The sequence below is a fragment of the Pinus tabuliformis genome, chromosome Q (assembly GCF_031772625.1).
Source record: "Pinus tabuliformis cultivar Carrire ecotype Pingquan chromosome Q, CPIR1, whole genome shotgun sequence".
Taxonomy (NCBI): domain Eukaryota; kingdom Viridiplantae; phylum Streptophyta; class Pinopsida; order Pinales; family Pinaceae; genus Pinus; species Pinus tabuliformis.
Genome location: NC_142296.1, coordinates 1,142,200,180 through 1,142,272,268, shown reverse-complemented (window position 1 = coordinate 1,142,272,268; position 72,089 = coordinate 1,142,200,180).

Genomic DNA, 72,089 nt, shown 5'->3' with positions numbered 1-72,089 from the left:
ATTCTCTTGATCGGTCAGCACACATACCAAGCCAAGTCAACTAATTTTTCTGGATTGGGGAAGAGGGGTATATTAATGCACAAGTAATATAACTGTCAGAGTTTTAGTTTCATCTCTAGTGTTGTTCCACTGCCAGCAAGCCTGGATAGTACCTTAGCGGGGTCACGTAGGAACACAAGCATTGCTTTGCTGCTAGCGAGCTTGGTCAGTAACCCGGCGGAGTTTCTTGCTTCATCTCTCTAAGCAAGAAGCCTTTCTCTTCTTTCGCCCTAATTTTATTTTTCATTTTTCATTTTTTTCATTTTCAAAGAATTGTGCATAGGAACTTATTTATTTTCATGAGGCGGAAGAGGGATCCCACTTATTTAGAGTAGAATAGGTTTTCCCTTCAGAGAAGTATGCTATATATACCACTAACATACTTGTTAAGGTTTTCCCTTCAGAGAGCTATGTTATATATACCTCTAACATACTTGTTAAGGTTTTCTCCCTCACCTTACTCTACTTGACTAAGCTGACAAGGGTTAACTGAATATAGAAAAACCGATTAGTGTAGGTAGTACTAGTTAAAAGTACAAGCGTTGTGTTTGTACCAAGACTCACTTTGAACAGAATGTATTTTCCATCAGGGTATCATCGACTAAAGACAACAATAGCTTCATAGAGAGAGAGAGGACAACAAATAACCAATTGTTGATAGTTGTACAAGTCCTCTTGTACTTCACCCCGCTTGCCTCAAGAACCAAGCACGGTTTCATGTGAAGCTAAACCTATGGGTGCATAACAAGAAAGGAAACAAACAAGGATAAGGTAGAAGTAAACAAAAGCACAAAAACTAAGCAAAGAAAACAATAATGAAAACACTAGTCCTACTCTTACACTAAATAGTGCATGGGCCTACTCATGTGAAGTGATACTTCCAATACAACCACCAACGCATTGGTTGGCCCATGTTGGTGAAAGAATGGTTGACAAGAAATATATAAAAGTAAACCAACACACAAGAAATATATATCAATGAAGACCAACACGCTTGAAGTTTAAAAGCATCCATAGAAAAGAAAAGAGTAAAATCGCAAGACAAACATTCTACAGACATACCATGGTGTTGCAACACATTGTGCATAGATGATGAGAATATACACTCTTTTGACTACGAAAAAAAAGAAAACATGAAAAAGGAAGACAAATTTCACTTAACAAGAGTGCTCGTTGTGTATGATTCCTCCAATGCATGAGTGAAAGGATCGTTTGAGTCATGTGGAGGATGTGAAAATTTTCAACTAGATTGATCTTCAATGCAAACATGAGAGTGATGAGGAGCCTGGGGTGCTTCAATAGATTTCTGATCAGAAGTGGAACCAACCTCAAGACAATGAGGACTTAACATAACCATCAGCTCGGGTTGAAGTGCCTCGACATCTTGAGGGGTTTCCACTTCATCATAAGGTAGATCATCAAAGACCAGTGGCTTAGAAAGATCACCTGCAAGTGAATCGTCATCATGATCGAATGAAGGAGTAAAGATATCATGATAGCCACAATCAGAAAATTTGAGATGCTCATCGGCATCCTCATGATCTGAAGAATCATATAGAGGGGTTAATGAGAAACAAGAATGTTCACCCTCTAAGTTTTCAGAAAGAAAATATGATAGGTTGTCTAAATTCATAAATAAATATGTGTCCTCTCCACAATCAAATGACGTACTAACATCTGGTGTGTTCTATGAATGATTAGAAGTAAAAACATTCGAGGATGGATTTTCACAATTCAAATAAAAAATGGCAGAATCACAAAATATGTCAGGAAACAATGGATGAGGTGCGGACAGAAGGAGGTCATCCTTCACCACATGTTCTTCTTCATATTCCCACACATACTCTTCATAAATGACAAAGCACATTGGTTTCTCAACACCAACTCCATAGACAACTTGATCCTCATGAACAACAAATGTGGCGTCCAGAATGGGAGAACACAACACAGTACATCTGGAGGATCAATAGAAAGAGAGCATGGAGGCTAAGAGAGCACATTCACGTGACAACCAATAAGGTTGCAAGCCAAATTTGCATAGATATCTAGATTAGGTGGGGTGAGAGGATGTGACAGTTCAATAGATGGGTTCGAAACTTCTCCCACCTTGCACTGCAGAGCTAGAGTTGTTTGATGAGAAGTAGGCGAAGGGTCACTTGTAACAGCAACCTTGTCCATCTTGGGTTTGGCATCTCTAACACCAAGCTACGTTGAGAGGGGTTCGAATGATTCTAACACATGAGGATTTTCAGATATGTGAATAAGATATTGGAATCTTTCATTGAGAAATTTCCAATCAACTTCATCTTCTGGGATTTGAAAAGCAAGATTTTGGAAGTGCTCCCAAAAATGCAAAAGGGATTCATCAAGTGCTTTCTGTAATTACAAAATTATTTTATTGAGTTCTTTATGATCATAGTGATAGAAAGCACAGACCAAATCTCTGATCATTTGATCATAAGAGTGAATGGAGGTTGCAGGCAATGTGACACACCATTGCATTGTATGCCCTCTGAGCGCGAATGTGAACAACACGCAATCAATGTCATCCTCGAGCACTTCATTCCATTCACATAAACCCATGAAGGAAACTCCATCACTAAGAAATTTTTCTCTGCCTTCACTATCATATGTGTTGTTAGTGTTAGTCTTTCTAGCCTTCCTCCAGTGATCAAACGTGCTCTTACAAAGTGATTTTAAGGTGTCAAGGTCAAATTTTGTCATTTCAGTGAGTCTTCAAGCAAAATTTGGTCACTAGGCATTAGGTCTAAGGTTTGCTTTTACTCCTATCAAAGTTGTCCAAATGTCGGTCCATGTCACCATTCGGCTGGGTGTACCATCATTCAGAGGGTTGTTATCATCATGTCAAGTTCCAATGGGTCATTTTACACCTTGCTCATGCTTCAGTTGTGCCTAGGTAAGGTTCATTCCCCTTTCCTAGGGTTTTGAAGGCAATTTCTCTTGGATGGTCATATCATCAGCAAAACTTGTATCCTGATGTTCATATACCTTCCCCTATCCTTAATGTACCTTGTTAAATACTTCCCATCACTGAGATCCCCTGAATTCCCCATTTTCGCACAAACCCTAGTTTCTTGCTACAAACTCTATTTTCTAGGCTAGGCCTATGTTTTGCCCTTTTGGACCCCTTCCCCTCACTAATTTCTGATATTCCACTTTCCCCTGCTTCCTAACATCCCTCCCTACTTCCCAAAATTTTCTCACCAATTTAGAAGCCCCTTATCCCCTTCATTTCGCTTCATTTCGACAAATCCCCTGTTCCACACATCGGCGTAGGTTTTTCTCAAATGATGTTTCTGAGCAAGAAAGGATGAATTTGGAAAAACTGAGAGAGGTTTTTGTCCAAAACATGCCAAGGAAGAAAAACCGCATTCAATTTTTACACAGGCGTCATGGCTTTAGAGAAATGTCAAAAATACAGTTGCCTCTAGAGAATTGATGCACCTTTGAAGTGACCTTGGGAAAATCAAGCTTTCTCCTATCTTGGTTGGCCAAATGACTTGCTTGATGATTCAAATGATAACTAGACACAAAGATCTATCATGAGCTCAATTTGGAGTTGAGGAAGGCATTCAAAAATTGACTGCAACAGCACCCTGCCTTGAGGCAGCCTCATTTGGCACATTTTGACCAGTCTTGGGAGATTTTATTTTTGACAGGGAAAATGAACTCCAAATTGAAAATTTCTAGTTTTATTGGAAATTAGACTCAAATACCTTTCCAACGAGATATCCTGCGCCCAATTTTGACACTAGGAAGGCCTCCAAAGGTCTCTTGGAAAAAGCGCCACGCATAGGGAAGGCGCGGCGCATTTGGCTGCATTTCTCAGTGCAAAAATACATTGGCACGGCGCATAGGGAAGGCGCGGCACATTGGGCTAAAAAAAGCCTGAAATTCATTGAAATCTTCCTCCAAATTACAAATTCTTCATTCCACATGTAGGTAGAGCCTCCATTTTTGTGTTTCATCCAAGTTTGTGCTAGGGTATGATGGTTGATGGGTGGTGAATGCCTAAACAAAAACTCAAACCCTACCATGTCAAAATCCTCACATGAATATTGTTGTTTAGGGTTTCAAATTTATTTTTTGTCACCAAATTCATTCCCTCATCCCATCTCTCCCTTATTTTCATCATTCCTAAGTTTCCCTACTCCCTAAAATCATCAAACCCTTATCCCAAATTCTCTATCCCAAATTCTCAAATTCCAAACCCCAAACCCTAACCCTACAAAAACTCTCCTAACCCTATACATAAAACCCCTCAAACCCTCCTACATTTCCCTAACAAAATTTGTCCCAATAGTCCCTAATCCCTTACTATTTTTTCCCCTTCCTAACACTCCATGTTGCACTGTTTTCCCCTTGGTGACGGAGGTCAAGCACATCACTAAAGAGTAGTCCAACACAGTTTCATACACCAGCATCTATTTCTCTAAGGAAATTTGTATAACAGCAGTTATGTCATCCAGTCATTCATCTAATTATGGAGTGTAGAGCCAAAGTGACTCACCCATGGAGGAACATGCACCTCGGAGGCCTCATAGAGGTGGCAAAACATCCGTGAAGTCCAGCAGGTTGCCCAAAGAAGCCTAAATGAGATGACACCCATTCAGCAGGAGATAGAGGCTGATCGAGAGATTTAGCTCGAGAGATTCAACATCCACTTGGAGGGACTACTGGACAAGGCTGGCAGAGACAAAGCATTGCTGAGACACATGGTTTTCCACTACATGGCACGGAACAAGGTTTGTAAGGTACGAATAAGGAATTTAAAGGCAAAATTAAAGAAGGCAATAAGGAAGCAAAAGAGGGAAAGGGAGCTTGATCGTCTTTAGATATTGGTCGAAGCCTCTTTAGCCCAACATGAAACTTAATGAAGAAGCTCCAGCCCAAATTTCAATAAATTTGGGGCATTTTTGGCATTTTTGGCATTTTGACAAATTTTGGCACAAAAAACAGGCTTTTTCTCCTTATGCGTCGCGCCACGTGGCGCGCGCTTTTTCTAAGGAGCTTCAAATTGCAAAAACTTTACATCATTGGATTTGGCATGAAAAATCATGACTTCTGGTGCATGAGCAAGAAATTTGGGCAAGTTTTGAGTCCCCAGGAGGTCAAAAACACTCAAAAAATGACCTCACTGCCCTTATTTTGACACACAGGAAGCAGTCTTGGGCGTTTGAAGTTTTGGAGGGGCAAATGGGCACCAAATTTAGAAATTCCAGTTGGGTTGGAAAGTAGACAGATAGGGCTTTCCAAAACGCACACTTGTGCTTAATTTGGACTTCAGGAAGTGCCTCAAAATCAGATCCAAAGTGGCACAACGCATACAGATTTTGGCACGGCGCATAGAGAATTTTGGCTTGTTCTTCACTGTTCAGCTCAGCAATTCACCCAGTTTTGACCAGTTTTGCTTCTTGAAGTTATTCTTGACTTTTCATGATGTATTTTGACAACCATCATGTAATATTGGCACATTTTTACTTGTTCTAGAAGATTCATTCACCAAAAGGTGAAATGTGAGTGAATGAATCAGTTTCCTAACATATAGAGGCAAGTTGTTTTGATTGCCTAGATTTTAGTGCTTTGTTTAGAATTGGTTGAAACAACTCCTAGAATGATGAGCTCGATCCCTAGAGGCAAGATAATGGGTTGGGCTAGTCTATATCATGTAATTCCTAAGTCATTTTCAGGGTTGGACACTAAGGATTGCTTTGGCATATCATTGTACATTCTCTCTCTGCATTTTTGGCTAAGGAAAGACCAGGGTTTTGCAGCACTATTTGGAATCCATATGGCTTTATGTTTTGATGGTGTTCTTCTCTAAGTAATTTAAGTTTATTAGTGTTATGTGTATCATTTCCTGTCTCTTCTTCTGAATTTGAAAAAATGAGTCATTAAGGTAGAATCCATTAACTGCTATGCTCTGCCTTTGAATTTGTTTAAATTTCCATGTTTTCATCTGTTTAAGGAGAATTATTGAGACTCTCTTTCTCTCCTTAGCTCCTCACCAGTCTGATCTATCCATTCACTCACTTCAAAGCATCAAAATGATTGCCTTCCTTGCCCCAATCAGAACTCTGCAGAAACTATGCCTCATCCCCAGACCCAAAATTTGCCTCTCCCTTTTTCCAACAAAACCCTCAAAAAACTCAAAACAAATCCTTGTAATTCATACCTAGCCTAATATTAGTTTATATTTCAGTCATCTCAAGCCCCATAGATCATCTTTCGCTGAGATTGACCCAAAGAGAGCCCTCTCCTGTCCTCGTAGGGCTAGCTACGAGGCTGAGCGTGGTTTGATGTGGACCTAGAACCTTGTCTTTTCAGCTTGAGGCAAATCAAGGCTTTAACATAGTGGTGACCATACTGGGGACGAAAATCGTTTGCTGGTTGATGTCATTTGTTTTATAAGCTATAGACGGAGCCTGAAGTTATGCCAAGTAGCCTTCGAAACGCTTTTTCTTTGCATTAGCGCAAGTAGATAAACGTTGCTTCAGTCAATCTCCGGTCTAGCTTGTGAACGTGACACATGACTAGTGAATTACCCCCCAGTACATCAGATCGTTCTAGACTTTGGGTGATGAGTCTAGAATTCAATAGGCTGAAATCATGCACCTAGCAACTCCATTCACTAAAAAATCCAGAAATCAATGCTTCATGGTGACTCCACTGCAGGAAGATCAGTAGCTTTAAGATTTTCAAGATGGAATGGGTTGCAAGAAGATATGCTCCCATGAGCCGAGATCACATTCCAAGTTTTCCAAATAAAATTCCGAAGGTAGATTGGTCAAGGAATTTGCCTACGTTTAAAGATGATGATAGGAAGCATGCTGCTTTACATCTGGTTAGATTTCACATGCATATTCACAAGTTGAAGGTTGATTTTCCCGAAGATTGCTTGATGAAGATATTCCTGGCCACTCTGGAAGGTGAAGCCCAATCTTGGTATGAAAGTTTTCCGCCTGCTTGTATTTACTGTTTAAATGATTTTCATGCCATGTTCTTTGAAAGGTATAAAGAATCTTATCCATCATTAAATTTAATTTAGGACTGTTGCAAACATGTTTATAGTTTTATTGAACATCTTGAGAAAGTTTATGAAGATGATGACTTCATGGATGATGAGATCATGGAAGCCCTGTATGAAAATCCATTTCAGCAGCATAAAGAGGATACTTATCAAGATGCGCAGGAAAATTTGTAGCAGGATCAAGATCTAAGTATGGTGGAAGATGATGAAAGAGAAGGTTTTATTTTAGATCTGTCCATAGAAGAAGACAACATGCAGGAAAGTCAAGTTTCAATCTTAGAATGTGATAAAGTCAAGTCGGCTATTTTAGATATAGCTTCAGAGCGTGATGATCAAGACTACCTTATTTTGAATCCCGTGAAGGAGAGCTCTGATGTTGAGATCATCTGGAATGAAGAAGTCAAAGTTATTGACCAAAGCCTTCATGAGGAGATAATCCAGTCAATTCATGAAAAACAAGATGAGATCTTTGTTCAAGTAAGTGAAAAATCGTCTTTCAATAACTCAGTGATAAATGATAATTTGATTGCCATGTCATATGAATATGATCAACAATGTTTTCAAATTTCAGAAGATCAGGATTATCATTCAGGTTTGTCATGTTTTGAAATGTTATTTCAAGAAGGTAGTAATCACTTGAGAAAAACAAAATAGAAAGTATTATCTCCTTTGTCTGAAGATGAGATAGATCAACTCCTGAAAGGTCATGTTACAACCCAAGCTAACGCAGATCTGCAGTGTGCACATGGTCAAGAAAGTGTTGGTGAAATTTTTTCCACTTTTGAAAATAATGATAGTCTTGAAATTAGCTTTATTGATCAGCAAATAGATAATATTTTCTTTCATGAAGATGATAAGGCTGTCATGTTTGATGATCTTGAAGATTGCTTTCTGTTCAAGAATGACGTTGACCATGAAATTGAGGAATATGAGCCTGAGCGAGACAATATGCCAGAATTTCTCCCGGTCAAGGAATTTACAACTAACACTCAGATGGCAGAAGCTTATACCTCTCTATGCCTTCCTATCACTCAGCAACCAGTGGTTCTTTCAGATCAGAATGAAGGGAGTACTTGTATTTTTGCTGTTGGATCTCAAGATAAGCCAGTGCTTCAGGATTTTCAAGATCCCTTCGGCATTCTTCTGCAAGCATTAGAAAAGATAAATATTGCCTGGTTCATTATCATAAGCTTTGGTTTTAGTGGTTATTTTGAGTTGCCTACAGGTTCATCATTCCGCCTGCTCGAGAAAAGTGAGAGTAGAAAATTGGTATGTAGCCATCTACTGGATTGGTTACATTGGAAAGTTCATTACACATGATTGTACATATTTCATTAGTATGTAGGTGGTTGTCATCGTGATTTGAAATCTTGATGGACTGCTACCCTTTAATAAGTTTTGTAAGTTCTTGTTTTAGTTAAGTCAATCATGAGTCATTTTTGAGTCAGTTTTCAGTGTTGTTGTTATGTTAGTTTGTGTCAGTTTTCAGTCATGCATTTTAGCTTGAGTTTTGACTCCATTTCCCAATGGATGAAGGCACTGTCTGCTCTCCCAAAGATCTGTCGTTCTTGGCACCTCCAAGGAGCTACCATCCCCATTGGAGCCAATGTTAGTGTCAGTCTTTCCAGCCTTCCTCCAGTGATCAAACATGCTCTTACAAAGTGATTTTAAGGTATCGAGGTCAAATTTTGTCATTTCAGTGAGTCTTCAAGCAAAATTTGGTCACTAGGCATTAGATCTAAGGTTTGCTTTTACTCCTATCAAAGTTGTCCAAATGTCGGTCCATGTCACCATTTGGCTGGGTGTACCATCATTCAGAGGGTTGTTATCATCATGTCAAGTTCCAATGGGTCATTTTACACCTTTCTCATGCTTCAGTTGCGTCTAGGTAAGGTTCATTTCCCTTTCCTAGGGTTTTGAAGGAAATTTCTCTTGGATGGTCATATCATCAGCAAAACTTGTATCCTGATGTTCATATACCTTCCCCTATCCTTTATGTACCTTGTTAAATACTTCCCATCACTGAGATCCCCCAAATTTCCCATTTTCGCACAAACCCTAGTTTCTTGCTACAAACCCTATTTTCTAGGCTAGGCCTATGTTTTTCCCTTTTGGACCCCTTCCCATCACTCAATTTCTAAGATTCCACTTTCCCTTGCTTCCTAACATCCCTCCCTACTTCCCAAAATTTTCTCAACAATTTAGAAGCCCCTTATCCCCTTCATTTCGCTTCATTTCGAAAAATCCCCTGTTCCACACATCGGGGTAGGTTTTGCTCAAATGACATTTCTGAGCAAGAAAATATGAATTTGGAAAAACTGAGAGAATTTTTGTCCACAACAGGCCAAGGAAGAAAAACCTCCTTCACTTTTTACACAGGTGTCATGGTTTTAGAGAAATGTCAAAAATACAGTTGCCTTTAGAGAATTGATGCACCTCTGAAGTGACCTTGGGAAAATCAAGTTTTCTCCTATCTTGGTTGGCAAATGACTTGCTTGATGAGACAAATGATAACTAGATACAAATATCTATCATGAGCTCAATTTGGAGTTGAGGAAGGCATTCAAAAGTTGACTGCAACAGCACCCTGCCTTGAGGCAGCCTCATTTGGAACATTTTGACCAGTCTTGGGAGATTTGATTTTTGACAGGGAAAATGAACTCCAAATTGGAAAATTCTAGTTTTATTGGAAATCAGACTCAAATACCTTTCCAATGAGCTATCCTACGCCCAATTTTGACACCGGGAAGGCCTCCAAAAGTCTCTTGGAAAAAGTGCTACACATAGGGAAGGCGCGGCGCATTGGGCTGCATTTCTCAGTGCAAAAATACACTGGCGCGACACATAGGGAAGGCGCAGCGCATTGGGCTAAAAAAAGCCTGAAATTCATTGAAATATTCCTCCAAATTTCAAATTCTTCATTCCACAAGTAGGTAGAGCCTCCATTTTTGTGTTTCATCCAAGTTTGTGCTAGGGTATGATGGTTGATGGGTGGTGAATGCCTAAACAAAAACTCAAACCCTACCATGTCAAAATCCTCACATGAAGATTGTTGTTTAGGGTTTCAAATTTATTTTTTGTCACCAAATTCATTCCCCCATCCCATCTCTCCCTTATTTTCATCATTCTTAAGTTTCCCTACTCCCTAAAATCATCAAACCCCTATCCCAAATTCTCTATCCCAAATTCTCAAATTCCAAACCCCAAACCCTAACCCTACAAAAACTCTCCTAACCCTATACATAAAACCCCTCAAACCCTCCTACATTTCCCTAAAAGGAAAATTCCCAATAGTCCCTAATCCCTTACTATTTTTTCCCCTTCCTAACACTCCCTGTTGCACTATTTTCCCCTTGGTGACGGAGGTCAAGCACATCACTAAAGAGTAGTCCAACACAGTTTCATACACCAACATCTATTTCTCTAAGGAAATTTGTATAACAGCAGTTATGTCATCCGGTCATTCATCTGATTATGGAGTGTAGAGACAAAGTGACTCACCCATGGAGGAACATGCACCCCGGAGGCCTCATAGAGGTGGCAAAACATCCGTGAAGACCAGCAGGCTGCCCAAAGAAGCCTAAATGAGATGACACCCATTCAGCAGGAGATAGAGGCTGATCGAGAGATTTGGCTCGAGAGAGTCAACATCCAGTTGGAGGGACTGCTGGACAAGGCTGACAGAGACAAAGCATTGCTGAGACACATGGCTTTCCACTACATGGCGCAGAACAAGGTTTGCAAGGTACGAATAAGGAATTTAAAGGCAAAAGTAAAGAAGGCAATAAGGAAGCAAAAGAGGCAAAGGGAGCTTGATCATCCTCAAATATTGGCCAAAGCCTCTTTAGCCCAGCATGACACTTAATGAAGAAGCTCTAGCCCAAATTTCAAGAAATTTGGGGCATTTTTGGCATTTTGACAAATTTTGGCACAAAAAACAGGGTTTTTCTCCCTATGCGCCGCGCCACGTGGCACGCACTTTTGCTAGGGAGCTCCAAATTGCAAAAAGTTTACATCATTGGATTTGACATGAAAAATCATGACTTTTGGTGCATGGCCAAGAAATTTGGGCAAGTTTTGAGTCCCCAAGAGGTCAAAAACACTCAAAAAATGACCTCACTGCCCTTATTTTGACACACAGGAAGCAGTCTTGGGAGATTGATGTTTTGGAGGGGAAAATCGGCACAAAATTCAGAAATTCGACTTGGGTTGGAAGGTAGACAAGTAGGGCTTTCCAACAAGCAGACTTGGGCTCAATTTTGATTTCAGGAAGCGCCTCAAAATCAGCTCCAAATGGCGCGATGCATACAGATTTTGGCACAGCGCATAGAGAATTTTCGCTTGTTTTTCACTGTTCAGCTCAGTAATTCGCCCAGTTTTGACCAATTTTTCTTCTTGAAGTTATTCTTGACTTTTCATGATGTAATTTGACAACCATGATGTAATATTGGCACATTTTTACTTGTTCTAGAAGATTCATTCACCAAAAGGTGAAATGTGAGTGAATGAATTAGTTTCCTAACATATAGAGGAAAGTAGTTTTGATTGCCTAGATTTTAGTGCTTTGTTTAGAATTGGTTGAAACATCTCCTAGAATGATGAGCTCGACCCCTAGAGGCAAGGGAATGGGTTGGGCTAGTCTATATCATGTAATTACTAAGTAATTTTCAGGTTGGACACTAGGGATTGCTTTGGCATATCATTGTACATTCTATCTCTGCATTTTTGGCTAAGGAAAGACCAGGGTTTTGCAGCACTGTTTGGGATCCATGTGGCTTTATGTTTTGATGGTGTTATTCTCTAAGTAATTGTGAGTTTATTAGTGTTATGTGTATCATTTCCTGTCTCTTCTTCTGAATTTGAACAAATGAGTGATTAAGGTAGAATCCATTAACTGCTATGCTCTGCCTTTGAATTTATTTAAATTTCCATGTTTTCATCTGTTTAAGGAGAATTCTTGAGACTCTCATGCTCTCCTTAGCTCCTCACTAGTCTGATCTATCCATTTACTCACTTTAAAACATCAAAATGATTGCCTTCCTTGCCCCAATCTGAACTCCGTAGAAACTGTGCCTCATCCTCGGATCCAAAATTTGCCTTTCCCTTTTTCCAACAAAACCCCAAAAAAACTCAAAACAAATCCTTGTACTTAATACCTAGCCTAAAATTAGTTTATATTTCAGTCATCTCAAGCCCCATAGATCATCTTTCGCTAAGATTGACCTGTAGAGAGCCCTCTCCTGTCCTCGTAGGGCTAGCTACAAGGTTGAGCGTGGTTTGATGTGGACCTAGAACCTTGTCTTTTCATCCTGAGGAAAATCTAGGCTTTAACATGTGTTACGTGACAAGTCATCAAAGAGATCCTCTAACACTTGAAAATATCGTCCATGAGATAGACATGTCGAAGGTTTAATTATAATGTAAGTCATGAAAGATGTGAAAAGGTTCAAAACAGACTTCGAGGACTCAGCTTGTCATCTGGCCCTCCTTCTAGCACCAGAAATGTTGATGGTAATGGACTTGCCAACATATCAGGGGATCTTCCCGGTAAGAAGTCCCAACTAGACCTCAGATCGTTTGAAGTAGGAGTTTGAGAATTGGGTAGTAAATTAATGCCTTGACTGCAATAGTGTGTACAGGTAAGTGTGATATCTTTGTCGGAAGCAAGTGTGGGACCTTGCAGTGAGTCAAGTGACATGCATGGGGGTTCTATCACACTGAGGGGAAAAGGAAGTGTGTCCCTTAGAATCCTATAATAGTATGCAACCTGAAAGGAACACACAAGTTGAATGAAATCACAAGTAGGAAAGTAGAATAGTCCACAATCCAAAGTGGCGAGTTAAAACAAAGAAACATTTGCAACAAGATTCATACAATTGCATTCAAAATAGTTCATACACAAATGTGAAGTTAAATAGGATACATTGCTAAAGCAACCAGAATAGTCCAACTACAATAACAACATATGCATGGAAACGTGTTGGCTATGTTATATTTATATTAAGTGAAATTTCCATCCATACATACACCATTGACAGCCACTAGCCCTAGTAGTGGAACATTACAGTCAACACCACCTGCTGCTCCAAAGAGATGTACTCGCTCTACGTTTTGGAGAAGCCAAGGCTCATCACAATACTCTCCAAGCCTTCTCTAAGTAATTATTAGACAAAATCTTGGCTCCAAAAATCATGTACTATGGGTTATGAAGTTCTATATATAGCAAAGGGTGGGGTGACCCTTGACATTACCCTTTGACTCTTGGACTATCCTCATGACCCTTCACATTACATAGTGATTGTTCACATTCCACTAATGACACTTGGAATTTCACTTACAATATGTTTACAATAATACAATTTCCACATATACCCATGTGGGACAAAAATAAGCTTGAGTCAGCCTGACAAGACAAACAACATCACTCAAGGTCTTTGGGAAAGACCAACTCAGTAGCCTCCTCCTGAAGGTCTTCAGTGATGAACTGATACCAAGCTTGGTACTGCATTATTGTGTCCCCATACTATTTGGTGACATATTTGTTGAAGCGGACTCTTGCCTCCATGGCTTTCGAGTATATGGTTCTAAAACCTCTATCCAACTCATCCTGAAGCATGTGCAACATTGTCCTGAGTGTGGTTGGACCACCAATATACTTCTGCATGTTCTCTGTGCTGAGCTACAAGTCATCATTGGTGGCTTTGCACATCAAATGCTTTATGTACTTTTCGACATCCAACATGACTTGGTTATTCCTCATGGCCTGGGTGAGGGTTTTGATGGAAGGGATTTTGTGTGTTCACACTGTGACATCTAGACTCTTGAACAACCATGCATAGGAAGTCTCAATGCTAGTGATGAGCAGATGGAGTTGCTCATAGTTTCGGATGAACATATGAATCTGTGCTTTGTCTTGCTCAACCTATAGCTTCATCTTCTTGTGCAAGTAAAGTGGGGCTCCTTCGTACCTAATTTTCCATTGTTGCATGTGTGCAATGACAGTGTGAATGTCTTCAAGAGTTTGGATTGTCCATGCTGACAAATATTCTATACACTGTCTTCATGGTGGTTTCCAAAGTTGATATCTCCGCCACTATTTCTTTCTTCATCTCTATCATGGCGGATCCTACAAACTGCTTTGTTCTCTTCTTGGCCTCTTGCAAGTCCTTCACCATTTGATCATTCTTTGCTATAAGGAACTTGATCGTTGAATTCGTGGCTTCTACATAAGCCTTAGAATCCTCAACCATGGAAACTAGATGTCTTCTAACATCTGGTACAACCACCCTTTCTTCTGTGTGCATAGGTGATGTATGATCATCTGGGAGTTTCTTTCTTCGTGCCTGTACAATCCTTTGTTGTGACTCGTCATATGCGAGATTGTACACACCCATCTCTGGATCATCATCAAGGAGAACAACTTCTCTTTTCTCGCTCAGGACTGGTTGTGATTATGGAGGTGGTGGAGAGTGTGGTGCAACCTCGGATGCCCTCGGCATGAGACCGATGTCTTCATCCTATAGCTCCTATTCTATCTCCATGTCTGTTTCCTCAACTAATTGCTCCACCTACTGAGAAATTTCTGAAACCTGCACCTGCTCACACTCTTCTTCATCTGCTAGTTTCTCTACTTCTTAATCTGTTGGCTGCTCTGCTTCTTTAACCTATATCTGCGTAGTTTTCTCTGTCAATGTACATTTTCCTTCTTCTTGTTCTTGTTTCTACCTTTCTTCCATTTCTCTCCTCCTAAGCTCTTGTTCTACATTCAACTTCTTCTCCATCTCCTGAAATATCCTCTGTATCTTCGAACCTTTGATTCTTTCTCTTCTTCTGCTCCACTCTCCTTTCGTACTATCACCTCTTCGCATCTATCTCAAAAGCGACTCTCTCAACAAGTGCATCTTCTTTGAACTTGTGGCTTTGTTCAGCCTCTGCACTCTCGAAAATCTTCCTCTTGCCTTTGGATTTTCTTCTCGCAGTTGTTGTTGTTGTTGCTTCCTGTGGTGCTGATGCCTACAATGCTTCTTTCCATTCTACAACCATGTTGAATGGTTCATTGAGCCTAGAGGAGTTGTAGCAATACCTCCAAGGATATTCCTCTAGCCAATGACATGCCCCATGGATCCATGGGTAATACACCTTTGAACAGTGGTTCTTGCATATGCAACATTGATCATACGGATTGAAGCTCTTGGTGCCGAACCCAAACTTCTTCAAGTCTTCCACCTCGACATTGACATCCTTCAAGGTATGGATATCGTACAAACCAATCTGCAAAGGAAGAGTAGGCCATGGTGCCTTCTTCCTCCTGTGCAGTCTCACTGATACCCCTATGGAGACATGGTATGCAATATCTTGCATGACCAACTTGTCCATGGAAAACATGAGTAGCTCATGCGGAGGCTTCTTAACACCAAACATCCTGATGAAGGTGCCACCAGGTGAGGCATACCAATATGCAATGTTAAGAAATCCCTGCATCACTTCTTGGGACATGCAAGGTGGATCTTGTTCAAATATCATCCTATACATTAGGGTGATAAAGTGGTCAGACAGCCTCGTGATGACTCCTCAGTAGCTGAACTCAAATAGAAAATTGCAATAGATGTTCATAGCATCCTATGATGTTGTCCATGTCCAACCCATGCCAGGGAATTGCTATTGGGCACAAATTGCATCAAGCATGTACGCAGACATAAAGAATCTTTCTTTTCCATCCTTAGGAGGATTTCGAGCATTAGACACATGCACTTTTAGCTGAAGAGACAACATGTCTGACCGGTTGAAAGGCCTTCCTTCTTTTTCCAACTAATATAACATAACAACCCAACTCTGCGGGAAGGTCTCTGTGCTCTCTTAACCATACAAGCGACATGAAGATGACCAAGAGTTGGTAAGCCTTCCTGAGTGACTTCATCTTGTAGACCTGGTTGGGTGTCATCTTGAACTTTGATGGATCTTTTACCCAATGCTTCATGATGTCTCTAGTGTTTACATTGTTGTTGGGAGTGAAGAAAAGTGCATCCATGTAGTTCACCGACTACAGAAAGTGGTACATTTGATGGTATTTTTCCTACCTAAAGATGTCAAATTGTGTTCCAGTGGTATTGCTCATTGTCATCCTCTCGGGATCGGTATGTGAGACAATCCAGTGAATTATGTCTGCACATGGGAAGGCAGGGTACCTGCATGCAAACACGTACAAGCTTGACTTATGGATGTTGACATAGACTTGTCGATCTTCTAAATCTTCCTTGAAACTACCTGCAAATATGTTCTTTATTTATTGCCATGCCATCTTAGTGTCCTTGTCTACGAACAATTATGTGTCTGCATAAATGTTCAAGTTCATTGGCACTTGTTCAAGCATGTCTCCAGTGCTGCTCTCTACAGTGTCCTTTGATCTAGCTCTCTTAGAAAACATGATGCTTGTACTGCTGAGAGACTGCTCAACAAAGGATGCACCTGGAGATAGAGTGGACACTAACGACAAGAAAATGTTAGTTTAAAAACACAAAGAACTTCAAGGATTGATCATGCAACAAGTTGGGTGATTATTGGGCAAGACTGCGTAGTAGTGACTCTCAGAGGCAGATGGACTGTCAGCTGGAACTGTGCACTGCAAAGTCCCAACTCCCAGTGAGATGTGCTACTAACTGGAACTGCACAGAGTGTAGTCCAATGAGGTTGGCTATGGACTGGAACTACACAATGTGTAGTTCAATCTAGCATGATTATTGGTCAGCACTGTGCATTGCGTAATCCAAGTGGGAAAGACAAGGAATTGTCTCCCAAAACTGCATAGAGCACAACTGGAGGCTAGTGAATGGAAGTTTCTACCCAATTCTTGGACCCAAGGCAGAGCCTTGAGGTCCATGAATGCGCAGTGCATGCCAGGAAAAGCTAGATCTGAGCCAAGGCAGCCCAAATCTACCCAAGGGCAACTTGAAAATGAGTAGATCTAAATGCATGAACATGATCATGCATGCAATCAAAACCAATGCATGAATTAGTCAAATAGACAAACAACGAAGATGGTGGAGAGGGTCACCGCAACGGTGATTGTTAGTGCAAAAATAGTGTTATGCATGCGACCCTTAAGAAAGACAATGAAAAACTTGAAACAACACTTCTACAAGTTAAAACAAACTAAAACACCAGTGGTCATTTAGTAAAAAACACAAAACAATACTCACACAAGCCAAAGAAATAAAAGCAACAAAAACTTGAAAAAAAAAAAAAAAAAAAAAAAACTTACCCGGAAAACTTGTGCCGACTGTGTCGAAAGTTCCTTGATGCCTCGAGAATGAGTTATGGGGCATCCATTAAATAGATTTGGTAGATTTAGGGTTTATGACGCACATGCCAAAAATCTAGGAAAAAGCAACAAGTGGCGGGAAGTTTCTGAAAATGACTTGAGTGTAACTCTCAGTGCTAAAAATAGGTCCCTATTTTTTAGGGATGTTTTTTTCTTTTTTATTTTTTAGGAAAGGATGACATGCATGCATTGGGAAATTGTGTAGTTATGGAGGGAACCGGGCAACTTGTCGTCACATGCATTGGACAACAGCTGATGGAATGCTTCATCGCAATTCCTGGGTTGAGTGGCGCTCGCTGCCTCTCATGCTCTACACAATTTCCCAACTGAAGACAATTTTTAGCTGGGTATGCGCAATTTCTAAGCTGAAGCTCATTGTCGGGATGCTCTGCACAATTCTGGAGAGCAAGGCTGACTGTTGGGGTTCTCTGCGCAATTCCTAAGATCAAGGCAGGTTGTTGGGCTACTCTACGCGATTCCTGAGAGCAAGGCCGATTGTCCTCTAGGACTGCGCAGTTTTCCAAGACATCGCAAGAACCGAATGTAAACCAAGACACAGGGTAAGCTTGTGGTTAGTCAACAAAGCAAGCGAGCGAACACAAGCTGCAAAGTGAAATATAAACTTGAATGAACACAATTATTTGACCGATGCAAGACAAGCTGCTCAGATTTTGAGGAGGGAGGCTCCAAAACAAAGTGAAGGAAAAATTTTGGAGGGTGGTTGTAGCCGCTAAAACAGGAACTAAAGGTGATAGGGATGATAATGAAGAGGAGTCCAACAATGTATTTGACCACCTGAGAGTGAAGAAGAAGAAAACCGAATTGCGAGGGGAGTTTTAAAAAATCAAACCTCCAACATTTGATGGTGAAGTGGAGAAGGCTGCATAAGATTAAGTTATTAACATGAATAAATATTTTCAAATCTATGAGTATGATAGTAACCTTAAAGATAGTTTGTCCATTTACCAACTTCAAGGGAAAGCTACTTTATGGTGGGAGGAGGTAAAGGCAATACAAGGGATAGAGGAGGAAGAGGTGACTTGGGCCGAGTTTTAGAAGCATTTCAAAAACAAGTATCTAATAGAATGGTATGATGATAAGGCCAAGGAGTTTCATGACTTGAAATTGGGACAGCTAACTATGGACGAATTTGTGACCAAATTTACATCCTTATTGAGATATGTTTGTACATTTGGGAGGAAAAGACCCAATTTCAATGTTTTATTAGTAGTCTACCTGCATACATGAAAGAGCCAATAGAATTTCATAATCCCAAGACCATGGATGAAGCAATTCGAAAGGCCCAAATTTTCTATCAACAAATGAGACAAAAAGGGGATGGGGGTAAAGTTTGGTCACAGAAAAAGGGGCAGAAGAATTACCAAAATACTAGAAACACAAAAACTGCAAATTTTAAGAATGCATAGAAAAGTCCACCAAATAAATAGTTTGGGAGGATCCAATAAAAAATAAAATGGTAGACTGAATCCAAAAAAATAGAGGTATCGAGTAAGCTAGAACCTGGTTCATCACAGAAACCCCCTATGCAGTGTTGGGGCTGTGGTGAGACTCATTACTATAAAAATTTCCCTCATCGTGCTAGGTCTGAACAAGCTGCTAATGTACAGGAATCTTCTACATTCAATGAAGTGGCATGAAGTATGCCAAGGATCAATGCCATGCTAGAATATAATCAAGCAAATCATCAACCTACAATGATAGAGCTGGAAGGTAATTTATTGAACTAGACTGTGTCTATTTTAGTAGATCCAGTCGCAAGTCTAATTTATGTCAATCCCAAAGTAGTGGAAAAATGTTAATTGAAAATTCATACATTTAAGAACCCCTGGATGGTACAATTATCTATTGGAGCCAAGAGAAGAGGGAATTCTAAGGTACCAAATTTCTCTATTGAATTAGGGATTCAACAGATAAGATCAATTTGAATATATTTCCATTAGGATCATATGAAATGTTGATTAGAATGGATTGGATAGAGGGGCATTGGTCTATAGTGAACTGTAATGAAAAGTCCATTAGCTACCTTGCTGGAAATGGTTCTTGACAAGAGATTCGAGGGGTTAAAAAACCAATGAGGTTACATCCCATTACTTCCTCTCAATTAGGTAAATGTGTTAGGAAAGGATGTAAGATTTATGTTGTCTAGGTTGGGTATTCCAATACTAAGGATAAGACCGCTAACTTAGAAAACATACCAATAATCTAAGATTTCGTTGATGTGTTCCTTGAGGATATACCATGACTGCCCCCGAAATGGAACAATAACTTTACCATTGAGCTAATTCCTAGAGAAACAATGTTGTCCAAAGATCCATACTTCATGACTGTACTTGATTTAACCAAGCTCAAAATGCAGTTACAGGAATTTCTCGATAAAGGATACATATCCCCGAGTGTGTCACCCTAGGCAGCCTCGGTGCTATTTGTAAGGAAAAAGGATGACACCCTGAGACTTTGCATTGATTATAGACAACTTAACAAGCTAACAATCAAGAATAAGTACTCATTGCTTCAAATTGATTATCTGTTTGATAAGGTGGAAGGAGCAACAATTTTCTCTAAGATATATTTACAGCTAGGATACCATCAAATTCGGTTAAAGGAGGAGTACATTTGTAAGGTAGTGTTTAGAACTCATTATGGTCATTACGAGTTTTTGGTCCTACCTCTTTGATTGACCAACACACCAGTGACATTCATGAGTTTAATGCATAGTATTTTCCATCCTTTTTGGATAAATTTATTTTGATATGCATAGATGATATTCTGATTTATTTCAGAATTCTAGAGGAACATAAGGAACACTTGCATGTATTGTTGCAAGTCTTACGAGACCACCAATTGTATGTTAAATTTAGGAAATGTGATTTTTATAAAAACAAAATCCATTATCTGGGACATGTCATTCCAACTGAAGGTATAGTCGTTGATCCTAAAAATATTAGAACTATTATGGAGTGGCATGTACCCAAAAATGTAGTTGATATACAGTATTTCATGGGTCTAGTAGGGTACTACTGCAATTTTATTGAGGGATTCTCTCAAATTGCATACCCTGTTACCTCCTTGCAAAAAAGGGAAAGCTTTTAAGTGGACCAATGAGTGCCCACAAAGTTTTGAGCAATTAAAGAAGCTATTAACCACTGCCCCTGTATTAAATATTACTGACATGAACAAGGAATTTGTGGTCTGCACGGATGCCTGTCAAGAAGGGCTAGGGGAAGTATTGATACAAGATGGAAAAGTGATAGCGTATGAGTCATGGAAATTGAAGGGATGTGAGAAGAAATATTCTGCATATGATTTGGAATTGATTCTTGTGGTACATGTATTGAAATTTTGGAGGCATTACTTTTAAGAAAAAATATTTTTATTGATGGCAGACCATAATAGCCTAATGAGTAACTTCAAACATCCTAATTTGAATGCCCATCAAACGAGATGAATGCATTTCTTAGTGAATTTGAATTTGATATTAAACATCTAAAGGGAAAGGAAAATCATGTTGCATATGCATTAAGCAAGAGAATGCATTGTGTATATGAAATTCATTATAATTAAATATAGTTTAAATTTCTAGAACAAATTAAGGAAGTTGCCGAGAGAGATCCATAATATAAGTTTTTATGGAAGCAAGTCCACCAAACCAACATCCAGGGAAAACAATCAGAACATAGTATAAATAAGGATCAATTGTTAACTTTTAAGGGGAGGATATATGTCCCCAACCATATTTCATTTAGACAATTGATTCTGGATGAATTTCAGAAAAGTCCTTATACCACCCATCCCAGATACCAAAAATTATTTTCAGCAATAAAAAAAGATTATTTCTAGCCAAGAATGCATAAATATATTTCAAAATATTTGGCGAGATGTTTGGAGTGTCAGCAAATCAAAGTTGAACACCAACACCCCGCTGGCCTTCTCCAACCATTAACTATACCTAAGTGGAAATGGGAAGTCATTACACTTGAATTTATAATAGGACTACCCATATCCAAGAGGCACAATGATTCAATCATGGTAGTTGTAGACAAACTCAACAAAACAACCCATTTTATTCTAGTACAATCTACCTACAAGATTGTTCAAATTGATGATATCTTTATGAAAGAGGTGTTTAGATTGCATGGTATTCCTAAAGTAGTTGTATCAGACAAGGATGTAAAATTCACCTCTACATTTTGGAAGGCCCTCTTCACAGGACTAGGAAACTAGATTCTGTTCAGTGTTGCATACCATCCACAAAGTGATGGGAAAACTGAATGTGTGAACCAAGTACTAGAAGACATGTTACGAATGCATGTTATGCAGTAGCCCAACAAGTGGGAGGAATATTTACATTTGGTAGAATTTGTATATAATAACAATTATCATGAGTCTTTAAAGATGATCCCTTTTGAGGTGTTATATGGGAGAAGGCATAGAACACCTATTAATTGGAATAGTCTCGAAGACATACTAATGTTAGGGCCAGATATTCTGGCAAAAATGGAGTAAATAGTAAAGAAAATATGGTTGAACTTAAGATCTTCCCAATATATGCAAAAGGCTTATGCTGGCTGGGAGAGAACCTATCAATAATTTAGAGCCATGGATCACGCATATGTGTGAATCAAACCTAAGAAAAGGACTTTAAGATGGAGCGATTGCAAAAAGCTTGCCTTTCATTTCTGTGGTCCTTTCCAAATATTAGAAATAATTGGACTAATGGCATACCGACTATATTTACCCAATCATATAAGAGTTCATAACGTATTTCATGTTTCATTGTTCAAGAGATATGTGTATGACCCTAAACATGTGATTCACTAGAAAGATATTCAGGTAACACTTTAAATTTATTTTGACATTGATAAAATGATTTATATGAACTAATTGCAATGCTAATTGTTGTAACAGGTCGAACCGGATGGAGAGTTCTTGCTAGAGCCTTAGCATATTCTTAAGCAGAGAGAAATAATGATACAGAGGTGAGCCATCACCCAGGTTAAAGTGCAGCAGAGACACTTTAGCCCAGATGAGGCTACTTGGGAGGATGATCAATTTATGCAGGAAACATATCCTGAATTATTTAAAGAGTCAGATAACACCGGGGATGGTGTTATGCCTCAGGGGGGAAGATGTAACACCCTCCAGACATTATTATTTGTGACTTATTTGCATTTACTTTACTATTGAGGTTAAAGACCTGTAGAATAAGTGGAAGCCTAATGGAAATATGAAAGGTTAAAGTTTATGATTATGTTATTTATTTTTTAAAACAAATAGTAACTAAGAGAATCTTGGATTTCACCTGGAAATCCCTAAAGAACACTCTTTTTACCATAAAGCTAAAAATAATTAGTTCCCTCTCTTCCATATTGAGATATAAAAGAAAAAATCAAAGGGAAGAGGCCTAGGAAGGTAACTGAGGAGGAACCTGGAGGTAACAAGAGGAAAGGAATTGGATTCAAAAATTTCACAGGACATTGTGAATATTGGGAATGAAGGTGACAAGAGGTATTATTGAGCTAGACAAAGAGCCAGTGGAAACCTCAAGCTCTATGTTCAACTCAAGATTGAACCTAGGGGGTTTCGAGGCCTTAGGATTAGCCCTATTGGTGTACTAATGAAAAGAGTTGTTTTGGTAAAATATTTCTCGGGGGAGAGAAAAGGACGTAATTGACTTTCTCACGGTTGGGTGGTGTTGTTCCCTGGTGAATTTCTAGACAACCTGGTACACTCAGATAAGTATTTATAATAATGATAAGTGATTAAATGCGTAAGATTCTATGGACAGTGAAAATGAATGCAAATGTACAGTGCCATTATTTTCCAGGTTACGAAAATATGAATGGAAATACAGAGTATGGCTATCAGTATGAGAACATGATTTCCCAATGTAACAAGAAAATAAGCCCATACAAATATATAGAAGAAATTATAAATGCAGCCTTTCATTGTGAAATAGGACATCACTATCGAAGCCTCTATATGTTAAAAGAAACATTACACAACAATAAACTCTTATAATGATCAATCATATGTAAATAAGTTGGTAGCAAAATATGAGTCAAGATTAACATTCAGGTTAGTCCGAGGATGGGCCAGACTCAAGCGACCACACCTGGGCCCAGTCCTGAAGCAAAGCCGACAACTAAAATGAATCAAAACCTAGCTTTATTACAAGAGACAACTCTAAGTTATGCGCAACAAGAATTAAATTCCATAGAGAAAAAAAGAATAGTCTCACATTTTTTTTTTATAAAAATATATGCGATAATTATGATTGTTCTTCATAAAACAAAGGAAACCAAAGTTCAGATCATGACCTTGGACAACAAGGCAAGGGCAAGCGCGATGGACCAAAGATTCTCCAAGAATCAAAGTATAGAAGGATTAGAACAACCTGTACAAACGATATTAACAACTTACAGGAAAATCATAGCTAAAATGTATAAGAAACCTCAAGTAATTGGGACAAGAAATTTTACACACTATTTTCCATATTTAGAAGAGGGTTTGAATGGCAGACCACCAGAATAAATATACTAAACACATTCTAAAGGGAGTGAAATGATTTAGGCACCTGTAAAAAGAAAACCCTTTGTCATGATGTCCAACTGAACCCTTGTTGTATTCAGAAAACCTGGAAAAGTCACCTCCCGACGTATGGGTAGTAATACCTGTGCAAAAGGATACAAACAAGGAAAATGGAGGCAAGGAACTACCAAAAAGAAAACATTCATGGCCAGTGTAGAGTCGAATCAGCAAGGTTTAGATAGTGCTTCCATACCTGAGAACAACGAGGCTTCAAACCCTCATCGACACCCTGCAATTGCCACAAAAGAAACGAATGAGTAAGGGTTTCCTTTCAACAAAAACAAAAAAATATAGACCAATGATGGGGAAGACAACATGATAGTATCTTAAAAACCTGTAGAAAATTGGTCACAACTTGAAAGCTCAACGAAAATCAAGAAGTTTTGTGACCTCTATTAGAGCAACATCCACAATAATAATTGTGAGCCACCATCATCATAACTTCTTATAACATAATTTCCTCATAATAATATCAATAAAGAAAACAAACCTACCATGGTAGCAACAAAGCCTCTACTCACCCTCCATGCAAATGACCACCAGAATCTAGGTGAACACCTGACATTTTTCCTTAACCTTCTTTAATGAAGGATAGTTGAAGATTGAAACCCTACCTAGAACAACGGTGGGGCTTCTCCCAGGGTGTTATGTGGAACCCTCGAGATAGTCGGTCTTGGCGAGTGTTCATATGGGCAGCTGGTGCCCACTCGGCACCAAGGGACATGGTTAAAAATTCAGCGTATTAAATTTCCAATAAAATCGACTTAATCCAAGAATAAAAATGTATTAAGAGATCATGCTTGGGTAGTTTTAACACCAAACCACTTAATGGAAATGGAATATTATATGCTATTATCGTGCAATGGAATCTCAAATCCATAATTGCTTGTTAAGACATAGGTTGCGATTGAATATAATTTGTTAAGTATGCGTGTTATGACAGGAGGAGCTTTTTGAATGTTCTAACCAGTTTATTTTTGTAATTAGGTAGATAAGAAAACAAAAAAAATGATATAAATAAGGTGTATGTTACACATAGGCTTGCAGACTACCCAATTCTCTAACCGAGCACTGGCAGCTAGCAGTTTCGCTGACAGTCAGCGAAGGTTCGAGTCATGTCATCGATGTTTTAAAATATTAATTAAATTGAAATGCTTGTGTTGATCCTAAGACTCGGACTTCTATTTTTATGTTTTACAACTTTGGTTTGTATGTAAAATGCAGATTGGTTTATTATTTTTAATTATAGCAAAATATATTTATTGATTGGTGATTATTGCTTGGTGGTTAAGAAAAGCAAATAAAAAATAAGAATATTGATTGGTGATAAAAAATATATTTATTGATTGGTGATTTAGTTAATTACTTTGGGATATTTTAATTATATTTGTTTTTGGATAAATAAGAATATGAGTTCTTGTTTTATGTTTTACAACTTTGATTTGTAAGTAAAATGTAGATTGGTTTATTATTTATAAAAATTTACATTATAATTTTATGTCTTATTTCATAATTAAAAAATGATTTTAATATAAATATTATTTATAAGAAAAATGATTTCCTATAAATCTTATTTTCATAAATAAAATTTTAAAATATTTTTAAAATTATATAAAAACAACTTATTTTATATGAATTAGAAATTTAATGATTCAAAATTGACATAAATAATATAATCAATATAATAATTATCTAACAAAGTTATGTGATGGTAAATATCTATCCAAACAAAGTTATGAGAACATAATTATTATAATTATTGTGTGGTTTGAAATATGTGCACTACTTGAAATTTTAAATTGAGTTGGTTAAATTATATTTGAATATAATGTTTATGGAAAATTTGGAAAAAGTAATTTTCATATAATTTGTTATAACCATTCCAGATTTATCTCAACTCCATATTGTTATAACCATTCTTATGTTCTTTTTCGAATTTGATTTCAAATTCCTTCCCTACACAACATCTAAAAACATAATACATTTCTAATCACAACCTCTTTGTTCACATTTTCTCCAAATGTATCTATATTGTTGACTACATATTTTACTCACGCACAATAGTCGCTCAAACTTTTAGTTTCTTGCATCTTCAAATTCTCAAACTCTCTTTTCATCATCTATAGTTTGACAAGTTTTTCTTGATCACTGCCTTGGTAAGCTTCTTGTAGACTCTTCCAAGCATTATAAGCTATTTTTAAGCATAAAATTCTTAGAAATAGACTCTTCTCTAGAGTTATTTGAATGTGAAATAAAGTTTAAGCATTCTTCCTTTTTTCCTCCTTAGTTTCTCTATCATGCCCTATAAGAGTGTTCCAATCAACTAGCTCTTCTTAACCTATTCCTACAATCTCCCATAAATATTTCCCTATCAAAAAAATCATCATATTGATCCACCAATAATGATAATCACTTCCATTAAATTCTAGAATGGACAAGGTGTTAGAATTGTTGAAGTATGTAATGCCTACTTGTCTTATGTGTGTGATCATATTTGATTGTGAGCATTAGTGGTTATTACTACATAGAATTCATCTCTACTTGGAGAGTTTGTTCATAATTTCTATTAGGCAATTAAATCTAATTGGTTTGAGAGATATATTCTCCAACTACTCGGCCTCCTAGATTGGTGTGTGGTTGAGATATTATCTCACCCGATAGATTCTGTGCCCAAGATAGTTTTTTTTTTTTATCTTGACACAATATTTGTGCATTTTTATTTGTAACATTATATTATTAATGTAAATGTCCCAGAACAAATTTGGTTGGCAATAATATGGACTCTCGCATTTTAACAATAATTTGACATGATTATCCCAAATAAAGACTTTCTCTGATACCAAATGAAGGCTTCATATAGATTTATCTATGAAGGCTTCATATAGATTTATCTATGAACCAATTGATTAATCAATTATAATAACATAGAAAATATCACACCAATACTAACAAAACTGAAATCACTTACAACCTAGACATACAAAAAAAATAAACTTACATTCACACAATTACACACACCAAAATTGTTCAATACTAATCATCATAATTAAGGATGTAAGTCTTAATAAAAAATCCATAGACTCACACAACTACACGTCAAATGTGTTCAACACTAATCATAATAATTAAAGATGTACCTCTTAATAAAGAAATTCACAATCTCTTACAAACTAAAAAATTCAATGGTGTTAATTAAAATATGCGCAACAATTTATTTAAAAAAACAATTAATATATTTATTAATAATTTTAAAATAATATAAATTAATATTTAAACATTAATTATCAAAAATAAAGTATACATAACATGAGATACATTATGTAATATCAATTAACAACCTGATTTAGAAACCATGGTAAAGGTGATCAATTTCTTATCAAAATTAAAAATCCTAGTGAAAAGAAATTCAAGTATCCTTAAGTTCTACCTCATCCTTGGAGGATTACCGAGTTGCTCAAAGAATTTTGGTAGGAAAGTTCCATGTTTTGTGTTTGGATACCTTTCACTTGTTTCCACGACTTGTGATTCTGCTGTGAGTGGAAACTAAACAAAACATGTTTTATACTAATAAGTGTCCATGGAACTTCTTCTTCATCTCCAACTTACAGATCATGAATGAAAACGTTTATTTTATTGCAACATATTCAATATTGCATACATTGCAGCCAGTAATCTTATTATTACAAACAAAATTAATTTAACAACAAATTTTTCGTGTGATGCACTACATATTGATGGAAACATGTATATATTTGTAATATTATAATATTATAAGTGACAAGTGAATAGTAAAAATGTATATATGCAAGTAATATTATAATATTATAAGTGACAAGTAAATAGAAAAAATAAAAATAAAAAATAAAATACTTGATGAATCCTACTTCCATTACATACAAACTCCTACAAATATTAAACCCTAACCTATATCTTACTTGTAAAATAAGATACCAACTCTTACCCATATTAAACTCTAACCTCATATCTTACTTGTATCCAACATACAAAATCTTATAAATATTAAACCATAAACTCTTAAATTATACAAACTTTTGCAAATATATGTCCTAACCGCTAAAATTATACCCGTTATGATTTTGCTGCAGGTTGGTGATGCTCAATTGTGAATGCGGAGGAAAGGAGAGTTGGAAATGATTTGGCTAGGTTGTTCAACGAAATGGAATCTGATGATGCAGAGGAATGAGGTTGAAAAAGAATGTCGACGACCTGACTCATGGATGGTCTCACATCCTTTTCCTATTGGATGCAAAGTAGTGTTGTTTTCAAGATTCTCTTCACCTTTGCCGAATCAAAATTTCCATGCAACTTGGGATCCGCTACTTCCTCAATATCTCTCCCTTCCCTCATCTTTGTAGCGACCTCCACAATTTTGGAGTAACTAGAGTGGGAAATGAATCTTTGAATCACAACAAAGGTGGATTTAGGCAGATCCAATGTGAAATATTTTGAAACAAGATCCACAAGGGTTTGAGGGTTTCACCCAATAGTTAAGTAGTGGTAATTTCCTTCTAGTGGTTGTCAGAGAACTTTATCAGGGAGTGGTGTCTTCATTACAGTGGTAGTTGGAGAAACAAGAGGAGATGGTAGTCTCATATACGTAGGAGCTTGAGCATTGGTAGAAGTGTGTGCTCGTGCAAGATGAAAAATTAATTTTTTTTATAATAATAAGAAGAAAAAAGGGACAACAACAATAGTGGTTTTTCCCAGTTGGGTTTTCTGTAGAAATTTCAAGAAATTTGCTATTACTAATGAAATTGAACTGAAATCAAGAGACAAAAAATTCTTCTACTATTCCATGAAAAGGAAAACACATGATAGAAACACATGCAATAACATGCAACCATAAAAAAAAAGGAACACAATGATTTTACAGGGGAACCCAACTGGGAAAAAACCATCTGTTGCATTGCATTAATTAGATGAGAATATGGATTAATTACAATGTCTTGCTTCAATCCTGAAGCACACCCTGCGCTACAATTCTAATCTCCTACTCATAGAACTACTCTGACCAATACTTAGTCAATTTAGGCCTGAACCTTCCTCCTATTTCCTTACACAATCATTGAGGAAATTAGCCCCTAAAACATATGATAATTCCCTATTTCTTTGCGTAATTCCTAAAGGAATTGATCACCTTTAAATACAAAACTCTATGCACTCAACTAGTATATAATTGACAATTACAGTGTGCCTTTTCCTCCACTCCAACTAGAAAATTAAAATTCCATGCATGAATAGGTCTATTTTTAGTAAATTGATCAGTGAACTAAGAGATCAGTGAGTTAACAACTATTATAACTACTCCAATGAACTCATATTGACTCCATTAATGACTAGAGCTCAGTTAACTATGTTTAACTAACAAAACTCCACCATATTGCTAAATTTTAGCAATCAACCCATGCACAAATCTACGTCTAGCCTATAGCTCGCATTTACTGACTTAACTAGTAAACAATGCCATGTCACTCTAGCTAACTACAATCCAAGTCATCCCGCTAATGTGGAAAATCAAATTTCTCCATTTGACTAAGTTACAAGTCAATGAAGACTTTTCTTGCTACATTTTCAACACTCACTCTTAGCAAGAAAATGATTCTACACAATCCCAATCCTGCTCCTATAGGAATGTACTGTAAGACAACTCCCTCTCATTGTTATTGTTTCTACTGCAACAACTACATCTAAGAAGTATCCAAAATACTAAATCAATTGTGTCTTTGAGCTGCAACTGTCTCTTGAGCATATAACTACTAGTAGTCTCTACACTATCTATTGGGAAATATATGTTGTTGTTAACTCTGTTATTGAGCCTCTTGCTCTACTGTCAACATTGCTATGTGCTCCTCAATATCTGACTACTCCAACTCACATTGATCCTTCTACTACTAAATATTGTGGGCCCCTGTAACAAGGGTAATGATCCATGAGAAGAGTATATTGCAATTGTTGTTGCTCTCCTATGGACCCTGCTCAAATCTTTGTAACTTTGGGACTAAGGATCTACATCGCCTCACCTCACTCTTGGAGGTATAGTTGCATGCATGGAGAAATCTGATCTACTCATACTACTTCTTCTACTGCTTTGTTGTTTCTTTCGCATTGCTACTTCAACTACTGTAATAATGAGTCTGATCTCCCCATATCTTGAAGTACTAGCTTCCATAGGGTTACTCCCTCTAAAACTGGACTCCATTTGAGTCTCAATCTCCCTATGGGAAATCTTTTTTCTCCTCAATCTACCAATATCTATGGACACAACTCCTTTTTGTGTCACTAAACATTGGCTCACTAATCTACCCACTAACATCCTTCTAGATCCATTAAGAAGTCTACACATAGGGTCTTCTAGATTTGAATTCTTATCGGTGGTTTGACCATTTACAGCCCACTAAATTAGGGCTCTGCGAATATGCCTCCTAACAACTCATTAGTTCTTTAATGATCACTGCACATGAGGACTTCAAGAACTGCCCACTTGTCAAGATTTTGGCTACTCCAAAATGTTTCTCCTAGGGCACTTGTGATGATACTAAATATATTCTGAGCTCAGAAATTCAAACTTCCCTCCAATGCATATTCAACCCTCAATCCATTGAAAGACATTTTTCCTACACTGAAGAGAATCTGCACCAAAAACTCTGCAAATCAAAATTTCACTGAGAGAAGATTTACAACAAGGTTTCTATGTAGCCTTCTAAAGCTCTAATACCATGTAGAATTTTCAAGAAATATGCTAGTGCTAATGAAATCAAACTAAAATCAAGAGACAAAAACTATTCTACTATTTTGCAGAAAGGAAAACACACGCTAGAAACACACGCAATAACATGCAACCATCAACACACAAGGAACACAATGATTTTATAAGGGAACCCAACTAGGAAAAACCCCTCCGATGTTTTACATTAATTAGATGAGAATATGGATCAATTAAAATGTCTTGCTTCAATCCTAAAGCACACCATGCAATGCAATTCTAATCTCCTTCTCACTGACCTGCTTTGACCAATACTTAGTAAATATAAGCCCCAACTTCCTCCCATTTCCTTGCGCAATCCTTGAGGAAATTAACCCCTAAAACATAGGACAATTCCCCATTTCCTTGTGCAATTCTTGAAGGAATTGATCACCTGGTCAATAAAAAACCTTATACACTCAACTAGTGTATAATTGACAATTACAATGTACTTTTTCCTCCACTCTAAATAGGAAATTCAAATTTCATGCATGATTGGGTCTATTTTTAGTAAATTGATTAGTTAACTGAGAGATAAATGAGTTAAAAACTATTATAACTACTCCACTAAACTCCTACTAACTCCATGAATGGCTAGATCTCAGTTAACTGAGTTTAACTAACAATAACTCCACTAGATTGCTAAATGTTAGCAATCACCCCATGCACAACTCTACTTCTAGCCTATAACTCGAATTTACTAACTTAACTATTCGACAAGGCCATGTCGCTCTAGCTATCTGCAATCCAAGTCCTCATGTTGATGTGGAAAATTGAATTTATCCATTTAACTAAGGCACATGTCAAATGAAGACTTTTCTTGCTACATTTTCAACATTTTCCACCTAATATATGGTGTTCCTATGTGATGATGTGTATGCTGACTTGTCAACGTGTTGCACTCTTATCATTCACATGACTTTATGATTATATGTTACTCATGGCTAATTGCTTATGCTTAGATCTACTGTAATAATTTTCTTCTAGTTAAATGATGGTTCAATTAACAATGCAAATAAAATTATAAACTGAGTAAAACTTGATTCAACATGAAATATTTATTCACCACCCCTCTCAGTATTTCTAACAATCATGCCCAAAATAAACCCTAGATCCTATTCCAAATATGCCCAAATATCTAGGATAAGAAATCTAAAATGAGACTTAAAAAATGGTGAATAAAAAAATGGTTGATTGCTACTGAAATTTTGTTGTGCTATCCTTTCCTCAAGCTATAAACATCCACCTTGGTTGTGATTGGAAAATTCATTTCCCACTCTGGTGCTAAGTAACCTTGTGTTCCCCTAATTGTGGAGAAGGAGAATGAGTGATCTCGATCTACCAACTTCACCAACCCAAAGTCTGCAACCTTGGGACAAAAAATCATGTCCATAAGTATGTTCACAATGTAAAATCCATTCCAAACATGTTTCGTGAATGTAGGCTAGCCCCTTGGTTGTGCCCACCACAATCCCAAATATTTCTTTCCGACCCAAAAGTCTGGTGTTTCCAACTTCTTGGCTTTTTACGGTTAGATACTTGTCTAGAGACCCATTTTCAATGTACTCGTAAACAAAAAACCTGTGATTCCTTTGGCACTGAAGCAAAACATAAGAAATAAGTTCATGTGATGCACTCTCCCAATCATACCCACTTCCGCCCATAATTGATCATGACCTTGGGATACTCCTTCTAGTCACTTCACCACAACCGCCTCACCATAAATCATCACACATTTGTACATTGTCCCAAAGACTCCTCCTCCAATTCTTATCTTGATGTTATCTTGATGTTATTGGAGGGTCATCTTGAGTAACGAAGTAATGTTGTAGTGTGTCAAGTTGCAAAGAAATGTGTTAAGAAACAAGTAGTGGGAGAGAGTTAAAGAGTTTCATATCACTCTTGCAGCATAAGTAATGTTGAATTTATGTCGATTGCAGATATTGGGAATATCTCTGTATCTGATGGTCAGGAGAGGTCAATGCTGACAATCATATTTTGAGATAATCTCCAAATGTGCAATGGCATTTATGAGGCATTTTTTTTATTGCAGATTTCAGAATATCTCAGAATCTTATGAATCTCTCTTAATTATCAAATTCTAAGATAATTCATTGCATAATAATAATAATATAGATATATTCTATTTTTAACAATGTAGGTGGTTTAGTGTCGACCAAAAATGACTATGACAACTAATACATAACAATCTTCCCATTAGAAAATACTAACAACTAGTTGTATATTACCCAAAATAGAGGACATGGCATCTTCAAAACGGTTCAAGGCACCCGATATGTGATTGCTCATGTTCTTGGTTATTTATCTACCACGACAACCTTTAAAAGTTTTAACCATAAATGTTATCTAACAGGGAAGAAAATCGATAGTCACAAGTCAATTTTCCTGTCAAATTCCATCCACACACGACATCTAGAAACATGCAATGTGTAAGTTTTCTTACTATTGAAAACAAGATTTCTTAAGTTCTTCCTTGAATTCACCCGTCAAATTCCATCCTTACACGACATCTAAATACATGAGATTTGTGACTTTTTTAGTTACTGAAGACGAGATTTCTTACATCCTTTGTTAAATTGACCCGTCAAATTCCATCACCACATGACGTCCAAAAACGTGAGATTTGTGAGTTTCTTTAGTACTGAACACAATTTTCTTGCATTCTTCATTCTTTATTTGCCACACTGCATCTATAAACAATCCACAAAACAAAACAAAATTGTACTGTGTGTTGTAGCATTTTTTGGTTTTGGTGAGTTAAAATAAATTAGTCCAAAAAATGAAAATATTTTTCAAAAAAATGTTAAGCTAGGATATGGACAAAAAGAATACTGAATAAAAATGTTAGGAAATATTTTGATAAATATGTCCATATCAAATAAAATGTTAGAATAGATGCCCTAAAAAATGAAGGCAAAAAATAAAATGTTAGGTTAGAGAGAAAAGCAAAAAGCAATAAACTCTGAAAGTGTTACAAATCTAAATGCCACTAATTTTACTCTAATTCACTTTTGAAAATAACAGTTGTGTGTTGTTTGTTTAGATGCCACACTAGTTTATTTAATCCAATTATACAGTTTAATCATAATTGGATTTGTTTTAAATTGATTGTCATAGGTAGAAAATAAAATTGGCTCAACAGTTTAATCTGAGCCAATGGAGAGAATAAGGTATAGAGGTAGATTATTCATGAAAAGAAATATTGGGTTGCTAGCTTAAATGCACTCTGAAAAATAAGTAAAAAATGTTAGGATAAGTAAAGGGTAGGTAGAAGAAAGGTTGCAGAAATACAAGGTTGTTAAAGCATAAGCACATTTATCATGCTTGATCCAATGTTTCAGTGTGCAGGAGCAGTTATGAAAGTGAAAAGATGTTCACTAGCTGATTTGATTAACTTCCCCTCATTTCATTTCACCCCCCCACTACATACTTACTAATTTCCCATTATCCCATCATTTCTTATGAAAATACCCTTTTCCCTTCATTTTCACCCTTGCCCTTTGGTTTCACACATTTTCCTAGCAAATTACCCTCCAAACTCATTCCCCTACCCAAAAACCCCTTTTCCCTAGTGTGAAACCCTTTCCCCTTGAAAAAATACCCTTTCCCCTCATTTTAACCTTTTTCCCTTAATTTTAACCCTTTTCCCTAGACATTTCCCTTTGAAAATCATCCCCCGCATTACTTAATTAACTCTGCCATATGCCTAAAAAACCCATAAAACCCCTATATTCTAAGTTTTGTGTCCCCCCCGCATTACTTAACAAACCTCCACTATATTCACATTTTCCCGATATATAAAACCTTTTAACCCACCCCCTTGGTGTGATTAACAAACCCCACAACATTTAACCTTGGTCCCACTCCATAAACCCATTCATTATATTTTTAACTTGCTTTATTCATTAATTAATTACAAATTCATTGTAATTATCCCCCGCTCCATGCTAATCTCCACCCGATTTCCCAATGTGCATTTCCACTATGCGACAGTCGTTAGATCTTGCACCCCTAGATCTGACAACGTGCATCCATATCATGTTGATTTCTTTTCTGAGCTTTACCCACCCGAGAGCACGCAAGATTCGTTGTTTTGCTAGGGCCCCTTTCGGTTATGTGGCAGCGTTACATGAACTCACGTGCTCTCATGGAAAAACTGCCTAACTACCAAAAGCGATGCGATGAACCTTAATACCGCCTCCCCACGTAGGCTGAAATCATCCACTGTTCATTATGAAATTCCACGCCAATTCTATCTGTTACCCATTAAAACACCAAAGACCCTCGTTTTCAATCTTTTCGCTAATTTTTCACTAAAAGCCACCTAAGCCTTCCTGCACTGCCCTGAGCATCTACAACCCAATTTCACCGTTGTTTACCTCTCGAACATGCTCCGGACTCTTTCCATAGACTTTCCTATTCCCTGAAACCATTATTACCTTCTTGTCAACCTGTGTTTTTATTAATAAATTGTTTTATTTTGCAGGTGATTAGAAGGCTTGAAGCTTGGATAAATAGTTTTGATACTAGTTCCAAAACCTGTTTACTCTGAGATCCGAAAAGAAATATATGTAAAAGGATTTATTCAAAAGGAATAGACAATTATACACAACGCAAAAGAAATCATTTACATAGAGGCAGTAACTGTTAAAACAGAGATAAATCAGCAACAACATATCACATTTTCACATGAAGTCAAATAGGTCTTTAGTGAAATTCACTTTTACTAAAGACATAAATGTAGGATAAGAGTAAAAGATACCAGATGATGTGATTTACTGTGATTGGTAAAAGTAAAAGCAGGTGACAGAGCATTCATGGTAAAAGACTAAACAGAGGAGACATATAAAGAAATACAAGTCAAAGTGTATCAGATGAAAGTGTATCAGATGAAAGGTCATCAGTAAATATGACATCCAATGTGAAAATCGAACAACATTCAGATTTTGGAGGAACAGTCAGCCAGCTTCAACAATTTTCAAGTTTTTCAATGATAGTCACCAATAGTGCAACATCAAAATAGTGCCAGATCAACTAGCAGCCTTTATTTTGATTTTATAATAATCTATTTTTGTAAAAATAGTTTAGGATATTTTCTTAGTTCTACTATTGTATAAATAACTCTCTTCATGAGTTATTAAAGGTTGCACCCTTGAAGAAATATTTCTAAACATTTGATGTACTTGACTTTTCTGGATCATTAACACAAAGCAAAGGATTCTGAATTCTATTTTACACAGTTTGTGTTTCCTGTAAGTTTTTCTAGTGTTACTCATTATGTTTTTCTTCATATTCTTATGTCTTACAGAGATAACTAGGTAGGAATAATTGGGTTTCAATCTATTCTTATAAACTTCTGAAGTGATAATCTATAAAGAGAATGAATTAATGGATTGTTTGTTTAATTAATTCCCTTTGAATCATCAGCATCTTTTGTAAGCTTAAGCATATTCTCTTTGGTGGTCTCGTTGCAAGTGCAAGGGATAATCATTCAGATCCTAAAACGATCTCCTCAAGTGTAGGTGGAAGTTCTTCTTCTATTTCCCTTGGAGTTTTTGTCATCCGCCTCCAAACTTAGATATCCTACTAAAACAGCTGAATTGCTGAATTTACCCAAAAAAAGCAGAACTTCACTTACCTAAAACCGAAGGGAATTAACACTGCCGTTGAAAAATTTCTCAGGTCCACCTTTTCCGCATTCCTCTACCTCTCTCACGGAACTAGAAGAAAAAAAAGCTCTAGCTTATAATTTCTCGAGTCCAAAATCTGGATTAACCCGCAGATACTTTTACCATGCGACTACCATTGGATCATGGCCTCCACAATGGACGGTTATGATCATCCAGACTTCAATGGAATTAAGCCATAGTTGAATTGCTCATCGGGTCCGAAAATTTTATTGACGACGATTCACTTTTCCACGCGATATCCATTGGATCTCGCTCGTTTAATCGTACGACCCAAATCAACTGCATTATTAACCCAGTTTGATAAAATATCGCGTTCGGTTTTGGGTTAAACCTTGACATTGATTTTCACGTGGTTACCGTAGATCTAACAATTCTGTCGATCGGAAGGCTCTAGGCTTCTTCACTTTTCCTCACAAGTTTATCAGACTTTTCCCTCTTTCCACTACGATTTTAATGCTTCCGCCAGGTTTAGCTCTTCACTAATGAATTCATAGTTTAGCTAATTAAAGTTATAGAGGTCGAAACACATTCGACTTAACTTAATACACAGTGAATGAGAAATTTAAACACGAGAACACCAGATCTTACAGAACTCAAAATTTACAGGACAAACTGGAATTCAACAATACACAGAGACAAGTCGAGGGAATTCAACCTCCGAGATTTAATCTTTCATGCATAAAATACAGAGAGATACAAAGATATTTCAATTCTTTTACAGTCTAATTCTCCATAACCAAGTCCAGCCAAACCATCTTACAATAGTTCAAAACTCACATAAATACTTTACATTCAACGATCTGATCCTCAATCAATGGATTGAATCTATCTAATCCTAGATAAATACCTAAAATGCTTGATATTCTCCTTGAGAATCTCAACTAGGTCTAAACTACTTGAGTTAATTACAAAATCATTCAAATACCTATATTCTAGCTCAATTCCTATCTAGAAAACTTTGTAAATTGACAGCTAAAGGATCCCACTCCTTTGCTTGTAAACTTTTTTTGGATTTTTGGAATAAAATGAAATCTTTTGTCTTTAAGCCTCATGCTTCTGCATCAGACTCCCGAGGGCAATATTCTTCATGGGCTCCTGTCCATTAGCTCTTCTACAGAATGACCCAACTTCTGTAGCATGGTTTCTGCCACCCAGGTAGCATCAACGATTAGTTGATCTTTCCACTTGACCAAGTACTAAAAATACTCATGTCCCCTTGTTTTATTAAACACTCTTTTATCCAATATCTTCTCTAGTTGCAATGCCTTCGCTATAGGTAACTGTTTTACCCAATCCACCTCTTGTTCTTCCTTGTCTTCTGTTGTGTCATATGCTTGTCCCTTTTCATACCTGTACAAATCAGCAACATTGAAAATTGGAGATATTCCAATACCAGGGGGTAACTCAATTTCATATGCATTTGCAGAAAATTTCCTTAAAACTCTGTATGGTCCAATCTTATTGAATTTTAATTTGTTATACTTCCTTTTTGGAAACATTTCCTTCCTTAGGTGTGCCAAAACCAAATCTCCAACCTCAAAATTTACTTCTCTCTTCTTCAAATCTGCTATGTTCTTGTACTTTGTGTTGCTTTCATGTAGCTGTTGTTTTACCTATTCATGAACTACTTGAATCTCTGAAGCAAAATATTCTCCTAAAGCACCTAAGCCTTCCTGCACTGCCCTGAGCATCTGCAACCCAATTTTACCGTTGTTTACCTCTCGAACATGCTCCGGACTCTTTCCATAGACTTTCCTATTCCCTGAAACCATTATTACCTCCTTGTCAACCTGTGTTTTTATTAATAGATTGTTTTATTTAGCAGGTGATTAGAAGGCTTGAAGCTTGGATAAATAGTTTTGATACTAGTTCCAAAACCTATTTACTCTGAGATCCGAAAAGAAATATATGTAAAAGGATTTATTCAAAAGGAATAGACAATTATACACAGAGCAAAAGAAATCATTTGCATAGAGGCAGTAACTGTTAAAACAGAGATAAATCAGCAACAACATATCACATTTTCACATGAAGTCAAATAGGTCTTTAGTGAAATTCACTTTTACTAAAGACATAAATGTAGGATAAGAGTAAACGATACCAGATGATGTGATTTACTGTGATTGGTGAAAGTAAAAGACTAAACAGAGGAGACATATAAAGAAATACAAGTCAAAGTGTATCAGATGAAAGTGTATCAGATGAAAGGTCATCAATAAATATGACATCCAATGTGAAAATCGAACAACATTCAGATTTTGGAGGAACAATCAGCCAGCTTCAACAATTTTCAAGTTTTTCAATGATAGTCACCAATAGCGCAACATCAAAATAGTGCCAGATCAACTAGCAGCCTTTATTTTGATTTTATAATAATCTATTTTTGTAAAAATAGTTTAGGATATTTTCTTAGTTCTACTATCAATGTATAAATAACTCTCTTCATGAGTTATTAAGGGTTGCACCCTTGAAGAAATATTTCTAAACATTTGATGTACTTGACTTTTCTGGATCATTAACACAAAGCAAAGGATTTTGAATTCTATTTTACACAGTTTGTGTTTCCTGTAAGTTTTTCCAGTGTTACTCATTATGTTTTTCTTCATATTCTTATGTCTTACAGAGATAACTAGGTAGGAATAATTGGGTTTCAATCTATTCTTATAAACTTCTGAAGTGATAATCTATAAAGAGAATGAATTAATGGACTGTTTGTTTAATTAATTCCCTTTGAATCATCAGCATCTTTTGTAAGCTTAAGCATATTCTCTTTGGTGGTCTCGTTGCAAGTGCAAGGGATAATCATTCAAATCCCAAAACGATCTCCTCAAGTGCAGGTGGAAGTTCTTCTTCTATTTCCCTTGGAGTTTTTGTCATCCGCCTCCAAACTTAGATATCCTACTAAAACAGCCGAATTGCTGAATTTACCCAAAAAAAGCAGAACTTCACTTACCCAAAACCGAAGGGAATTAACACTGTCGTTGAAAAACTTCTCGGGTCTACCTTTTCCACATTCCTCTACCTCTCTCACGGAACTGGAAGAAAAAAAAGCTCTACCTTATAATTTCTCGAGTCCAAAATCTGGATTAACCCGCAGATACTTTTACCACGCGACTACCATTGGATGGTGGCCTCCACAATGGACGGTTACGATCATCCAGACTTCAATGGAATTAAGCCATAGTTGAATTGCTCATCGGGTCCGAAAATTTTATTGACAACGATTCACTTTTCCATGCGATATCCATTGGATCTCACTCGTTTAATCGTACGGCGCAAATCAACTGCATTATTAACCCAGTTTGATAAAATATCGCGTTCGGTTTTGGGTTAAGCCTTGACACTGATTTTCACGTGGCTACCGTAGATCTAACAATTCTGTCGATCGGAAGGCTCTAGGCTTCTTCGCTTTTCCTCACAAGTTTATCAGACTTTTCCCTCTTTCCACTACGATTTTAACGCTTCCGCCAGGTTTAGCTCTTCATTATTGAATTCATAGTTTAGCTAATTAAAGTTATAGAGGTCGAAACACATTCGACTTAACTTAATACACAGTGAATGAGAAATTTAAACACGAGAACACCAGATCTTACAGAACTCAAAATTTACAGGACAAACTGGAATTCAACAATACACAGAGACAATTCGAGGGAATTCAACCTCCGAGATTTAACCTTTCATGCATAAAATACACAGAGATACAAAGATATTTCAATTCTTTTACAGTCTAATTCTCCATAACCAAGTCCAGCCAAATCATCTTACAATAGTTCAAAACTCACATAAATACTTTACATTCAACGATCTGATCCTCAATCAATGGATTGAATCTATCTAATCCTAGATAAATACCTAAAATGCTTGATATTCTCCTTGAGAATCTCAACTATGTCTAAACTACTTGAGTTAATTACAAAATCATTCAAATACCTATATTCTAGCTCAATTCCTATCTAGAAAACTTTGTAAATTGACAGCTAAAGGATCCCACTCCTTTGCTTGTAAACTTTTTTTGGATTTTTGGAATAAAATGAAGTCTTTTGTCTTTAAGCCTCATGCTTCTGCATCAGACTCCCGAGGGCAATATTCTTCATGGGCTCCTATCCATTAGCTCCTCTACAGAATGACCCAACTTCTGTAGCATGGTTTCTGTCACCCAGGTAGCATCAACGATTAGTTGATCTTTCCACTTGACCAAGTACTGAAAATACTCATGTCCCCTTGTTTTCTTAAACACTCTTTTATCCAATATCTTCTCTAGTTGCAATGCCTTCGCTATAGGTAACTGTTTTACCCAATCCACCTCTTGTCCTTCCTTGTCTTCTGTTGTGTCATATGCTTGTCCCTTTTCATACCTGTACAAATCAGCAACATTGAAAATTGGACATATTCCAATACCAGGAGGTAACTCAGTTTCATATGCATTTGCAGAAAATTTCCTTAAAACTCTGTATGTTCCAATCTTATTGAATTTTAATTTGTTATACTTCCTTTTTGGAAACATTTCCTTCCTTAGGTGTGCCAAAACCAAATCTCCAACCTCAAAATTTACTTCTCTCTTCTTCAAATCTGCTATGTTCTTGTACTTTGTGTTGCTTTCATGTAGCTGTTGTTTTACCTATTCATGAACTACTTGAATCTCTGAAGCAAAATATTCTCCTAAAGCACCTAATCCTTCCTGCACTTCCCTAAGCATATGCAACCCAATTTCACCGTTGCTTACCTCTCGAACATGCTCCGGACTCTTTCCATAGACTTTCCTATTCCCTGAAACCATTATTACCTCCTTGTCAACCTGTGTTTTTATTAATAAATTGTTTTATTTTGCAGGCGATTAGAAGGCTTGAAGCTTGGATAAATAGTTTTTATACTAGTTCCAAAACTTATTTACTCTGAGATCCGAAAAGAAATATATGTAAAAGGATTTATTCAAAAGGAATAGACAATTATACACAGAGCAAAAGAAATCATTTGCATAGAGGCAGTAACTGTTAAAACAGAGATAAATCAGCAACAACATATCACATTTTCACATGAAGTCAAATAGGTCTTTAGTGAAATTCACTTTTACTAAAGACATAAATGTAGGATAAGAGTAAAAGATACCAGATGATGTGATTTACTGTGATTGGTAAAAGTAAAAGCAGGTGACAAAGCATTCATGGTAAAAGACTAAACAGAGGAGACATATAAAGAAATACAAGTCAAAGTGTATCAGATGAAAGTGTATCAGATGAAAGGTCATCAATAAATATGACATCCAATGTGAAAATCGAACAACATTAAGACTTTGGAGGAAGAGTCAGCCAACTTCAACAATTTTTAAGTTTTTCAACGATAGTCACCAATAGCGCAACATCAAAATAGTGCCAGATCAACTAGCAGCCTTTATTTTGATTTTATAATAATCTATTTTTGTAAAAATAGTTTAGGATATTTTCTTAGTTCTACTATCAATGTATAAATAACTCTCTTCATGAGTTATTAAGGGTTGCACCCTTGAAGAAATATTTCTAAACATTTGATGTACTTTACTTTTCTGGATCATTAACACAAAGTAAAGGATTCTGAATTCTATTTTACACAGTTTGTGTTTCCTGTAAGTTTTTCCAGTGTTACTCATTATGTTTTTCTTCATATTCTTATGTCTTACAGAGATAACTAGGTAGGAATAATTGGGTTTCAATCTATTCTTATAAACTTCTGAAGTGATAATCTATAAAGAGAATGAATTAATGGACTGTTTGTTTAATTAATTCCCTTTGAATCATCAGCATCTTTTGTAAGCTTAAGCATATTCTCTTTGGTGGTCTCGTTGCAAGTGCAAGGGATAATCATTCAAATCCTAAAACGATCTCCTCAAGTGCAGGTGGAAGTTCTTCTTCTATTTCCCTTGGAGTTTTTGTCATCCGCCTCCAAACTTAGATATCCTACTAAAACAGCCGAATTGCTGAATTTACCCAAAAAAAGCAAAACTTCACTTACCCAAAACCGAACGGAATTAACAATGCTGTTGAAAAACTTCTCGGGTCCACCTTTTCCGCATTCCTCTACCTCTCTCACAGAACTGGAAGAAAAAAAAGCTCTACCTTATAATTTCTCGAGTCCAAAATCTGGATTAACCCGCAGATACTTTTACCACGCGACTACCATTGGATCGTGGCCTCCACAATGGACGGTTACGATCATCCAGACTTCAATGGAATTAAGCCATAGTTGAATTGCTCATCGGGTCCGAAAATTTTATTGACGACGATTCACTTTTCCACGCGATATCCATTGGATCTCGCTCGTTTAATCGTATGACCCAAATCAACTGCACTATTAACCCAGTTTGATAAAATATCGCGTCTGGTTTTGGGTTAAACCTTGACACTGATTTTCACGTGGCTACCGTAGATCTAACAATTCTGTCGATCAGAAGGTTCTAGGCTTCTTCGCTTTTCCTCACAAGTTTATCAGACTTTTCCCTCTTTCCACTACGATTTTAATGCTTCCGCCAGGTTTAGCTCTTCACTAATGAATTCATAGTTTAGCTAATTAAAGTTATAGAGGTCGAAACACATTCGACTTAACTTAATACACAGTGAATGAGGAATTTAAACACGAGAACACCAGATCTTACAGAACTCAAAATTTACAGGACAAACTGGAATTCAACAATACACAGAGACAATTCGAAGGAATTCAACCTCTGAGATTTAACCTTTCATGCATAAAATACACAGAGATACAAAGATATTTCAATTCTTTTACAGTCTAATTCTCCATAACCAAGTCCAGCCAAATCATCTTACAATAGTTCAAAACTCACATAAATACTTTACATTCAACGATCTGATCCTCAATCAATGGATTGAATCTATCTAATCCTAGATAAATACCTAAAATGCTTGATATTCTCCTTGAGAATCTCAACTAGGTCTAAACTACTTGAGTTAATTACAAAATCATTCAAATACCTATATTCTAGCTCAATTCCTATCTAGAAAACTTTGTAAATTGACAGCTAAAGGATCCCACTCCTTTGCTTGTAAACTTTTTTTGGATTTTTGGAATAAAATGAAGTCTTTTGTCTTTAAGCCTCATGCTTTTGCATCAGACTCCCGAGGGAAATATTCTTCATGGGCTCCTGTCCATTAGCTCTTCTACAGAATGACCCAACTTCTATAGCATGGTTTCTGTCACCCAGGTAGCATCAACAATTGGTTGATCTTTCCACTTGACCAAGTACTGAAAATACTCTTGTCCCCTTGTTTTCTTAAACACTCTTTTATCCAATATCTTCTCTGGTTGCAATGCCTTCGCTATAGGTAACTGTTTTACCCAATCCACCTCTTGTTCTTCCTTGTCTTCTGTTGTGTCATCTGCCTGTCCCTTTTCATACCTGTACAAATCAGCAACATTGAAAATTGGAGATATTCCAATACCAGGGGGTAACTCAATTTCATATGCATTTGCAGAAAATTTCCTTAAAACTCTGCATGGTCCAATCTTCTTGAATTTTAATTTGTTATACTCCCTTTTTGGAAATATTTCCTTCCTTAGGTGTGCCAAAACCAAATCTCCAACCTCAAAATTTACTTCTCTCTTCTTCAAATCTGCTATGTTCTTGTACTTTGTGTTGCTTTCATGTAGCTGTTGTTTTACCTATTCATGAACTACTTGAATCTCTGAAGCAAAATATTCTCCTAAAGCACTCCTCATTTCAGCGTTACCTAAATCTCTCAATTCAAGCACTCCTCTTGGGTGCATTCCATAAACTATATGGAATGGACTTTGCCCTGTACTCCTGTTAGGAGAATCATTATAAGCATACTCAGCCTGTGCCAAAACTTGATCCCACTGTTTTGGATGTTCACCTACAAGGCTTCTCAAAAGATTACCCAAGCTTCTATTCACAACTTCAGTCTACCCATCAGTCTGAGGATGATATGCAGAAATGAAACTCAGTTTAGTGCCAAGCTTCTTCCACAAGGTCCTCCAGAAATGACCAACAAATATGGTATCTCTATCTAAAACAATGATCTTAGGTAACCCATGCAAACTTACAATTTTCTTAAAAAACAAGTTAGCAACATGAGTAGCATCACTGGTTTTATAACATGGAATAAAATGTGTCATTTTTGAAAATTTGTCAATTACTACATAAATTGAATCATGTCCCCTTTGAGTTTTTGGCAAAAACAAAGTCCATACTTACCATATCCCAAGGCCTATCTAGAATAGGTAATGGAACATACAAACTTGTGTTTTGGCTCCTTCCTTTTGCATACTAACAAACTTTACAATTTTTCACATACTTTTCTACTTCAGCTCTCATCTTCAGCCAGAAATAAAACCGGTTCAACTACTCATAAGTCTTGTTTGCACCAAATGTCCTCCAATTCCACCACTATGCTTTTCCTTTATTAAAGTTTCTCTCACAGAACAATTTGGTATGCACAACTGATTTCTTTTAAATAACAATCCTTCTTGCACGAAATAATCTAGCCACTTACTTCTATCTAACAAAACAGGATTTCTACAAGCTTCAAATGCCTCTTTAAAATCTAGATCTTTCTCATATAATTCCTTAAGAAAATCAAAACCCAACACTTGAATTTGACTTTCTTGCACCAAAATGCTTTTTCTACTTAAGGCATCTGCTACTTTGTTTGATTGACCAGTTATATGTTTTAACACAAAATTAAAACTTTGAAGGTATTCTACCCATTTTGCATGCTTCTGGTTAAGCTTTGGCTATTGCATAATGTACTGTAATGCATGGTTATCTGAATACAATATGAATTCCTTAGACATCAAGTAATGTCTCCACTTCTTCAAAGACTGCACCACTGCATAAAACTCCTTGTCATAAGAAGAATATTTCTTCTTTGACTCATTCAGCTTCTCACTAAAATAAGCTACAGGTCTATTCTCTTGACTTAAAACAGCTCTAATGGCTTCTCCACTGGCATCACACTTCACTTGAAAAGGTTTATTAAAATCAGGCAAAATCAAAATAGGTTTCTCAGTAATCTTTCTCTTCAACGGCTAGAAGTTCTTTTTTGCTTCAACAGTCCATTTAAATGGCTGCTTGTCCTTCTTTATAGTGTCAATAATTGAAGCATTGATCTTACTAAAATTCCTTATGAATTTCCTATAAAAGCTAGCAAGATTGTGAAAACTTCTTACCTCAAAGACACTTTTTGGTGAAGGCCACTCCATGATTGCCTTGATCTTCTCAGGATCCAACTTTAACCCTTTAGTAGAAACAAGAAAACCCAAATAAACCAACTCCTCCTTCATGAATGAACATTTCTTTAAATTTAATACTAATTTCTCTTGTTGTAGCCTCTGTAAGACATAATTTAGATGTCTCACATGTTCCTCTTTTGATCTGCTATAAACTAATATATCATCCAAATATACTATTACAAATTTACCTATAAATTCTTTCAAAAATTCATTCATGAGTCTCATAAATGTACTAGGAGCATTTGACAACCCAAAAGGCATTACCATCCATTCATACAATCCTTCATTTGTTTTAAAAACAATCTTCCACTCATCTCCCTCTCTAATTCTGAATTGATGATAACCACTTTTTAAATCTAACTTTGTAAAATATCTTGCTCCACTCAAACAATCCATCAAATCTTCAATTCTAGGTAAAGGAAATTTGTCCCTGATTGTTATCTTATTGATTCCTCTTGAATCAGTGCACATTCTCTAGCCTCCATCTTTCTTTGGGCTCAACACTGTTTGCACTACATAAGGACTCAAACTCTCTCTAATTAGTCCCTTGTCTAACAGTTCCTGAACCTGTTTCTTGATTTCTTCATTCTCTATGGGAGTCATCCTGTAAGCTACTTTATTAGGTAGATTTTCTCTTGGAATCAAATCTATAAGATGGGTTATTTTTCTAATGAGTGGTAACTCATCAGACAAATCATCTACAATGATATCACAATGACTGTCCAGCATCTCTTGAATTTCAATTGGTAAATCGAAAACTTTAGTGGAAGTTATTATTACCTTGGGTTTGCAAACCAATGCAAAACTTACCTCATATTCTTCCATCTACTGCAAGTACTCCTTTCCACTCAGCAAAAGGGTCTTTGGATCAGGTTTCTTCGATGCATCCTCTTCTTCCATAGGCAGCAATGTATGATTGACACCATCTTTGCTAAATTTATATGTGTTCTTCTTTCCATCATGCATAGCTCCTCTATCATACTGCCAAGGCCTTCCCAGCAATATGTGACACACATCCATAGGCATCACATCACACAAAATTTTGTCTCTGTATTTTCCCAACTGCAACTCCACTTCACACTACTCATTCACTATCAACTAATACCCCTTTTGAAGCCATGACACCTTGTAAGGTGTTGGGTGTTTCTTTGTCTTCAATTTCAACTTCTCCACCACTTCTGTGGAGACCAAATTATCTGTACTACCACTATCAATTATCATCTGACAACACTTCCCTTGAACCTTGCACACAGTCCTGAACAAGGTTTTTCTCTGTGCTGGTTCAACAATTTCCTTAGCTAGCTTTAGTAAAACTTTGTTAACTACCAAAGACTCTCCTTTCTTAGGTACATTTTCTTCTTCTATTACTTTTGTTGCTTCATCTTTAGTCTTAGCAAAAATTGAATTCCTCTGATTCATTCCTATGTTTTCTGGGCACTCATAGGTTCTTTGTCCCATCTTGTTACATCTATAACATCTAAATTCTCTTCCTCTGCCTCTGCCTCCTCTTCCTCTTGAAAAACTCCCTCTGCCACTTGCATCACCTCCTGTGTGTGCATGTTGACTTGAGCTGCTGCTAGCTCCATATCTAGGTTTTGTAGACCTTCCTATACCACCATGACTTCCCCTTCCTCGGAAAGTACCTCTATTTCTGGTAGACTGCTTCCTCATGAGTTTTTCTTCAGCCTTTAATACAATCTGATAAGCCTCTTCTACTATTTTAGGAGATAGTACACTTATCTCATCTTGGATCTCCATTCTGAGACCATTCACATATCTTGCAACCTTCTCATCTGTATCTTGGATTTTTCCTGCTCTTATACTCACTTTGTAGAATTCCTCTATGTATTCCTTTACTGTCATAGACCTCTGTCTAAGATTCTGCATCTATCTAAATAATGTTTGTTGATAGTCACTTGGAAAAAACTTACATTTTAGCTTTGCCACCAAGTCTTCTTCTTTCTGCCTGCACTTCATCCCACCAAAGTGCTGCATGTCCTTTCAATTTTATGACAGCAAACTTCACCTTCTTTCCTTCTTCTGTTTCTTCATAGTCAAAGAATTTCTCCATGTCATTAATCTAGTCTATCAATTCTTCAGGGCTTAAGCTTCCTATATAGATTGAAACTTCAAGTCTGGGCTTCGATGTGGAACTTAATACTGACTTAAAGAATCTCATTACATGAGTAACATCTGCAAGTTCCTCATATTTTGCAGCTCCAACTTCAGATTCATTGACATCTCTAGCATCTGCATATCTTCCCATTTCCATTGCTTCCAATCTATCTTGCATTTGTTGCATAGCTTCCAACACTTCAGCATTTGCAACTAGTCTTCCTCTTATTCGACCACCACTTCTTCCTCCAACTCTGAAAGCCATGTTGGATTAATTTTTCTGATCCTTGAGATCCTGTTCAGTGTCAGTAGGCTGCTCTAATACCACAAATGGTGCTCTGGTTTCAGGTGCAAGGGATAATTTTTCAAATCCTGAAACGATCTCCTCAAGCGCAGGTGGAAGTTCTTCTTCTATTTCCCTTGGATTTTTTGTCATCCGCCTCCAAACTTAGATATCCTATTAAAACAACCGAATTACTAAATTTATCTGGAAAATAGCAAAACTTCACTTACCCAGAACCGAAGGGAATTAACACCACCATTGAAAAACTTCTCGGGTCCACCTTTTCTGTAGTCCTCTACCTCTTTCATGGAACCAAAAGAAAACAAATCTCCAGCTTATAATTTCTCAGGTCTGAAATCTAGATTAACATGCGGATACTTTTACCACATGACTACCGTTGGATCGCGGCCTCCACAACGGACGGTTACGATCATCCAGACTTCAACGGAATTAAGCCACAGTTGAATTTCTCATCGGGTCCGAAAATTTTATTAACCACCATTCACTTTTCCATGCAATATCCATTGGATCTTGCTCCTCTAATTGAACGGACCAAATCAACTGCACTATTAACCCAGTTTGATAAAATATCGTGTCCGGTTTTGGGTTGAACCTTAACACTAATTTGCATGCAACTGCCATAGATCTAATGATTCTGTTGATCAGATGACTCTAGGATTCTTCACTTTTCCTCACAAGTTTATTAGACTTTTCCCTCTTTCCGCTATGATTTTAGCGCTTTCGCCTGGTTCAGATCTTCACTAATGAATTCAGAGTTTAGCTAATTAAAGTTCCACGGGTCAAAATACATTCAGCTTAACTTAATACACAGTGAATGAGGAATTTAAACACGTGAACACCAAATCTTACAGAACTCAAAATTTACAAGACAAACTGGAATTCAACAATACACAAAGATAATGTGAAGGAATTCAACCTTTGGGATTTAATCTTTCATGCATAAAATACACAGAGATATAAAGATATTTCAATTCTTTTAAAGTCTAATTCTTCATAACCAATTCTAGCCAAATCCTCTTATAATAGTTCAAAACTCACATCAATACTTTACATTCAACCATCTGATCCTCAATAAATGGATCAAATCTATCTAATCTTAGATAAATACCTAAACTGCTTGATATTCTCCTCGAGAATCTCAACTAAGTCTGAACTACTTGAATTAATTACAAAATCATTCAAATACCTATATTCTAGCTCAATTCCTATCTAGAAAACTTTGTAAATTGACAACTAAAGGATCCCACTCCTTTGCTTGTAAACTTTTTTTGGATTTTTGGAATAAAATGAAGCCTTTTGTCTTTAAGCCTCATGCTCCTGCATCACTCTTAAACCTTCTAAACATAGTTTAAAGGTTTTCATACTTATGATTATTTAATTTTCAATTTGAAAACTGTGATAATCATATTATTTCTTTGTTTCTGCTCGCCACCATACAAGCTATATCACTGTGTGAAATTTTATAGCAGCCCTCTGCTTTGATATTAATATTATTCACAAGGTTAGACATTACAATGTTACATATGTTTCATACATTGGTCCTCCAAATTAAAACAAAACCCCCAAAACAATTATCTTAGATGCTCTGGCATGATAGCTGACCATTATCATCTCAGAGATACAACACTATGCATCGCTACCAAGAAGAAGTAACCCTTCATGACACGGTCTATACTAATCACTCATCCACTAATTCCAAAATTATGGGTAAATATTATCACAACTCATATATCATGGTCAAAAGTAAGACATTGGACCATATCATATTTTTTAATACATATTTTTTGGTGGGATGATTGAGTGGTTGGAAAAATAAGATGTTATCCTTTCTCCCTGGTTTTTGGGTGACCTTGCCTAGACTACTCCAACGAGTTATAGATTCACCATATTGCAATGATATTGGGATTTTTTGTTGTTTAAAATGCACTTTTAAATGTATAAATGAATTCAACACTCTAAAAATTCAAGAGACAGTCAATATTTACAAAGTAAATAACTTAAACTTATGATTTTCACAAATTTATATCAAATTTTGGACAAAATTAACTAGAAAAAATATCCATGAAAAACCATTTTGTATATCACTTAGACTATACATATTTTAACACCAAAAGCCACAATTTCCCTATCAATTTTATTTCCTAATTCCAATAAAAAATAAAACACACAATAAATAAAAGACAACCAAAATTTTAGGAAAAACTTGTCCACTAACTTCCAAAATTCCATCACCATGAGGAGAAACAACCCTTCCTTCAAGGCACTTGCTATACCAAACATGCATTGACTAAATTCCAAATTATGGGTCCATAGCCTACCTTTTAGCTTCTCGCTTCCTTCATGGGTCTATACACACATTGACTAAAGAGAGTGTCTACTTAACTTTTTGGAAAGTTTTTCAATTTATTTTCCCATCTAATTTACCTAGAATCTGACAAATATTCATTGAAATCACAAGTTTGACGGGTGAACTCATCACAATAGAAGTTCCCCAAGGGTTTTTGAGGATGTTAAATCCATATATGCAGTTAAAAACTCACTTTAAACAACACAAATCAAGATTTGATCACAAATTTGTTCATCGAATTCTGGCCAAAAATCCTCCGAATTTCCAAAAAGTTTGATAAGCAGACACTCCATTGACTAAATTCCAAATGATTGGCAAACACACTCTATACCAAATATATATGGATTAAATTGAAAGTTATTTATAAATATTAGTAGTTTACTTGTTACTTGTAGAGGTCATCTCCAGTTGAGTATGAATGTTCTGTAAATATTTTCACTTAGTTACATTAGATACAAAATAAAATAATAATTAAAATAAGATTGAGATAAAATAGTGAATTTGTGTTATGGATTAAATTCTAAGTTATGGATAAATATTGATAGTTTACTTGTTGGCTCTAGAGGCTTTTTCCATCCTCTAATGTTGTAATGTTTTATTTTATAAATATTTTCACTGGGTCATATTACATACAAATAAAAAGAAAAAAGAAAAATAAAATAATAATTAAAATAAAATTGAAATAAAATAGTTAATTTAACGGTTCTTATTTTTTGGCCTCCAAGTTTTAGCAACCAATAATTTTACTAATAATATTTTATATGTTAAAATTTTTACTTTTAGTAAATGTTTTATATATTTAAGTTTAAATTCACTAAAATATCATCCTTTTCATAGCCTTCCAGCTCATATCATTTGAACTTCCATGTGTTTAAGAAGAATTGATTAAAAGTCAAGAAATATGGTATGCTTGCGCTTTAGAGTTTCAAAGAAGTCATTTAATTTTTACTAGGGTTTTTCAAGCTTCTTCTAAAAGGACATTGCAAATTCAAACTATATGTGTGGCATTTTGACAAGGGGATTCTAGGCTACCCATGTCTTTGATAGAGCGTTGGAAGCCATGGGTTTTATTGAGTCTCGAACAATTCTTTAAAACATCAACTTTTGGCCTAACAGTTGTCATGAGTTCAATTTGCATGCATGTGATGTTAACATAGGCTTGCAGACCACCAAGTCTCTTACCAAGCACTGGAAGCCAGGGGTTTCACTGTTAATCAACCAATATTTGAGTCACATCAACAATGTTTTAAAACATTAATAAATTTGAAATCGGCTGTCACATTATCAATGTTTTAAAACATTAATAAAATTAAAACATAAATAAAATTGAAATCGGCTGAGTCACATCGTCAATGTTTTAAAAAATTAATAAAATTGAAATGATTTTCTGCGTTGATGCTAAGATTTGAACTTTTGTTTACTTATTAGTCCCTGTCATCTCGCAATGGCATGGGACTATAGTAATTGGTTTGATGGCATTTGATATTACTTGGTCTTCCGTTTTCGAAGTTTTTTATTTCATATTCGTTATTTACCTTTTCATTCAACTTCATGGTCTTATTTGGCGTGACAACTTCAGGGGTCTTATTTGGTCTCTTCCCGAGGCGGAAGAGTCTGGACTATATGTTATTCTGGGTTTAGGTTGTTCAATTTTTTTTAAATGTTTTTCTTCAGTTGCTATGGTTGCAGGTAGCTGCATTTTATTTGTCTTATTGGTTGCAGTTAGTTGCATGGCTATGTCGCAGGTAGTTACAAGTGTATGGAGGGATTATAGGTGTATGTGTGCATGTAGATCCAGGTGGAGGGATTACAGGTGTATGTGTGCATGCAGATCCAGGTGGATTGAAGATTTGCACCTCTTCCTAAAATTGTCTGAGCACTTCCTGGATGCTCTGGTCTTCCTCTTGCCTTTGGCTAAGCCAAGGCCTTGAGAGTAAGAGCAAAAATGTTGGTTCTCCATCTTCACGAGATCATCCTGTCACAAATAAAGGCAAGTCTCATAATCCCGGTATAGATAGAGGCAAGTCTCATAGACAAAGGGGCATAACTAAGAGCCAATGTTTGTAGGTAGTCTCATTACCATCTGCTGGTCATTGTTATTAGCCGCTAGTTGATGCACTCAATCCCGCTACTCGAATACTCAATCCAAAATTATTTGACACTAGTCAATGCAAGAATCCATTAATCACAAGAGGTGCCGATTCCCACTAGAAAATTTATGGCCAAGGTAAACCCTCATTACCTAGCAGAGAAGAAGGCCCTAAATCTATTACAATAGGTAGGTTTAAGCGGCAGGAGACAGCTTCAGCAGGTGGGGGGATCTTTTCTACCAGCGCTAATCCTGATTGAAGCGGTGTTGCTTGTGGTGGAGGTAAACCCTCATTACCCAACTATCAGACCAAAGATAAACCGAATGAAAGGTTTTTAGTCACAAGAATTCCGACTCGTGGAATCTTTATCTCCCCATGCTTGCAGGCTTGCATTAATGGCTGCCCCTCCTCAGGCTTGTAGGCTTTCATTAATGGTTGCCCACTCATCATCTGAATAGGAAGGAAGGGAAGAAAGGCATTTGGAATGAATGATTGGCTTAATAGGCAAGTTCAAATGGTGGGAGATAGCCTCAACAAGTGGGGGGATCTTTTCTACCAGTTCTAATCCTGACTGAAGTGATGTTGCTTGTGGTGGAGGTAAACCCTCATTACCCATCTATCAGATTAGAGATAAACCGAATGAAAGGGTTGCCCACTCATCATCTGAACAAGCAGGAAGCTTAGAATGGAAAGAAAGGCTAGCTTACATGAATGGTTGGGTTGTAGTGTCGAGAACCGCAATCTATTAGTTTCAGAACCCACATATGAACGGATTACTGATCATACATGTAGGGTATTTCTATTAGGTTTTCTTTTCGGCTACCCTCCATCACTGACGGTAAAACAACCAATAGCGTAAACATCTGAGCTAGTAGCTAAGGTAGCAAGAAGAGAAAAGGTGGTTAGACTATAGGCAGTGGCAGCGCAAACAATGGTATCAGTAGCAGTTGGCCTTATTATCAGAACTAAATAGGGAATATGACATCTGTTTGGGAAGTTATGACATCTATGTTGGTTAACCTACTTAGGCTCGACAGAGGTTAACGTAAATCAGATCATTTATACGTGTTAGTTGCTAATAATTAATTGTGAACACATTTCATTCAATTCATCATTATCCATGTAGGGTCTTCATACATGTAAGTTACTCTTATTGTTATATAATAAGGTTCAAAATCATTTAGTGGTGACCTCAGCACTTCCACTTTTGTTTTTTCTTCTGCTCGACTTCATTGGTGTATATCAAGTAAGTAAAAGCATTACTAATTAAACTCTTTTCTTTTACACTCTTATTACTGATTAAGTTGTTTGCATAGGGATGCCATATCTTCTTTGGAAGTCTTAGGGTTTTGCAGACTCTTAGTCTTGTGTTTTCCGTGTAATCGCTTTGCCCAAATTTATTAACATCGGTTTGAGTTAACATTAGCAGGGGTAACATTAACTAATATGTGCAATAGCCAACCTCTAATGCCCTAATATTTGTCTAAACTATAACCTTACAGTGTTTCTTATACTGCTTTAACTAAGGCTTAATATTGAGACCTAATTCATTCAATAGCAACGAGAGCTTATTTGTTATCTCACTGTCTTTGAGAAAACTATTCATGTCTGAATATGTTTCCCCAGTTACCTCTTCTCTGCATATTCAAACACTTCTCCCTCTGGATTTTTCGGGATATAGCATTAGTGGAACAACAGTCTCTATGGATTATTAGTAATGCCGACAGTCATGGTTTGCAAAATCGCGGTGATCTTGGGACATCGAAACCCTTCCACTTCTTGACAAAAGGTGTTGCTTCCTATGTCACTGTCACAATCTTCTTCTCATTCCATTTTTTATTTTTTTCTTCTTTTTTCTATTGTGGTTGTAGTTTTTGGTGCGTGCTTGATTCCTGCTTCCACCCTTTTACCTGGAGTTTTACATTTGATAAGTTTTTATAGAGGATTTACTTAATTTTTTTTTCTTTTTTGAAGTTTTATACAAATTCAAAACCTTAAGAAAGACCATTCTTCCTATTACCCTTATTGCAATTCTACTCAGAAACCAATGTTAATTTACTACTGGTCAAAAATATCTTATTGCGTTCAGAGATTTCATCTTCATTCAATACTGTCAAATTTCTATGCACACACCATTCAATGCTATAAAATCTCTATCCACACAGTAGGTAGAAACAAAAACTTTATTCTTGGTCGCCAACTCTGGTTGTAATTGTGACCGCCTTTGCTCATGGTGATTGCTTAGGTGATATTAGCTGCTAGTCCACCTTGCTATAGGACCTCGAATTTACATGAACAATTATGCATCTTTCTTTATAACAAAGTTCTTGGGTTAACTCTCCACTGCTTGACAAAAGGTGTTGCTTCTTGTGTCACTACCACAATCTTCTTCTCATTCCATTTTTGCTTTTTTTTCTTCTTTTTTCTATTGTGGTTCTATTTTCCTGTGTGTGCTTGATTGCTTCTTCCACCCTTCCTACTCGAGGTGTTGTGCTTGAAAACTAGATTCATTAATTATCTTTGGCTTGAACCACATTACTTGATGCCAAATATGGGGTAGCAATGCTCTCAAGTATTTGATGAATGTTTCTAGGATTTTGAGAGACCCCTAATTGAATTTCTCTCTTCCTAAACTTTGTCGTGAACTACTACACTAATTGTCCTTGCCTCTGGCTGAAGTAGTGCCATATAATCATTGGTTCTCCTGATATTTGATTGGGTCAAATTAGGCTTTTGGCATGATCTTCAATAGCTCCCAATCAGTGACCAGTGGCTCAATTTGCAGTGTTCTACTTGTTGCATCACTCTCCCACCTTTGCAGAACATGGCCTTCAAGCTTCAACCAGGAAAAAACAATCTTTTGCTAGTCGGTTAGAGTAGGTTAAACATTGACTAATCAATGCACTATGGGATGTTTAGGATTGATTTGAACATTGACTAATTAGCACCCCTATAGGATGCTTAGGATTGCTTTAGATGGTGATTGCTCTCTAGATTTTATGGGATATAGCTTTAGTGGAACAACAATCTCATTTTTGGGATATAGCCTTAGTGGAACAACAATCTCTAGGTGTTGCTTCTTGGACACTGCCACAATCTTGTTCTCATTCCATTTTTGCCTTTTTTCTTCTTTTTACTATTGTGGTTCTATTTTTTTGTGCGTGGTTGATTGCTTCTTCCACCCTTTCATCTGGAGTTGTATATTTGATAAGTTTTTATATAAAATTTAATTAAATGTGTTTTCTTTTTTGAATTTTTATAAAAATTAAAAACCTTAAGACATACCATTCTTTCTATTACCCTTATTGCAATTATAGTTAAATTTGTGTTGAAAAAGATTACCAATGAACGAACCTGTAGATGTTTAAAAGACTCAGAAACCAATGTTAATTTGCAGTTGGCCAATTCAATCAATATTCTATTATATATGATTTAGTGGTTTTGAATTTGCAATCTAATATATCTCTATTGATTTCTTTTGATTGCCATTATATATGTTTCAATGGTTTGCACCATCCCCATATTATATATCTCTATCGATTTCTTTTGATTTCCATTATATATGTTGCGGTGGTTTGACTCTGTATCAAAAACCCTTTTTTTCTCACTTTCTGCTTACAACCCTCTTCCAAGCAAGCAGGGGGACTGTGAATCCTCCATTGGGTTTCCAGTTAACCATGCTCCAGCTGCTAAGGGTCTTTTGGGTGGCTATATCTCCACGAATTTGCAAATTGGAATTGTAGATAAGAGTACCACCAGCCTCCATGCAACTTGCTATCTGCACAGATCAACCCAAATTTCATATTTGGTATTGGCTTAAACCAAGCATCTGTTGGAGGAGTCAAGCCTAGTGAATTCTTGGCATCTTTTGGTTGTAAAGCTAGTAGATCTTCCCAGATAGGAAGGAGATTCACTCCAGCCAAAGCTTCCTTGAAGCTTTTTAGAGCCTCCCAAGCAAGTTTTCTACTCTCTTCTATTTCTTCCATATAGATGTTTCCAAGTGCACAGTAATTGCAATAGAACTCTTTCCACAAACCACCCATTTCAACATGACTTAGATAAACATGTTAAAAACCCTTTTGCTTTCACTTTCTTGTTACTTACTTACCCATATTTATTCCCCTCAAAGCCAATTCGATCAATATTCTATTATATATGATTCAGTGGTTTTCAATTTGCAATCTGATATATCTCTATTGATTTCTTTCGATTGCCATTATATATGTTTCAATGGTTTGCGCCATTGCCATATTAGATATCTCCATCGATTTCTTTTGATTTCCATTATATATGTTGCGGTGGTTTGACTATGTATCAAAAACCCTTTTTATCTCACTTTCTGGTTACAAACCTCTTCCAAGCAGGGGATTATGATTCCTCCATTAGGTTTCCAGTTATCCATGATCCAGCTATTAAGGGTCTTTTGGGTGGCTAAATCTCCACGAATTTGCAAATTGGAATCTTGGATCAGAGTACCACCAGCCTCTTTCTCCAAGCCTAGTGAATTCTAGGAAGCAAGTTTACTACTCTCTACTATTGCTTCCATATAGATGTTTCCAACTACTCAGTAATTGCAATAGAACTCATTCTAGAAACCACCCATTTCAACATGACTTAGTTAAACATGTATATCTGTGGACATTTCTAACATTTTGCATCGCTTATTCAATTTGAATAACTTGTTTAAGAAACCACCCATTACCCACCAATTAATTGTAAATTTCTCTAGCCTCTATCCTATTTCAAGAATTTGTGTTATCCATAGATATACCGCCAAGTATTTCCAAGGAGTTCATCATCCAAAATTGACATTGTAAAGCTTTTCACAAGTTTTGAAGATTGATAGCCTCTCAAATGCGAACCTAACAATGGAAAAGGTCAGAAAACATGAATAAGTGATTTTAACTTCCATATATGTCTTTAACTCACTCTAATTGTGATAGTTAGGCCTAAATTTTGTGTTGTTAGGGAGCAGGGTGTATTGATAATGTATGGAGAGTCTTTGAAATGCACCTATATCTATATTGATTTGAGGTATTATTGTTGATTTGTCTTTAGTATATATGCTCTGGGTCGACATAAGACACAAATCTGTATTGTTTGATTCCCATAGAATAACAAAATTCTTTCCTTGATAAATATGACATCTTCTATGGTGTGAAGAAATCAGACATGCGAAAAGAGACTGCATGTCCCTTGTGACATTTTTCTTGTAGCCATTTGAAACAAATAATTTATGTAGAAAGATGTCTTGAAATAGTTTTGGGATTAAACTACAACAAACTAATGGAATAACTTGTCCCAGCCTCTCAATTTGGGCTAAAATATAACCTTACAGCCTTTCTTATACCACTTTAACTTCGGCTTATGCCATTCGTGTTTATACACAAACACTAGTTCTATGTAGGAATTGCTTGTCTGGAGCTAGAGTGACTTGAATATGACTAGCCTTAAGATGCAGACCTGATTCATTCAATACCAGTGACAACTTATTCCTTATCTCACTATATTTGTTAAAACTCTCCCTGTCTGAATACGTCAAGAGTTCTTTGGTTACTGTGTTCAATTCTGCAACGCACTATGGGATGCTTAGGATTGCTTTAGATGATGATTTCTTACGTCATATTAGCTGGTAGTTCACATTCCTAGTTCTGCAATGTAGGTTTCATTAGAAATATGTTGTTACAATAGTTCTCATTAATTATAACTTTAAAGCAACTCACTATTTCATTAATCTAGTACACTAATCATTAATTTATGAACTATTGCATCTTTCTTTATAAAGGTGTTGCTTCTTGTGTCACTGCCACAATCTTCTTCTCGTTCCATTTTTTGCCTTTTTTATTCTTTTTTCTTTTGTGATTCTATTTTCCTGTGTGTGCTTGATTGTTGCTTCCAAATCTGGGGTAGCAATGATCCCAGGTATTTGATGAATTTTTCTAGGATTTTGAGAGAGACCCCTAGCTGAGTTGCTCTCTTCTTGAACTTTGTCGTGAACTCCTACACTTATTGTCCTTGCCTCTGACTAAAGTAGTACCATACAATATGTTAGTTCTCCTTATATGTGATTGGGTCAAATTGGGCTTTTATCATGCTCTTCAATAGCTCCTATTCAGTGATTAGTGGCTCATTTTCCAGTGCTCTAGTTGTAGCATCACTCTCCCACCATCGGAGAACATGGCCTTCAAGCTTCAACCAAGAAAAACATTGACTAATCAGTGCACTATAGGATGCTTAGAATTACTCTGAACATTGACTAATCAACGCCTCTATAGGATGCTTAGGATTTCTTTAGATGGTGATTGGCAATGGCATGTGACTATAGTAATCAGATTGTTGTCATTTTACATTACTTGATCTTCTGTTTTCGAAGCTTTTTTATTTCATATTTGTTATTTACCTTTTCATTCAACTTCATGGTCTTATTTGGCCTCTTCCTGAGGCAGAAGAGGCTGGACTATATGTTATTCTGGGTTTAGGCTTTTCATTTTTTTAAATGTTTTGCACTACAAAACTAATGTTAATATTAGTTTGAGTTGCTATGGTTGCAGGTAGCTACATTTTATTTGGCTTATTGGTTGTAGTTAGTTGCATGGCTATGTCGTAGGTAGTTACAAGTGTATTCAGGGATTACAGGTGTATGTGTGCATGCAGATCTAGGTGGATGGAATATCTGCGCCTCTTCCCAAAACTGTCTGAGCACTTCCTAGATGCTTTGATCTTCCTCCTGCCTCTGGCTAAGCTAAGGCCCTGAGAGTAAGAGAAAAAATTTTGGTTCTCCATCTTCCCAGGATCATCCTGGCACAGATAGAGGCATGTCTCATATCCAGAGGGGAATAGCTGAGAGCCAATGGTTATAGGTAGTCTCATTGTCGCCTGATGGTCATTGCTATTAGCCACTAGTTGATGCACTCGATCCTGCTACTCGATCACTCGATCCAGGATTCTTTGACACTAGTCGATGAAAGAGTCCATCAATCACAGGAGGTGTTGATTCCCACTAGCAAATTCACAGCCAATGTAAGCCCTCATTACCTAGCAAAGTAGGAGGCCCTAAATCTATTACAATAGGTAGGTTCAAGTGGAAGGAGACAACCTGAGCAGGTGGGGGGATCTTTTCTACCAGCGCTAATCCTCACTGAAGCAGTGTTGCTTGTGGTGGAGGTAAACCCTCATTACCTAGGTATCAGACCAAAGATAAACCAAATGAAAGGGTTTTAGTCATAAGAATTCTGACTGTTGGAATACTTATCTCCTTAGACTTGTAGGCTTGCATTAATTGTTGCCCCTCCTCAGGCTTGCAGGCTTGCATTAATGGCTGCCCACTCATCATCTGAATAGGCAGGAAGGGAAGAAAGGAATTTAGAATGAATGGTTGGTTTAATAAGTAGGTTCAAGCAATGGGAGACAACCTCAACAGGTGGGGGGATCTTTTCTACCAACGCTAATCCTGAATGAAGCGGTGTTTCTTGTGGTGGAGGTAAACCCTCATTGACTAGATATCAGACTAGAGATAAACCAAATGAAAGGGTTGCCCACTCATCATATGAACAGGCAGGAAGATTATATTGGTAGCTTGCATGAATGGCTGGGTTGTAGTGCCGAGAACCATGATCTATCAGTTTCAGAGTCCGCATCTGAAAGGGATTACTCATCATATGCATAGGGGATTTTTGTCAGGGTTGCTTGTCGGCTGCCCTTCGTCACTGACGGTGAAACAACCAACATCGTAAACATCTAAGCCATCAGCTAAGGTAGTAAGAAGAGCAAAGGTGGTTAGACTATAGGCAATGGCAGCACGCATAATGGTATCAGTAGCTGCCAACCTTATTATCAGAACTGAATAGGGAATATAACATCTGTTTGGGAAGCTATGGCATCTATGTTGTTTAACCTACTTAGGCTCGACGAAGGTTAACATAAATTAGATCATTTATACGTGTTAGTTGCTAATAATTCATTATGAACACATTTCATTCGATTTAGAATATCCATGCAGGGTCGTCATATGTGTAAGTTACTCTTATTGTTATATAATAAGGTTCAAAATCATTTAGTGGTGACTTGAGCACTTCCACTTTTGTTTTTGCTTCGACTCAACTTCATTAGTGTATATCAAGTAAGTAAAATCATTACTAATTAAACTCTTTGCTTTGATGCTCTTATTACTAATTAAACTATTCACATAGGGACGTTGTATCTTCTTTGGAAGTCTTAGGGTTTTGCAGACTCTCAATGTTGTGTTTTCCGTGCAATCTCTTTGCCCAAATTTATTAACATTGGTTTTGGTTAACATTAGCAAGGGTAATATTGACTAATCTATGTAATAGCCAACCTCTAATGCCCTAATATTTGGGCTAAACTATAACCTTACAACATTTCTTATACCACTTTAACTAAGGCTTAAGATGGAGACCTGATTCATTCAATAGCAGCGACAGCTTACTCATTATTTCATTGTCTTTGCGAAAACTGTCCGTCTGAATACGTTTCCCCAATTACCTTTTCTCTGCATATTCGAACACTTCTCCCTCTGGTGTTTTTGGGATATAGCCTTAGTGGAACAACAGTCTCTAGAGTCAATGGATTCTTAGTAATGACAGTCATGGTTTGCACAATCGTGGTGATCTTGGGACATCACAACCCTTCCACTTCTTGACAAAAGGTGTTGCTTCTTGTGTCACTATCACAATCTTCTTCTCTTTTCATTTTTTCTTTTTTGCTTCTTTTTTCTATTGTGGTTCTATTTTCTGGTGCGTGCTTGATTCCCGCTTCCACCCTTTTACCTAGAGTTGTACATTTGATAAGTTTTTATAGAAAATTTACTTAAACATGTTTTCTTTCTTGAAGTTTTATACAAATTCAAAACCTTAAGAGAGACCATTCTTCCTATTACCCTCATTGCAATTCTACTCAGAAACCAATGTTAATTTGTTGTTGGTCAAAAATATCTTATTGCATTCAAAGATTTCATCTCCATTCAATACTATCAAATTTCTATGCACACGAAATTCAATGCTATAAAATCTCTATCTGCACGGCAAGTACACACAAAAACTTTATTCTTGCTCACCAACTTTGGTTGTAATTGTGACCGCCTTTGCTCATCGTGATTGCTTAGGTGATATTAGCTGCTACTTCACCTTGCTATAGGACCTCGGCTTTACATGAAGAGTTATGCATCTTTATTTATGCATCTGTGTTGTTTAACCTTCTTAGGCTCGACGAAGATTAACGTAAATCAAATCATTTATACGTGTTAGTTGCTAATAATTCATTATGAACACATTTCATTCGATTCAGCATTATCCATGCAGGGTCGTCATGCAGGGTCATCATACATGTAATTTACTCTTATTGTTATATAATAAGGTTCAAAATCATTTAGTGGTGACCTGAGCGCTTCCACTTTTGTTTTTGCTTTAGCTCGACTTCATTGGTGTATATCAAGTAAGTAAAATCATTATTGATTAAACTCTTTGCTTTGACACTCTTATTATTGATTAAACTGTTCGCATAGGGATGTTGTATCTTCTTTGGAAGTCTTAGGGTTTTGCAGACTCTCAGTGTTGTGTTTTCCATGCAATCTCTTTGCCCAAATTTATTAACATTGGTTTTGGTTAACATTAGCAGGGGTAACATTGACTAATCTGTGCAATAGCCAACCTCTAATGCCTTAATTGTTGGAAATAATACTGAGAGGGGGGGGGGGGGGGTGAATCAGTATTATCAAATTCTTTTCAATCTATCTTCCTTATTTATAATTTGAATAATTCTTCAAATATTGATCATTACTTTGTATGTCAGTATCATAAAATAATGAGCAGGAACAAGAAAAGAAAATAGTCACACAAAAGAACACCAGATATAAGGTGGAAACCCAATGTGGGTGAAAACCACCTGCTACAATATGTCTCTATCTTCCTTCAATTAGAAACTCTTTTTACAATGATTTTGTACTGGTGCAGTCCTTTACCAGTACGCAGGCTACAACCTGCAGAGAGCTACAACCCTCTCTCGTTCTCCTAGCTTCTCTTGGAAGGGAGCTACAACCCCCTTAGCTCTTGTACTAGCCAAGATACTAGTACGTAGGTGCTGGCCTACTGAAGGCTACAACCTTCTCTTTCTTCCAGGGACCACGTTTCATAAATTTTCAGACTGGATCCATGAACATCAATCAATCATCGAGTATATCTGCATCAAACAATCTCCTTTTCCCAATTAGCACTGAATCAAGTAAACACTTCTCTGACAGCTGTACCCAGAACACAGTAACAGTAACCACACACCAAATTATGAACCCAGAATACTGCAGCAATAGACAGAGGCAGCTAGATCATAATTTAAAGATATACACTACTTCAACAACCTGAAACCTGCGTGCAGATCTATAAAGGATAATTCCTTCTTTCAAATATTCAGATACTAATTAACCCAGATTGTCAGATTCATAGATCAAGCATGCGCCTCATATAACAGATCAAAATCATGCAAAGATACTATTATTCTAGCATAAAGATTATGACTCATCAATAGAACTTATCCTGCTAAGGTTCCTCCTTCATTCAAATCCAGATCTGCACCATAACCCAATCACAATTATTTCAGATCTAGCACCTATTAGATATTCAATTTATTCGATAATCCTTTGCCAAATGATCTCCTTCCTCTTTTATAGTCTTAGGCCTTCCACAATACCACGGTCCAAAACCATAGGATCAAAAAACTGTTGGACTAATACCATGAACCAACCATGAAAGTGCGTGAGATCAACACTTTTGGATGCAATACCACGAGCCAAAACCATAGGATCAAAAACTATAGGACTAATACCATGAACCAACCATGAAAGTGCGTGAGATCAACACTTTTGGATGCAATACCACAGACCAAAACCATAGGATCAAAAACTGTCGGACTAATACCATGAGCCAACCATGAAAGTGCATGAACTTTTCTCTTCATGAAAGGGACTTTTCTCTGCATGAAAGTGCGTGAACTTTTCTCTACATGAAATAAACGTTTCTCTGCACAAAAGTGCGTGAACTTTTCTCTACATGAAATAAACTTTTCTCTGCATAAAAGTGCGTGAACTTTTCTCTACATGAAATAAAATTTTCTCTGCATATAAGTGCGTGAAATTTTCTCTTCATGAAAGGGACTTTTCTCTGCATGAAAGTGCGTGAACTTTTCTCTACATGAAATAAACGTTTCTCTGCATAAAAGTGCGTGAACTTTTCTCTACGTAAACTTTTCTCTGCATAAAAGTGCGTGAACTTTTCTCTACATGAAATAAACTTTTCTCTGCATATAAGTGCGTGAACTTTTCTCTACATGAAAGAAACTTTTATCTTCATGAAAGAAACTTTTATCTTCATGAAAGTGCGTGAACTTTGCTGCACTATAATTTATCATCTGAGATGAGTGGGTTGCCATCAAGTACAACATATGTATCATAATGCCAACAATCTCCCCCTTTGGACTTGATGGCAACAACAACCAATCACTCTCCCCCTTTGACATCAAGGGCAAAGGGTTATGCTCCCCCTAAGAACATGCTCCCCCTGACTATAACCAGATCTGCAAAGAAGAACCATAATCCATCAAACACCATAAATGTCCATGAAAGAGATAGAGACGTATTGCAGCAATATTCAGACCAACATCCATGATCTCCTTCTGTACTTCCTCCATAATGCCAACAATGCATGATATGCTCCCCCTGAACCTGTGCCATTCGATCTTTGACCAATCCGCAACCCAGCACATGTACGCATATACTTCAGATGAACCTTGCGTACAACCAACAATCAGAAGAGATTCAACAACAAGATGATGCATCAACAACCCCCAGCTTTTGCCTGAGGTATTCAAAGGTCTCCCTAGGCAATGGTTTGGTGAGTATATCAGCAACCTATTCCTTAGAAGGAACATACTCCAACTTGACCTTTTGTTCAAGCACTTGTTCCCGGAGAAAGTGATACTTGATTGGTATATGCTTGGTTTTTGAATGCATGACTGGGTTCTTTGAAATGCTTATTGCACTTGTATTATCACATAAGATGGAGATGGGTGGTGTACAAGTGATTTGAAAATCTTGCAAGGTCTGCATCATCCAAAGGAGTTGAGTGCAGCAAGATGCAGCAGCAACATATTCTGCTTCAGCTGTAGACAAGGCAATCGAACTATGTTTCTTGCTGAACCAAGATACTAATCTGGAACCCATAAAGAATGCACCACCACTTGTGCTCTTCCTGTCATCCACGCTTCCGGCCCAATATGCATCAGTATAAGAATGAAGTGTGAGATCTGTATCTCTAGGATACCATAAGCCATAATTTTGAGTCCCTTGAAGATATTTGAAGATTCTCTTTACTGCCTGAAGATGAGTTTCCTTTGGATTTGCCTGAAATCTTCCAACTATTCCCACTGCATGCATGATGTCTGGTCGGGTACCTGTCAAATAAATTAGACTTCCAATCATAGATCTGTAGGTTGGTTGATGTACTGCTGCTGATTCATCATTTGCACTGAGGCTACATCCTGTGACCATGGCTGTACATACTGGTTTTGCATCTTCCATGCCATATTTCTTCAAAATCTGCTTGAGATACTTGGTTTGAGACAAGAAGATCCCTCCTTCCTTTTGTTGGATTTGCAGGCCAAGAAAATATGTCAATTCTCCAAGCAAGGACATTTCGAATTCTTTCTGCATCACCAAGGCAAAGCTTTGACTCATAGATTCTTCATTGCTGCCAAAGATAATGTCATCTACATACACAACAAGTATTAGCAATTTGTCATTTTCAATTTTTATATAAAGATTGCTATCTGCTGATCCTTGTGAAAAACCTTATTGATGAAGATATTTGTCCAAACGATAGTACCAAGCCCTTGGAGCTTGTTTAAGACCATAGAGAGCCTTTTTCAGTCTGCATACAAGATTGGGATCATTTCCAAGAATGAAACCATCTGGCTGCTCAATGTATACTTCTTCTTCTAAGTCTCCATTCAGAAAGGCTGATTTCACGTCCATTTGAAATACTTTGAACTTTTGAAAGCTTGAGAGAGCAAGGAACATTCGGATGGCCTCAATTCTTGCAACAGGAGAAAAAGCTTCCTCAAAATCTATTCCTTCTTGCTGCGCATACCCTTTACAAACAAGTCTTGCCTTGTTTCTAATTACTTCCCCATTTTCATTCAACTTATTTTTGAAGACCCATTTTGTCCCTATAACATTCTTATCCTTTGGTCTAGGAACCAACTCCCAAGTGTTGTTCTTTTCGATCTGCTCAAGTTCTTCATCCATTGCTTTGACCCAACATTCATATTTGCATGCCTCTTTTACATTTTGTGGTTCAGTGGAGGAGAGTAATGCCAAATAGCTTGAAGCTTCTACAATTGTTCTTCTTGTTTGTACACCTGCTTCTCTCTGCCCCAAAATCTGAGATTCTAGATGATTCTTCTGAACGTACCGGGATGGAGTCTTCTCTTCTATCTTTATCTGTTCCTCTGGTGCTTCTTGAGGTTCTTCTTCTTCATCATTCTGTCTTTGAGGGTAGTCTTCATCTTCTTCGATATTTTCATGATTTACTTGCCTAGGAATGTATCCCTTTTCATCAACCACTACATCAATGCTGTCAACAATTCTTCCAAGTCTTTTATTGTAGCACTTATATGCTTTGCTGTGTGGAGAATAACCAAGAAGAATGCCTTCATCTGATCTAGGTTCAAGTTTGCCAAGTTTCTCATCAGTATTCTTAATATAGCATTTGCTCCCAAAGATTTTGAAGTGCTTTACCGAAGGAGTCTCACCATACCAGAGCTCATGAGGAGTTTGAGTGTTGTTCACTCGGACATTTGTTTCGTTGAGAATAACAACCGCAGCATATGCGGCATCACCCCAGAAAGTTGCGGGAGTTCCAGACTCATCCAACATAGCACAAGCCATTTGTTGGACTGTTCTGTTCATCCTTTCCACCACTCCATTTTGCTGAGGAGTTCTAGTTGTAGAGAATTCTCTTCTTATCCCATGTTCTTCACAGAAATCGAAAAATTCATTTGAGGTAAACTCCCCACCTCTATCAGACCTGAGGCACTTAATTTTGTAACCTGATTCATTTTCAACCAAGGCTTTGAAGGATTTGAATTTCTCGAATGCTTCGTCTTTGTGCTTCATAAGTCCTAACCAAACAAACCTGGAGAAATCGTCAATGAATAATATCAAGTATTCTTCTCCTCGAGGTGTCCTTTTCCTAAATGGACCACATACATCTGTATGGACTAGCTCAAGAGGCATGCTAGCTGATCCTTCCTTCTCTGGAAAGTTAGTTCTGGTTTGCTTTCCAAACTGACATGATTTGCATATGGCGTTGTCTGGAATTTTGATATCTGGAAGACCACGAACTGCCTGATATTTGCATGCTTTCCTTATTTGTGAAAAACTTAGATGCCCCAACCTCCAGTGCCATAACCAGTGTTCATCATCCTTGCTCAAATAGCATTGTTGTTGTCCTTCTTCAAATATGTATAGATTATTTGGAGTTCTTCTACCTTTGATCATTGTTTCACCTGTATCAAGATCACGAACACGACATCGGTTTGATCTAAATATCACCTCGGTTCCTTGATCACACATCTGGCTGACACTTAGAAGATTATGCTTCAATCCATCAAAATACAAAACATTTCCAGCTTTGACCTTTTCTTTTAACTAAGCAGTGCCTTTTCCTTTTATAGCTGTAGGAGTATCATTTCCAAAAGAGACTTTCTTTCCCTTTTCTAAAGCAGAATATGATTCAAGTTTTTCTTTATCACCTGTCATATGTTTCGAACATCCACTGTCAATGTACCATAGATTTTCTTGTCCTTCTGCATAAAATGCTATCCACATCTTTCTGTTTGTGGTTCCTTTATTCTCCATGTTCTGGTGCTTGAGGCTTGTTCATTTGTCTGTTGAAACCTGCTCCTGCATTCAGAATCTTCATGACCAAATTTATTGCAAATAGAACATTCAACTTCATTTTCAAGAGCCGAAAAGTTGTTATAGGTCCTTTTTGTAATCCCGATCATACTTCTTTGTTTTTGAGCTTCTCTAGTCATGATTGTTTTATATGCAACACATTGAGCTACTTTGTGACCAAAGTTATGGCAAGAGAAACATTGCCCATTGAAGAAACTTCTGCGATTATCAAATCTACCGGCCAAATGATTGTAATTTCTATTGTCATCCATTCTTGAATCAAATTGAGAAGATTTTACCTGTGGCTGGTTGTAGCTTTTGTTCATCCTTTAGACAGATTGCCCCTGGTTTACCTGATAGTCTTTGTTCGTTCTTGATGTAGTTCGTCCCTGCTTTACCTGGTGATCTCCATTGTGCTTTTGCTCATTCCTTCTTGTTGCATCAAGATAACTCTTTGAGGTGGATGCTTGAGATGTTTCTCCATTATACCCCAGACCTGTCTTGTTTAGCGGAGAACGCTGTACATTGATGATCTCATCCAGAGTTTCAGATCCTTTGACAAACTTAAGATTAATAGCCTTTGTTTTCTTAATTTCTTTTCTAAGGCCAACAATTTCACCTTCTAACTTTTCAAGATATTTTTCTTTTTCATCAATTTGAAATTGTAGAGTATCAATGATCATATTCTTTTCTTCTATACATGTCTTAAGTCTAGAAATATCTTCATAAAAACTATCCACATCTATAGCATCCATGTAATCATCATCTTCAAATGCCATTAAAAGTTTATAGTCATTACCTCATTCATCTTCATCACTATTTGATAGACCATCACTGTCTTCATGAGTGTAGTAGCTTTTCTTATTTGCATTCTGTTTCTTGTTCCATTTGGCAGGTTCCTTTCCTTTGTCAATCTTATCCTTATGAGGACATTTGGCAGCATAATGACCTACTCTTCCACAAGCAAAGCATTTAAAAGGTAGCTTACCTCTGAACCTTCCAGTACCCCGTTGAAGATTTCTGACAAAATTTGATTCTTCTTCTTCTTCTGGCACGTGACTTGATTCATAGTAGTCTCCTTTGCCTGAAGCCTTAAAAGCAGCTTCTCTCCTGTTTGATGGACCTCCTTTTCTCATTTCATAAGCAGTTAGAATTTCGTGTAGCTGAGACATAGTAAGAGTTCGTAGATTTTCCTTTTCTTCTATTGCAGACACTTTAGATTCAAACTTGGGGACAATGATCTTAGGACTTTTTCAACCACAACAACCTCTTTTATTTCTTCACCCAAGTTTTTCATACAATTAACAATCTCATTTACCCGAAGGAAATAGTTAGCCACACTTTCATCATTATACATTCTGAGATTCTCATACTGGATCCTGAGGGTTTGAAGTTTTGCACATTTTACCTGTTCATCTCCTTCGTAGCTCAAAACAATCTTGTCCCATATTTCTTTTGCGGATTTATATTGCATAACCTTCACGAATTCAGATTGAGATAGACATCCTAGAAGAGTATTAACCGCCTTTGCATTTGTTTCATATTTCTTCTTCTCAGCTGAATCTGTAGGAGTAGCTGATGGAAAAGTATACCCTGTTTCTATAATGTCCCATACTTCTGTACCCAAAGATTGAAGATAGGCAGTAACTCTTACCTTCCAATATACGAAGTTTGTTCCATCAAAAATCGGTGGCCTGATTGATGCTTCCCTCTCGTAGTTGCTCATGATGTTAGATCTTCCTTCAAGCGATCAAGCTTCTTCAGAAGGACCTGCTCTGATACCAATTGTTGGAAATAATACTGAGAGGGGGGGGGGGTGAATCAGTATTATCAAATTCTTTTCAATCTATCTTCCTTATTTATACTTTGAATAATTCTTCAAATATTGATCATTACTTTGTATGTCAGTATCATAAAATAATGAGCAGGAACAAGAAAAGCAAATAGTCACACAAAAGAACACCAGATATAAGGTGGAAACCCAATGTGGGTGAAAACCACCTGCTGCAATATGTCTCTATCTTCTTTCAATTAGAAACTCTTTTTACAATGATTTTGTACTGGTGCAGTCCTTTACCAGTATGCAGGCTACAACCTACAGAGAGCTACAACCCTCTCTCATTCTCCTAGCTTCTCCTGGAAGGGAGCTACAACCCCCTTAGCTCTTGTACTAGCCAAGATACTAGTACGTAGGTGCTGGCCTACTGAAGGCTACAACCTTCTCTTTCTTCCAGGGACCACGTTTCGTAAATTTTCAGACTGGATCCATGAACATCAATCAATCATTGAGTATATCTGCATCAAACAATCTCCTTTTCCCAATTAGCACTGAATCAAGTAAACACTTCTCTGACAGTTGTACCCAGAACACAGTAACAGTAACCACACACCAAATTCTAAACCCAGAATACTGCAGCAATAGACGGAGGCAGCTAGATCATAATTTAAAGATATACGCTACTTCAACAACCTGAAACCTGCGTGCAGATCTATAAAGGATAATTCCTTCTTTCAAATATTCAGACACTAATTAACCCAGATTGTCAGATTTATAGATCAAGAATGCGCCTCATATAATAGATCAAAATCATGCAAAGATACTATTATTCAAGCATAAAGATTATGACCCATCAATAGAACTTATCCTGCTAAGGTTCCTCCTTCATTCAGATCCAAATCTGCACCATAACCCAATCACAAATATTTCAGATATAGCACTTATTAGATATTCAATTTATTCGATAATCCTTTGCCAAATGATCTCCTTCCTCTTTTATAGTCTTAGGCCTTCACAATACCACGGTCCAAAACCATAGGATCAAAAAACTGTTGGACTAATACCATGAACCAACCATGAAAGTGCGTGAGATCAACACTTTTGGATGCAATACCACGAGCCAAAACCATAGGATCAAAAACTATAGGACTAATACCATGAACCAACCATGAAAGTGCGTGAGATCAACACTTTTGGATGCAATACCACGAACCAAAACCATAGGATCAAAAACTGTCGGACTAATACCATGAGCCAACCATGAAAGTGCGTGAACTTTTCTCTGCATGAAAGTGCGTGAACTTTTCTCTACATGAAATAAACTTTTCTCTGCATAAAAGTGCGTGAACTTTTCTCTACATGAAATAAACTTTTCTCTGCATAAAAGTGCGTGAACTTTTCTCTACATGAAATAAACTTTTCTCTGCATATAAGTGCGTGAACTTTTCTCTTCATGAAAGGGGCTTTTCTCTGCATGAAAGTGCGTGAACTTTTCTCTACATGAAATAAACTTTTCTCTGCATAAAAGTGCGTGAACTTTTCTCTACATAAACTTTTCTCTGCATAAAAGTGCGTGAACTTTTCTCTACATGAAATAAACTTTTCTCTGCATATAAGTGCGTGAACTTTTGTCTACATGAAAGAAACTTTTATCTTCATGAAAGAAACTTTTATCTTCGTGAAAGTGCGTGAACTTTTCTGCACTATAATTTATCATCTGAGATGAGTGGGTTTCCATCAAGTACAACATATGTATCATAATGCCAACATTAATATTTGGGCTAAACTATAACCTTACAATGTTTCTTATACTGCTTTAACTAGGATTAAGATGGAGACCTAATTCATTCAATAGCAACGAGAGCTTATTTGTTATCTCATTGTTTTTGCGAAAAATGTCTGTGTCTGAATACGTTTCCCCAGTTACCTCTTCTCTGCATATTCGAACGCTTCTCCCTCTGGAGTTTTTGGGATATAGCCTTAGTGGAATAATATCCTCTATGGATTCTTAGTAATGCTGCCAATCATGGTTTGCACAATCGTGGTGATCTTGGGACATCACAACCCTTCCACTTCTTGACAAAAGGTGTTGCTTCCTGTGTCACTATCACAATCTTCTTCTCATTTCATTTTTTCTTTTTTGCTTCTTTTTTCTATTGCGGCTCTATTTTTTAGTGCATGCTTGATTCCTACTTCCACCCTTTTACCTGGAGTTTTACATTTGATAAGTTTTTAAAGAGAATTTACTTAAATGTGTTTTCTTTTTTTAATTTTTATACAAATTCAAAACCTTAAGAGAGACCATTCTTCCTATTACCCTTATTGCAATTCTACTCAGAAACCAATGTTAATTTGCTACTGGTCAACAATATCTTATTGCGTTCAGATATTTCATCTTCATTCAATACTGTCAAATTTCTACGCACACAACATTCAATGTTATAAAATCTCCATCCACACAACAATTAGACACAGAAACTTTATTCTTGCTCGCCAACTCTAGTTGTAATTGTGACTGCCTTTGCTCATGTTGATTACTTAGGTGATATTAGCTGCTAGTTCACCTTGCTATAGGACCTCGTCTTTACATGAAGAGTTATGAATCTTTATTTACAACAAACTTCTTTGGTTAACCCTTCCGCTGCTTGACAAAATGTGTTGCGTCGTGTGCCACTGCCACAATCTTCTTCTCATTACATTTTTTCTTTTTTTCTTCTTTTTCCTATTGTGGTTCTATTTTCTTGTGCGTGCTTAATTATTGCT